The 60948-nt window shown below is 50.2% G+C and overlaps 2 protein-coding genes across 2 annotated transcripts; both read right to left on the bottom strand.

The window, feature by feature from the left end:
* Positions 1-17157: 17157 nt before the first annotated feature.
* PLEKHO1 (pleckstrin homology domain containing O1) lies at positions 17158-33643 on the bottom strand. The gene is made up of 7 exons (XM_084276885.1): positions 33364-33643; positions 32225-32371; positions 21480-21620; positions 20265-20369; positions 19206-19307; positions 17988-18766; positions 17158-17743 (listed from the first exon to the last, which is right to left on the bottom strand). Exons 1-6 carry the CDS (start codon positions 33391-33393, stop codon positions 17990-17992), a joined length of 1302 nt encoding a protein of 433 aa, XP_084133011.1. The 5' UTR covers positions 33394-33643; the 3' UTR covers positions 17158-17743; positions 17988-17989.
* Positions 33644-37297: 3654 nt separating this feature from the next.
* Positions 37298-60657, bottom strand: VPS45 (vacuolar protein sorting 45 homolog). The gene is made up of 15 exons (XM_084276884.1): positions 60525-60657; positions 60292-60426; positions 60097-60157; positions 58949-59028; positions 58482-58550; positions 58043-58180; positions 57554-57664; positions 56596-56730; positions 56166-56279; positions 55334-55501; positions 51351-51509; positions 50523-50630; positions 50092-50213; positions 45787-45918; positions 37298-37979 (listed from the first exon to the last, which is right to left on the bottom strand). Exons 1-15 carry the CDS (start codon positions 60615-60617, stop codon positions 37892-37894), a joined length of 1713 nt encoding a protein of 570 aa, XP_084133010.1. The 5' UTR covers positions 60618-60657; the 3' UTR covers positions 37298-37891.
* Positions 60658-60948: the final 291 nt, after the last annotated feature.

Below are 60948 nucleotides of genomic sequence, written 5' to 3' on the forward strand. Positions count from 1 at the left end.
GCAGGGCTGCTCACAGCATGGAGTTCATGAGCATCCTGTTTTAAAGGGGGGAGATGACAATCCACGTGATACGTTAGGAGGCTAGGGGACTAGATGCAACTGAAATGATGCATGTGCTTAAGGATCAGCAGTTTAATGAGGAAGGGAAGATATTCTTGGCTGTAAAACTGTTAGCCACAGGACTTCAGCTGGTGTTGAAAAGCATTTCAATTAAAATCGTGATTTTCTAAAGCCATTTATGAATATTGAGAATATAGAGGAATCTAGCAATCTAGCAGAGCCATCTGCTCATGAGTTAGAACTCTGGTTGGGAAAGGTGAAGCACCATCTTTTCCTGGAGCACGTCTCAGCTGAGAGACTGTCTGTCTCTGCTCTTCCACTCCTCTCTGCCAGTTTCCCCATCACACTGGTCTGAGATCTATGATCTGTTGGCCAGCAGGAGTAACTTGAGGGTGTAGCCATATGATGACATGGCTGTCAAGAACAGGAGGACAAAACCATTATGCAAATTCCCAGGTTCTTTGTTGTGTTTGCTTCCCCACCAGTGTATCACGTCCCTCACACCACTGTACCTCAGCACCCCACAAGCTGCCTTGTGAGGACTCTCAGGGCACATCACTGTCCTATGGCTTGTCCTCACAGCACCCATCATCACCATTACACTGATTTTCTCCAGCCAGTCAAGCCCTTGCTGGTGCTCTCAGGCTTGCGATGCTGGCAGGCACACAGCACAAGGTGAGCAGATTTCTGTTTCAGCTAGCACTCTTTAGGCTCTCCAAGGATGGAAAGAATCGTTCTGCCACTTCATAGCCAGAGGCTGCCTGCATCCTTCAAAATACTAATTCAATCCTTCTAGGGCATTTGCATTTTTCCTCTTTAGATAGTTACACTATGTGTTTGCCATGACTAAGTCCATCTGCAGAGAGTTAGTCCTCTAAATAATTATGTCCACAACCCTGCTGGATGGTTCCAATTAATGCCAGTCCTTTGCATACTGTTCAGTATCAGACTGTAAGCCACTAATTCTTACAGCTCTGAATAATACCCTCTGTCTGCCTATCACGCATGTATGAACTCTTTATTCTAGCCACAGCACTATGAAATGTCTCCTTTCTGTCAGCCTGAAGGGAAGGGTTTTGGAAGGAGCACTAATCATTTACATGCATAACTCCCCAGCCACTATTGGCATGAGGGTCTGATCTCCAGCACTTTGAACTCTGGCTTGTCTGACCTCTCCTAAACATTGAGAAAAGTTAGAAAGATTGTCTTTTTTTTAAAAAAAAAACCTCTCTTCCCTCTGAGGAGGGAGGAGTTGTTTCATAGAATGATAGAATCCCAGACTGGTCTGAGTTGGGAGGGACCCCAAGGATCACAGAGCTCCAGCTCCCCTGCCACAGGCAGGGACACCAACCTCCAGGCCTGGAGCTACACAAGGTTGCCCAGGGCCCCATCCAACCTGGCCTTGAACACCCCCAGGGACGGGGCACCCACCCCCTCTCTGGGCAGCCCCTTCCAGCCCCTCACCACTCTCTCTGCACAGAACTTCCCCCCTATCTCTCCTCTCACCCTTCCCTCCTCCAGCTTCACCCCATCCCCCTTGTCCTGCCATTATCCACCCTTTAACAAGCTGATTCCCCTCCTGTTCCTCTGCTCCCTTCAGGGACTGGGGGGCTGCAGTGAGGTCCCCCCACAGCCTTCTCTTCTCTAGGCTGACCCAGCCCAGCTCCCTCAGCCTCTCTTTGTGAAGTTACTAAGGAATTAATAACTGGGAAGGAATTAATAACTGAGAGGCTGTGGGCTCTGAGCTGTGCTCCTGGAGCTGGGGTTCACCCCGATGGACCGGAAGCATTTTTGAAATGCCGACTGCTTCGTGCAGAACGCTCCTCACACAATTCACACCATGTGTTTTAGTTCCTGGAAACAAACACTTGATGGCAGGAGCCAGGCTTTCTGGCTGGCAGCACATCTCTTCTTACAGTTTCCACTAGCCCTTTAGTGTCTGCTATTCCTGAATCACTTGGGGATATATATATGTGAAAGTATAGATGTGATATTCATGTATACATACATGTGTGTGTGTGTATATATGTATCTATTTTATATATCTGTATATCTGCTTTTTCATCTGTTTGTTTTCCTCAATACAATCTCTTATCTGTTTCTGGCTGCTGTTTCCTGGCAGCCAGAGAAGAAACACTTTGACTTGTGCTCCAAACCAAATTTGGAAAGGAGGTGCAGCAAACCCTCAGGATTCTCCCAGATCCCCTCTAGGGAATAAAGGAAGAGAAGGAAAAAGAAGGGGGGGAGTGGGGAAACAGGTGACAAAACCAAAGGGATTGACACAACCAGGGATGTGACTTGGTGACACTGAATACAGGCAAACAGGACTGTCCCAAGCAGTAACACAGCACCACACCATGTACTGCTGCAGGACTGATTTCCTGAAGGTGAAGAAAACTGTGAGTCAAAACTGACAGCAAAAGGTTTCACATGAAAAGACACAAATTAACGTGGATGAGTCTGTAAAAAGGCTACATTAAGTTGCCAGAGAGCTATAATTCCTCCTTCAAGAGAGTCCATCTGGCACAGGCTCAGTGCAAAGGCAGCAATTAGAACAAAAAAGCAATATGTAACAGATAGAAGTGAGGAGATGGAGGGATTGAGAGCAATTTGGATGACTTTGTTTTATGAAGTGCATGAAATATAGAAGGGGGAAAAAAAAAGCAACACAAATTTCCTGGCTGTCAGTTTTAAGGAGCAAATAAGGTATATTTAAATTGTACTTGGAGAAAAGAAATCCTAGTTAATAGTCCAAGACTTTAATAGATGGAGAGACCAGCACTGTTGATAATTATGCAGAAAAAGCCAGAAATTTTAAATAAATATTTCTCACTGGAGTTTGGAAAGAATCAAGGATTATGTGACAGAATCACAGGATGATGAGGCACTATTTTCCAGTTCATTAGTAACAGATAACAGCAAGTAGGAAAAAATGTTCAAAACAGCCAGTCTACAAAGCTTACACAAAGCACCCTCAAAGAGCTAATTGAGGAGACCTTTGGCCAGCTGAGATTAACTCTTAAATATTCTGATTTGTGGAAATGTTTATAATGAAAAATACCTGTTCTGCCCAGTATTAAAAAAAAAAATCAAGTGGAATAACCTGGAATAGGCAAGCAGTCCCGTTTAAAAAGAACCAGTGTGTGCAAAGTACTTTACTCCCCTGTGTAAAGTACTTGTAAAAGTGTCTATGAGGTGGCCAGATTTGGGAAGAAGCCTCATGCTTTTCTCTGAAGCCCTGGTCCTGGTGTGTGTTGGCTTTGGGTCTCATCCAGACTACCAGCTCCTACTCTGTGACTTGCTGTCAAATGAAGGGTGCTCACTCTGAGGAGAAGCTGCATAATGGCTTTTACCTGCTGAATTAATTCACCCCAGGCACATTAGAGTTTAAAAAGGGATTAAACACCTTGTGGATGGTCTGTCTGATTGGTGGCCTGCTTAGAAGGTGTGGAGACACTGCTGGAAGGGTCGGTTTGTTAGTAACACCATCGTGCTACAAGCTCCAGAGTCCTGTCTGCTCTCAGGAGAGCAGCTCAATCAGGTCTGGCTTTAGCTCCCATGGCAGAGTTGAGATCATGGATAAAAATGGGTTGTGAATGAGGTTTTATATTACTTATACAGGAGGTTTTTCACTCCATGGTGTGGTCACTTGCTTAAAACTAAGGTTTAAGCCCTTTCTTTGCCATTAATTTTGGTCCCATTACCTAAGTCATCCTCACTTCGTACCCCAGAAGTGATACAGTAGAATCTTCTCATTCAAAAACCTTTTCTAAGAGCTCAACTTTTTTTGAGAGGCTGAATTAAAAATGTTCAGTGGTTCTCTTAGTTTTTGTGTCATTTCCTTCCTGGACACCCAGTTGGTCTGTATGGACACTCATTATCACTTAACTGCTGTCTGTCTGGGCCATGAGCTGCTGTACCAAGTCCTGTCTCTGCTCCCTTTTGCATGGCAGACATTGTATCAAAATAAATAGGCCTGAGCAGCATTTGTCCTTTAAATGAACCTGTCTGTGTTTCTGCATAAAAAAACACGAGTAAAAATGTGGATCCTCACCCAATCTCTGCCACTTTCAATCACCTGTCAAGTTCACAACTGAAAACCGAGCCCAGTAATGGCAAAATAATCAGGGGATTAATTAGTTCTTAGAGTTCGATACTGTTTCCTTCTTGGTAGTCCTAATTCAGGAAAGCACTTAAGCTCATGATGAATTAAGCATCTGTTTAAGTACTGTGCTGAACGGGGAAGTTTCCCCGAATCAGTAAGGATGGTATCTTTTTCTTGAGGAGAAAGATTAGGGATGCAGATGCCTGTTGAAGGTTAATGTTTAGGAGCAAAAGCCCCCTATATATTGATTAACTGAGATGATTATTAAAAATCAGCTCCAGTTCATTCATTACAGAATCAAAATTAGGAATTGGCCATAGTAAATCACCCATTCCATCTGTCTGGCCTAAGGCAGGATCAGATTTATCACTAATAGTAGTTTGTATCATAGGTCCATGTCTGGGATCGAGTAGAATCTCAGAAGTCAGAAAGGGGCCTTAAAGAGAAAACACCTTGGAATCTGGAAGTGGGTCTGTTCCTGCTGAGCTTTAATTTGAAAAACTGGTTGGAACTTGTTAAGTCAATAATTATTCTTGTGAATGTAGGTCAAACTATTTTCTATTTTTTTCCCCCTCTCCCTCTTGGGACTTGGAAGGGGATTTCAATCCTCCTGCACTCCGAGGACAGAAGCGCTGTGCTTTCCATTAGTGAGAGACAACCTTCAATAACAGAGCAGAAAAACCTCCAGGTATTCAAGACAAATAGTCTCCTATCTGCTTCAAGTAGTTTTTCCTACAAAGCACCTTCCCTTGAAGCAGGAAATGTGCAGAAATAAAACTGTCTTCTCAATACACTGCAGTTTTCAAAACAGTCTCAGATTTTCACAAAATTTACTGAAAAATGGAGTGTTATGATAAGTGAGTTGGGCAGAAGCCACATTGAGTTCTGTTGAGAGCTTTTCTCCCTGGCAGATTGCTCTCATTTACATGCACTTAACAGGCAGTAAATCCCTGCCATTCTCTGAGCAGGTAATTTCAGCGAGTTGTCAACCTAGTTGATAATTCCACCGAGTTGTCAACACCCCCTCTGTGATCAGGGGAAAAATAGGTGCTTGGGGAGTAACACTGGGACATTTTATTGCTGAATTCAACTAATTAGGGGTAAACCTGGTAAGGCACACAAGTCCTGGAAGTAGATCCAGGCCACCCTCTGCTCCAGCCTGACTAACTGGGTGACAAGGGTCCAGAAGAACATCTCCCCAGCTCCCATCATGTGCATTTGGATCCCACTGATTTTATTCTAAGTGTATACTGAACACATTACCCAGCCATCAGAGTGCTTATAGCTTTCCACCTTCTGCAGACTTCCAGAAATAGATCTTGCCTTATCTTTCCAAGGCATTTGCCTTATTAGAGGGAAAAAAAAACAAAACAAGCCCCAAGAACTGCTGCAGTTCCCTTCATCAGTAACTCCAAGGAATGTTTCTGTGGAGATGGAACAGTCAGCTGCAGCAGGAGACTCTATCCACCCACCTCACCAGCCTGAGAAACCTCTGGTGTGAGTCACAATTGTTTATGCCCAGTTCTGGGGTTTGGGGACTTTTATTCCTTTCCCTTTCCTTTTCCCTTTTCCCTTCCTCTTCCCCTTCTCTTTTCCCTTTTCCCTTTTCTTCCTTTCCCTTTTCCCTCTTCCCTTTCCCCTTTCCCCTTTCCCCTTTCCTTTTCCCTTTCCCTTTCCCTTTTCTCTTTTCCCTTCCTCTTCCCCTTCCCCTTCCCCTTCTTTTCTTTCCCCCTTGATGCAGTGGAAGGCTCCAAGACTGGAAACTGCTGGAGAAACACGACTTTATCCACCCAGACTTTATTACTGTGCACTGCTTTTTAAAGATAGAATTCCAGGATGTGGACCACTGTGGCCTATTTCTTCTTTATACCCAAGTCCTTTACCTCACTCCAGCAGTGTAATAGTTGCCTCCAACTGTGTGTAAATTCTATTTATATCCACCAAAAGCCTCTTAATAGTCATCTTCTGCTTTACAGAGGCCTTGCAGTAATTCAGAAATCTTTGCAGCTGGTCTCTTTGTCTGGCCTGTTACACTTGCTTTGAGTTATGGATTCTGAAGGGCTTTAACAATCTAAGAAAATGAGAGATGGGACAGACTATTAATTCCACCAAGGGCATAAGGCAGCAGTGACAGTTCTGTGTGGAGATCATGTGTCTGAGCATCAGTGTGAAGCAAGGTGTTACCAAAATATCGGCCAGACATTCTCAACATCCTTAGCAGAAGCGAGATTGTCACATTCCTGTGTCACACCAGAGGTCCTCCTCTCCTCCATGCTCTGAGACCAACAGCCCATCACCATTTCTTACCATAACCATCATGATTTCTTACTTGAGGGACCAGATTCCTTCTGTCCCTCCAGTCTTGCTAAAGGGAAAGAGAAGTTTATGCATGTACTGGAAGAGGATCCTGATAGAAGGACTTCCCATAAGATTTCCAGATAGGCTCTTTTCTCTGTTGTCTTTTTTCAATAAAAATTAGGACAGTGTACAAGTGATTTATAGGCCACACCTCTGAGGCTGTGCTCCCATCCCCAAAAAAGTCCCACACGATGCAGTGCGAGGGATGGAGCTTGTGTGGGACTCCCAGCCCAAGGGGGAGACTGCAAAGCAAATGAACTACAACTCCCTTGAGGCACTGCAGCAGAATTGCAAATCTGAAATATGTTGGATTCGCATCATTTGACAAAAAGCCAATTTGGTCTGTGGAAAAATAAACTCAAAATACACATTTTGTCACTGTTTGCATCTCAAGTGGCTTGGAAAGTCTTCAGGACCCAACCCCCTGGCTTTGGGAGACAGCTGAACGGTCACGAGATGAAGATAGTTTCCATTCACTGCTGATCTAAACACTGCAGGGCTGAAAATCCAACTTCCTACCTCACTGTTTCCCCCCATTCTGCCAGGGTCTCTGCTTTGAAATGCATTTTAAAAGCTAGAAGGGCATCACCTGGTGCTGAGCAGCACATCCCTGTACAGTGCTCCTTGCTCTGCACTTGCTGTGGGGCCAGAGTAGATGGTTGCTGCTAAAACTGAATTGATTTGCATCTTTAAATAAAACAAACAGGCTTTGGAGAGGAGGGAGGTTGATTAGCTGTGGGGCTGGTTAATGAAATGTCTTTAAGGATTCATCCAGAAGAGCCACTGGTGGTGTGTTAGTGGGGAGGGGGGGGGTGGTTTGTCTGCCTTTGAGCCAGGGAAATAACCAAAAAAAGTCTTGTTGGCTCAGCTGCTGGGCTGGGTGGGTGCATGGGTGCCTGCATGCAGTCAGGGTTCCTCACTCTGCTTCTCCTTATTTGGCTGGGAGGTGGAGTGTGCTGGGGACTGGCTGAGACAGAGAAGGAGAAGCAGGAGAGATGGTGAAGGGAAGGAAGCTCACTGCCTGCGGAGCAGCAGCTGACAAGCAAAACACCACTCACACTCAGCACCATTTGTCAAGCAAATTTGAGCTATTTTTATAGGAGGCACTTTTGTCCACATCTTAACTAAGATTCCAGGGCCCAATGTGATCTCCCTGAAGTGTCATGAGAAATACCCCATCACAAGTCCCCTTCTCCCCACCTAGCACGTGTTTTCAGGGCCAGTTGTGCAGAGCTGTGCGTAAGCAAGATTGCTTGGCCGTTAGCAGCCTTCAGAATTGTTCCTTCCTGTGCTCCTCTGCCAGGCTGCTTTTTATTATTAATAATGATACAATTTTTTGGTCTCTAGAGCTGACATCATTGACAGCCAGCCCTTTCTGGGGCTGGCAGACTTGCTGCTCCTCCGTTGGCCAAGCGTGCCCTCTTTGTGCAGCGTTATTCCCGCATGGATAGACCCACAAAACCCGGGGTGCCAGGCACAAAGCAATGTCTGTGCTCTCTTTGGCTTTGAAGCTCCATTAGGCTTCACTGCAACATCCCAGTGTCTTTGGAAATGCCATCAAAGGCAGGGGACTGGCTGAGGGGCTGGCAGGGAGGGAGCAGAGACACAGAGGTGGAAAAAAACTAGTTGAGGGGTAAGGAGAGGTGATCAGATGTGAGAACGGGGGCAGGAAGGGGAGCTGAGGCTGGTAATGGAATGGTGAGATTATCTGGGAAGTGAAGACCAGAAGGAATGTCCACAGACAGATCCTTTAGGAAGCAAAGTGATTTGTAGGGCAAGAAAAGGGAAAACAGGTTTGAGTAATGGGATTCAAGTTTAGAAACTGGGGAAGAGGGTTGCAACAGTATCCACTTTGCCAACAACCTTCATTTTTGGTGTTCTCCCTAAATTGCCAGGCTCCTGGAGTCATGCAACTAAATGAGATTCCCAAAAAGCTGGAGACATCACCAGACAAGAAGAATGCTGTATTGACTCTTCAAAGCTCTTCTTTAAGCCCATCTCCAGGGTCTGTAGCTTCTGTTATTTCTCTAGCCCAGCACAGGCAGCTGTCAATTATTTTTCAAGTTCCTGCTTCTGCTTTTCTAAGTTCTGCATGAGACTCGATGCAGAGCCTTGGAAAACAGGAGAGCTCTTTCTTCAGGACTTTCAGCCTGTTTTTCAGACTTCTGAATGATCTTGGAACAACAGTTGAGTTTCTGAGGGTTTTTCCAGACGAGTCCCATGCACAGGGCTTGTTAAGGTTCTCCTGTCACAAACCATCAGGCAGCTTCCCAGTGCAGCTGGTGGCTGAATGCCAACGGCCCCATTGCAGACGTGTTCGTTCTGTGGTTTTTAGCCCATGGGTGATGTGTATTGCAGAAGGGCCTGGCAGTTTGTGGCCTGGACCATGGTTCCTGCTGCCACCCCAGGTGCCAAACCTGCTGCTGATGTCTCTGAGCTCAAACTGACCAGGTATATCAAGGCTGAATGAAATGGGGTTGTTCAGCCTTGAGGAAAGAGGGGTAAGAGGGGATCTTATTAATGTTTATAAATATCTCAAGTGTGGGACACAGGGAGACATGGGCAGCCTCTGCTCAGTGTCTGTGGGGACAGGACACGGGGCAATGGCCTCAAGTTGGAGCACAGGGAGTTCCCCACCAATCTGGGGAAGAACTTTTCCCCAGTGAGGGTGAGGGAGCCCTGGGACAGGCTGCCCAGAGGGTGTGGAGTCTCCTTCTCTGGAGAGATTCCAGCCCCATCTGGACACTGACCTGTGTGCCCTGTCCTAGGGACCCTGCTCTGGCAGGGGGTTGGACCCCACGAGCTCTGGAGGTTCCTTCCAACCCCTGTGATTCTGTGATCAAGTACCTGAGGTCCTGGAGTGGGTGACACAGAGCAGTGAGTAGATCTACATATGCATGTATGTATGTGTCTGGCTGGCTAGCTATCAAGTGTTTTTGCAATATCTGGACTTCACTGGGGAGAAAAATTCCCTATAGAGACCTCCTCCTTCACCTTCACAACAGATGTCTCAGCCTGAGTGTGTCTGAGAGAAAAAAACCAAAGGGAACAAGTTTCTACAGTTGGTTCTTTATGGTGACAGGGGCTTGTTGCCTAAGCAGGACACGTGGGTTTAGAAATGGGTGTTTTTCCTTTAGGGTAGATCAGTGTGATTTCTAAATCTCTAATAGGATCTGTAAATCTTCAACAGGGTTAATAAAACTAGTTTGCAAATCCATCAGTGGGGGTGGAAGTCCTCCAGGCTGACTCCTACTGCTGTTGAATGTTTTTCTTCTCTGCAAGAGAGTGATTCTTTGAAGCCCAGACGTGGTGTCTGCAGGTGGAGTTACTGAAATACAAACCAAAACCCAGGACATTTCTTAGGTTTTAAGGACAAGCCTAGAAACCGTGGAAGAGTTTAATGCAATACTCAGTCTCCCAGCTGAGCAGCTTGCTTCTGTCTGCCCTCTGGTAACCTCATCTACCTCTCCTCTCCCAGTCCCCAAAACATGAGTGTTCTTCAGAACTTCAGCATCTTACTGAATCCTGTCTGAAAGGCCAGGCAGGGCAGCTTGGCGGTACCAGGTACTGCAGCCTTGGTAGCTGCTGTTCATGACCTTTCAGCTGCTCTGCTCATTTTCAGTGTGGAACAAAGCTTGTGCTGGCTTTTTTCAAAGGCTTCAGCACTGCAGTAGGCTTTCTGAAACACAGGGGGAGACACTGGGGAGACCAGCATCTCGTTGGTGCTACCTGTCTTGCAAGAGGTCACACACTCAAGTGGTTGGGTACTTTAAAATTGAAATGAAATGCTTTTCCAAGCTTGATAAATAAAACCATAAGGGGGTGATATGCTTGAGTTTGCTGGCAGGGCTGTTGGAGCATTACCAGGGAATGGGGATTGCTGCCCTTACCTTGTGTAAACAGTGACATGTGCTGGTTTGTGCTACTGCCACCACCTCACTGTGTAAGGACCATCACCCTTCCATTGCTAAAGACTTTATTTAGTATTTTTCTGGAGCTTTTAGCATGAAGAAGTGCTTGAAATCAGTCCCAGAAACATCACTTGATTCTAGTTATGCAAAGCTCATTAAGAAACACTGCTTTTAGGGTTTTATTTTTTAAAATTGTTTTCCTTTAATTAAAAAAAAAGCAAAAACTTTTCATCACAGCCTTAAAATCAATGAAAATAAACAAAGCTGCAGCAGACTGGAACAATGTCCTGGAGTCTGTACATATGGAAGGTTTAATTTACATAAAAATCAGTGCAGATCTTTTTTCCAACCCATTCCATTCTCCCCACCCTCCCCAAGTCCCCTTTCAGATAAGAGGAAAGAAGAACCTGAAATACAAGTCAAAGAGAGGAAAAAAAATAAAAAGATAGACCAAGGAACAGTAAAATCAGTTTCATGGTTGTAAATATTCTCTTGAGCAGTTGCAGCAAAAAATAGCACCTTCAATCCCCTTTGTGTATGAGGAAAGCAAGGCTTTCCAGGGAGTCTGGATGAGTCAGAGGCATGGCGTGATGTTCTGCTCATGGACAAGAGTCATCTTCTCCACCTTTTAACTCTTGGGCTTGCATATGGTCAGTGGAAAGAAACCCATACCTGTAGAAGGTGATTATTCATCCTAAGAGAAGCACCTGAAATAGTTTAGATCCACTGGAGAGACTATTTCTGTGGAAGGAAGCTCAGTGACTAAAGGTAGGCAGAGTTAATCCCTTCCTGACTGACCTGACTTTCAGTGGCATTTGTATTCCTAAACCCTTCAAGGGAGGGACCTGAGCCTGTCCATTCCCTTTAGGGGGTAAACCCCTGTGGTGGTTAGATGTGATGTTCATAATGTTCAGGGTCAGATTTTCATTCTTGGTGTGCAAACAATTCCTTCAGTACCTGGATACAGAAAAGTGAGAGTGTTCCTTTTTCACACAGCAATGCAGCCATCAAAGTTTATCTTGGGGAACTCTGATTAAATGGATTTTGAACCATTCTTTAATATCTACACTTCCTTGTGCTTTAGTCACTCCTAGAGCTGGTCTTTGCTGGGTGACTATTCAAAGCTCAGTAGTGTAGAGGCTCTTTGGATTTCCAAGTTGATGAGGACTGGGTTGACAGGGCAACATGTCCCAAACAAACCTGTCCTTCAGTGCCACTTAGAAGCGGAGAGGAAGTTTTCTTTAAGGGAGTTTTTCTTTGGGAGCTGCTGCTGAACCCAGCAACACCCTGGTGAAGCAGCACCTCGCTCTTTCTGCTTGTCCGATTGCCAGATGGGTGTCTCAGGGTAAGGTTGTGTGTGTGTGTGTAGGGGTTGTAAGGGGTGCTGGATGAATCTTGACCTTGACAAGCATCTTGCACTTACCCAGGATGGTTAATCACACAGTTCCTGCTCTCCCATCACCCTTCTGAGTAGAGAACAAGACCAGAGGAGCTTTATAAACCAGAAGCTGCTGACCCACAAATGCAAATGGAGATAGAAATGACAGAGAGTGTGAAGGACAGATCAAACAGGCACCTTCCTTTCCCTGGGAGGTGGTTCAGGGGACCAGCACCACCAGAATCCAGGTGCTGTTCAGCTGGTGGGTTTTGCAGGGGAAGACATAGGAGGAAGGGAGCATTCCAGAGAGCGGTGAAGTGCTCGGTGCTCCGAGTGGATTTGCCATTTCATTGTTCATGTTTGTCAGTGTAAACGTTTGCATAATACTGTAGATGACAGCTGGAAGGGAAGCAAGTCAGAACTCAAAATGAAAGGCTTTTGGAAATGTCCCCGAAGGAGAAGTTGGGAATGATTTGCTGGAATGAAAGCAGTCTGGAAATTTCCTTTGTGAGAGGGAGTTTCAATTCTCTATGCACCTCAACACCTTGATCCCTGACTTCTGTTTCAGGCAGACAGCGCAGCCCCCACCTCCCCCAGGCACAGGCAGAAGTCAAACCCCAGTCAGCACTTCTACCATACCCATTCCTATTTTACATTTAGAGCTGTTCTTGCTCCAACTACTTCAGGCGTTCAGCTTGCTCTGATTTATGTGTCAGCTCTTCAATAGACAGAGAATCGAGGCTTTTCGTTCTCATCCCTTCAATGATACCAAACATGGGTGCTGCAAACAGACTGGGTTGGAAAACCCTGACCCCCCCTTCCCTCCCACAGATGCTTGTTCCCTTGAGATCCAGCTTGACAGCTCCTGTGGCTGCCACAGTGCTGTGCTCAGCACAGCCAGGGCCATCTGCCTGCCCTTCCTGGGGTCGTGTCAAGCCCAGTCCTTGGAGTACACACTCTCTGCAGCTTTGAGATTCCCTCCAGGCTCAGACATGCCATGCAGGAAGCAGAAAGGGATCTTGCTCTTCAGATTCTTGAGCTGCTTTTAGATTGATTTGCTCACTTGTAACACTGCTTGTTCCCCTTGCATGTGGTTTTCCTTGCTGTGAAGTATCCCAGGCACATGCCCGCATGGGGTGTGCCCACTGAGCTGCTGTGATTTATTCTCAGTGGAGCTGCCTGCTGAGTGCTGCTGTACAGCCAGCTGAAGGGTGCAGACACTGCTATCCGGGGTGACAGCTCCTCTGCAGAGAGCCCAGGGCAGCTGCAGCAAGAGGAAAGGAGATGGGAGGGAAAGACTGAAGCACCAGGTAGGCATGAAAGCAAAATACAAAACCTCTCATCTTCCAGGGAGCCTCTGGCCTTCATTGTGCTGTGCAGAAACCAGGAATAAAGAAACTCTTTGTTTTATTCACATGTAAACATCTCATCTTCCTGAAAAATTGCTGCCCAGTGCCCAGAGAAATTTTGAGGGGCTTTTAAACAATGGCAGCAATGCTCCCAGAGAGTTTGGGAGCTGAGATTACCACTGCAGCATTTGAGCTCGATGTCTTGGAGCTGACTGGGAGGTCATCTCAGGTTGCAAAGTGCAGGACAGAAGCTCCAATCTTCTATGTGGTGGTGGAAGTGATGGTGAATTGCTGCCTTGGGACCATCTGAATTGTGTCCAGGGGAGGAAGCAGCCACCATCCAGCCCTTGGGGAGCAGTAGACCTTCCTTCTCAGCTGTTGTGAAGCACTTCAGCGTTCAGGCATGGTTTCTGTCTGAGTGACTTCCATGATAAAACCCAAACAGGCTCCTGAACCCCCACAACTCTCCAAAAAATCTGCTGGAATCCTTTTCAAAAAGTTCTAGTGGCAATTCAAGGACAATTCATTCCCTTCCCTCCATGACTTCAGGATATTTCAATACACAAACTGCAAATCCATTCGTAAGGAAGATCCCCTTTTAATCACAGCATCCTAAATTCCTCCCATCCCCTGGTGCATCCTAAGTTCCCCCCCTCCCCAGGACAGCAGGGAGCTGGGCTGCAGGAGTTTCCCCTGGTGTGAATGGTGTAGGCGTGCTGAGAAGAGACTAGAGAGAATCACTGTGATTGCAGCTGAATCAGTTTTATTGAAGTTTGTTGGGTTGGTTTTTTTGGAAAAAAAAAAGCAAAATTCCTACTTGGTCCTTTCAGATGTGATTGAGCAAAGGAAAATAAGGGTGAGAATCACCATGTGTTCAGTGCCTTATGGATAAATAGTGCATAAACTGTTGTTAACTGATCAGTGTGAGGAAGAAGGCTCAACCCCTTTCTCCCTGCCCTTGGGAAGGTTCCCTCCAGCAGTGGAGGTCTGCAGGGGGGAAGCCGTGCTGGAGAAGGGAAGGAGCAGCCGTGCTGCTGTGACTGGCATGTTTGCCATACACATGCCATTCTTGCACATAATTGGCTTTTTTTTGTCTCTAATCCTAGCAGCTGGATTGACAGAGGGGAGAACTTGGCAAAATTTAAAATGAAAGAGAAGAAAAAGAGGGATGGAATCTAGAATTAGAAGGGGAGAGAGAAGATGTCCATCCTTTCAATTCGTGCAGTGACTCAAATCAGAGGCTCCTAGGGCAGGAATCACAGAATCACAGGATAACAGGGGTTGGAAGGGACCTCCAGAGCTCATCAGGTCCAACCCCTTGCTAAAGCAGGGTCCCTAGGACAGGTCACACAGACAGGTCTGGAATCTCTCCAGAGAAGGAGACTCCACACCCCCTGGGCAGCCTGTCCCAGGGCTCCCTCACCCTCACTGGGGAAAAGTTCTTCCACATGTTGGTGTGGAACTCCCTGTGCTCCAACTTGCAGCCATTGCCCCTTGTCCTGTCCCCACAGACACTGAAAAGGGGCTGCCCATTCCCCCTGCATCCCATACTTAAGATATTTATAAACAGTAATAAGATCCCCCCTTAGTCATCTTCTCTCCAGGCTGAACAGCCCCAGCTCCCTCAGCCTTTCCTCACAGGGGAGATGCTCCAGGCCCTTCAGCATCTCTGTCCCTCCTCTGGACTCTCTCCAGGAGATCCCTGGCTGTTTGATCCCAGGGAGCCCAGACCTGGCCACAACACTCCAGTGGGGCCTGAGCAGGGCAGAGCAGAGGGGGAGGATCCCCTCCAGCTTCTAGCTATTTTTGTGAAGGATTTAATAACACACAGAGCCCTGTGCTCTGGCTCTGGTGTGTGCCTGGCATTTCTGTCCTATGAAGAATTCTGTAAGTTGAATTGCATTTTGTTTTGAATGAAAACAAGGTAAAAATTGCCCGTGGGGGGAAAAAAACCCTATCAGGCTTCTTGTAAGGGGGGCAGTTGGTAAAGCAAAATGTTTTATTTTGACTTGGAGAGACTTTTTTAAAGGAAAAAATCCTATTTTCTACAGTACAAAAATATTCCCAAGTGAAAAATAGAGGTTTTCTACTCTGAAAACTCATGGGGTTTTTTAGTCTTTAGTCATTCTCTTTCCCTGGGCCCTGTCAGCAGTGATGCTTTCTGAAAGGGAATGGATTCTGAAAGGAAATGTCCAACCAGTAAATCTTTGTAGGAGTGGAGGAGAAGAGACTGGGGTAAGACACAAACTGTGGGAGAGCTGGACATCTTCTAGGGCAAGTTCACTTGCTGGTATTTCTGCTCAGTGTGTAACACATCCCTTATTTCTGGCTGTCAGGGACCTAACGATGGCAACGCTGTGTCCAGCCATCACATGTGATTTAGTTCCTAATCCTGTGGAGGCAGCAGTGAAATAAAGACACCCTGGGTTCCCTGTCTAACACAAAACCAGCCTCCTCTTTTGGGTGCCTCAGTGTCTCATCCCTGCCTCTAGCAGTATCTTGACCCTGGTAATCAGACAGGTTTTTATATTCACCTCGTTGCTTAAGAAAGACTTGAGCACATTGAATGGCCCTGCTACAGCCAGGATAGGGTGTAGTTTCACACTTACAGCTTGCCATCAGTCCAGCAGGGCACTCACAGCACACATCTCTCCCAACTGAGTGCAGTTCAAACCTCTGGGTTTTTAGACTAGCTTTCTTATTTTGAAAACAAGTCTTAATTTGAATGCTGAATGTCACATCTGGAAAATATTTGCATATTTTTCTTCTTCTCTCAGTCAAAGAGCTGAAGGGGAGGGGGTTTGTCAGAGTAGCTGACATGCATTCTTTTTCAATCTCTTCTAGGGATTATGGTTTTCCCTCTGATGCATCCAAACAGATCCTTCAAGTCATAGAAAAGGTAAGAAAAAAACCTGAAAAGGACAAAAAATGCTGGAAGGGGACAAGGATACCCTGGGACAAGCTCTGTGACAAGAGCTTAGGTGAATGAGTGTCCTTGAAGAGTGGGCAGAGAACTAACTGTGCTAGAGTAGGGAGCAAAGAAAAGATCATTGCAAGGGATTTCCAGGAACCTAGTGCCAATGGTAATGATTCTACTGGTAATTTTACCAGGAACATGGGAGAATGGCTAATCAAAGACCCCAAACAGAACGTTCTTTGCAGTGACAACACATCAGCAACGTGAGACTGAATAGTAAAGCTGAGCAGACACAAGTGCTGGTAACCAACCTCCTTTCCAAGGGAGGCCAAACCTTAAAAGAAAATAGACAACACCAACTGCAGCTGGGAAGTAACTCTGTTGGTTTTAATATTTCCAGGGATTATTTGCAATGTAGGTAAGGGAATTAGGTTTCCTTTTTTTTAAAAAAAAACCAAAACCAAACAGTTGGATGTTACCACACTGGTGTACTTCAAGCCCTGTGAGACATCTTAACATCCTCCTTTCTTGTCTTTCTGCTCAAAGGCATGAAAATTGAGCCACCTATTTAGCAAAGTGCTTGGCATCACCAAGAGGAAGGTATCTGAGCTCTCTTACAGGCTCAGCTTTCATTTCAGCAGGCCTGATTCTGATCTTCCAGGAGCAAGGACTGTGTGCTGCAGTCCGGCTAGCATGAGAGAACAGAATCAAACCTCCCCAAACTACTTTTGGTTCTCAATTTCTGGCTGCCACCTGTACCCAACCCTTACTTTTTGGATTTTTTCTATTTCCCCTCAGCTCAAAGAAAAGGGGAAAAGAACAAGAAAAATAGAAATGAAAATGAAAAAGCCAGAAAACACCCCCACCTCCCCCTCCCCCCCCCAAACCCGTATGGGCTGTCTGTAAAATTCAAGGCTTTGATCCTCTATTTGCACAGAAAGGAAGACATAGAGCTGCTAACTCCCATTGCACAGCGCCAAGGGGGTTCTGTAAAGCATCAACGGACAGACAGGATTAGTTTGAACACAGATTGCATACCTCTTGCCCCCCTTTCCAGAGGGCTGTATATGTACCACAAGAACAACAGCAGCCGACCCCAGGAGTTCACAGAAGGGACCTGTGCCAGGACAGAGCCCCGCTAGCTGCAGTCCAGCGAGCGCCTCTCACGACTCGCCTAAAACTTGAGCTCAGCCTGAACTTATCATAAAATCCCAGACTGGTCTGGGTTGGAAGGGACCCCAAGGGTCACAGAGCTCCAACTCCCCTGCCACAGGCAGGGCCACCAACCTCCAGGCCTGGAGCTACACAAGGTTGCCCAGAGCCCCATCCAACCTGGCCTTGAATAACTTGAACTTCCAAGCATCTTCCAAGCATCTTCAAGCCAGTTCTCCTGGATAACAGGGATTTCCAAGCATTGGCTGGGACAGACAGCTTTTTTTTTTGCCATTTATTTCCAAGAGGACAAGTGAGGGAACGAGACGAGACTCTTACTCAAGGAGCTGTGATGAAGGATACAGCTCAGACGTTAGAGCAGCAAAGCCAGGGCTTATACAGCGCAAGAGCATCTGTCCCCGTTGGTATGCACGTGCTGCTCCAGGCATGCAGGGCCATGTTCTAGGAAGTGGTGCTTTCTTCCCTCCTCCCAGCGTGACAGAAGTTGGGGGCCTGTGGTGCAAAGGGTGCTCTTTAAAAAAGGAGGTATAAACTCTAACTGAATTTATTGGAACACAGGGGTTGTTTCCTAAGGGGATGCGATGGAGGAAAGGAAGGGTTCAAGCTTTGAGAAGCAATTTTGGGTGAGAACAGGCACCTTTTCACGCTTTTTGAACACTGTAAATAATAATAATTAAAAAAAGAAAGACCAAATGGCCACCCTCCCCTGTCCCTCCCTCCCAATCCCAAGGCTTGCCTTCACATCATGCTCTTCCTGTACTGAGACTGTGAGCTCTGTTTGGGTTTCGAGTCCGACTGCTGCAGTTCAAACTGTTTGTACAGGTCCCTCAACTCTTTGATCTCCTGCAGCACCCTCTTGGCTTGGCTCCAGGTGGAGGAAGCCTCCCCCAACAACCTCTCCGATTCCTGCAGGATCCTTTCAGAGTCCGACTTGGAAGATGATGAAGAAGAAGAAGAAGAGGTGGTGGTGGTGGTGGTGGTGCTGGTGGTGGAATCCTTGGTCTTTCTCTTGCCTTCCCCATAGCCCTTCACCTCTGTCAGCAGTTCCTGAGTTTTTTCCAGTTTCAGTGCAACCAGTTCTTGTATCCGGGACAGCTGCTCTGGTTCTGCTGAGGCAAACTGGGCCTCCAGCCCCCTCCTCAGCACGGCCCGGTGCGTGGAAGAGTCCCGGCGAGACAGAATTTCTTCCATGGAGGCACATTTATTCTTTTCTGAGTGCGAGAGCTTTTTTGGGACCTGTGGTGTGTACATGGTCCCTTTGTCAAAAGAGTCATTGCGCTGCCCAGATCTTTCCCAGGAGGTCACCTCCCTCCTTGGGAGGCTCCCTGTCTGCCCTTTCTCCGATGACTTGACGTTCTCCGAGTCCGAGCGGCGGCGCCCAGCGGTAAGATGTGCCACTGACTTATCCAGATCCACCCGGAAACTCTCTTCGCAGGTGCCGTGCTCCTCTGGAGAGGCGTCTTCCTCCTGGATCAGGTCTAGTGTCAGCATGCCATCGGAGGTTGAGGTAGATGCCTGAAGGAGGAGACAAAAAGCTCTGTGGTCACAGGAACAGGCGACTGGGCTAAGCCAGGGCTGAGCTCCCCAGTCGTGTGGCTACTCTGATCAGGAACCTGAAGGGGCATTTTGTTTTCAGCATCAGGTTGGTGGCCCTGCCTGTGGCAGGGGGGTTGGAGCTCTGGGATCCTTGGTGTCCCTTCCAACCCAGACCATTCTATGATTCTATGATCAGGAAAAGAGGTGGCAGCAGTGGCAAGCTATCTCTTTGCAAACAGGGGATGCACAATGCAACAGTCTACGAGAACGGAGAACTAGATCTGATTACCCAGGACAGCCAGAGGTCTTAGGACAATTTTCACTTTAGGCCAGAGCTCAAACACCAGGTCTGCACGTGGTTCTAAATAGTTCCAAGGGGGGTTTCCCAAAGTGGGTCTCTGGGGTTCGTTATACATACCACAGCCATCAAATGTCCCCGTGTTGGAGGGCGTCGGGAGTGCTGTATTTTCGCTCTGTCACGTGTTGGGTGGGCGAGGTAGCTGTCCTCTTCCACAGTGACCTGAAGTGGTGACAAAGGCTGGTGAATGTCTGGGAGGACCCAGGAAATGTGAGTCATTCCTCCTTTCTGTAGCTGTAACCAGCCAGATGCATTGCAGCAGATCATTTATTCCTGCAGGATTCCCTTTCTCTTGTGACCTGACCAGCTGCTGAGGGTGAACTTTTCCCACCTACCCCTGGGCCAGGGGCTTTCGCTAACGGCTGTGTGGCCGGAGTGCTCTGCATGCAAACACTGAGTCCTGAACTCAGCTACAGAGTCTGCAGTTCTGTAATGGGAATGTTTTTACCTCCCCTATGGAGACAGGCTGAGGGAGCTGGGCTGGGTCAGCCTGGAGAAGAGAAGGCTGTGGGGGGACCTCACTGCAGCCTCCCAGTCCCTGAAGGGAGCAGAGGAACAGGAGGGGAATCAGCTTATTAAAGGGTGGATAATGGCAGGACAAGGGGGATGGGGTGAAGCTGGAGGAGGGAAGGGTGAGAGGAGAGACTGGGGGGAAGTTCTGTCCAGAGAGAGTGGTGAGGGGCTGGAAGGGGCTGCCCAGAGAGGGGGTGGGTGCCCCGTCCCTGGGGGTGTCCAAGGCCAGGTTGGCTGGGGCCCTGGGCAAACTTGTGTAGCTCCAGGCATGGAGGTTGGTGTCCCTGCCTGTGGGTGACAGATGGTGCTCAGAAGATAGCATGGGACTGTATTGGTTTTCAGTTAATTCCTTAATTCATTTGCACTAGAGGATCAAGCTCTTCAAACTTTTGGAAGAGCCCTCTCCATGGGTGCTGGGGGTTGTGTTTGAGTGCAGACTGTGAAACCCCAACGGCTCTGCACTCCTGTTAAATGGGAAATGGAGAGGATAGGAGGGCACTGGAGGGGGTAGGAGGGGACTGCTGCTGTCTCCAGCCATCTAAGATCTTCACCCAAGGTTAAAGTTGAAACTGAGGAGCCTGGGGTGGCCCTCAGAGTCCTGCTCACCTCATCCAAGATGCGGTTTTTAGCACGTGTGATTGCAGAGTTGAGGGCATTAATCCAGGACTCCTTCTCTTCTGGACTCACAGCCAGGAAGATCAGATTTGGTGCCTACAAAAGAGGGAATTCAGGTCAGTGCCTGTGACTAAACTCATCCAGAGATGCCTTCAGGAAAGCCACATGGCCTTTCCAGCCTCCTTGCCTTAGTGTGAGGAAGCAAAGCAGACCTGAGCCTCCAGTCCTGCACAGCAGCACCTCTGCTTCTTGGCAGCCCTTTGCAGAGCAGACCCCGATGCCTCACAGCACCCTGCTTTTCAACCCAAAAGCTGTGTACCATATTTACTTTCCTAGTGGCTGCAGTTCCTCCATCCCCCTCTTTGCCTTCCCACACACCATCCCAGGTTCTGCCCTGGTCAAAGGATGATGCAGCCGTTCTGTGTGTCTGCTGCTCACATGCCATTTATCTGTCACCATCCCAGACGCTGACAGAGTCTGTCTGACAGGCAGCTACAGTCGGTCCCCTCAGGAGGAGATGGATTTTCCATCCTTTGACCTGTCAGATGCACACTGAGGGCAGAGCAGTTCTGCAAATACAGCCTGTATAGGGGATCCAGGACCCTTAGGAGGGGGTTGAAAGCTAAATACTCAGCAGAAATGAGTTTTAGCCCCCACAGTGGGTTCTCAATTCTCTCCCTTGCTCAGGATGCCTGTGAACAGTGCAGCCACCTTCCATTTTCCACCTCCCCCCCTCCTTTTCTCATCTCAGGGTGTTACACAACCCTTACTGAAGTGTGGGTCGGGTGAGCTTGGTCTGCTGAAACGAGTCAGGATGAACAGTGTAAATCCAGCTCACACGTGTGGCTGTGGGTGGGTGGGTGCATCTGTGCACACAGCTTGCAGCCAGCAACTGGCTCGCTCTGTGCAGTGACAACCAAGACCTCATGCAAGATGCTGCTCCTAGGTAGCAGTACCCCCCCCCCCCCAAACTTTCTACAGGCAGAAAATACTCCTGGGATGAATCCCCATGCAGGTCTTTTGATGGACATTCATATATTCTAAACCACAAGCCACAATTTGGGCTCCTAAACACCTCAGGCTTATCTAGTTCCCTCCCACCCCAATTACTGCATCACATCCCCAGGCTTGGAGCAGGTAACTGAGAGGCAGCACTAAGAGCTAATGACTTCCTCAGGCTGACCACATGCTTGAGACAAACAGTACCGTGTTTCCAGGCTGTCTGGAGTGGGCGAGGGTAAATTTGCTGTGGTTCTTTTTGCTTCTGCTTTTGGACTTCCTGAGCTCTTCACATTTCTCATAATCACTCAGGTCAAACATTTCCTGTATGTTTTTTTCATCTTTTACCTGCAAAAAAAAACCAACCCCAAAAAAACAACCCAAAAGTCAAATTACAACCCTGTGGAGGTCAGATGGAGAGGCAGTTAAGAGGGCTCTGCTCTGGGGTGCCTGGCTGGAGCTGCTCTCTGCACTGCAGCTCCTGATGCACCCAGTGGGTGCTGGGGCCTCTGCTATGCTGTGTGGTCATGAAACGCTGTGCAAGAGCCTTAAGACTCGAGCACAGTAGTAACTCTGTTAGCTGGGGAATGCTCTACTTGAGTTTGGGGTGTGTGTTGAGGGGGAAAGCAGAGATTTTTAACGTGATAGTTGTGACTTGAGTCTGTTCTGGAAGGAGGGGGACATGTTTAGAAGCACAATTGGCAAAATCACACTCTCCTAGGTGAATTCCTGCTTTGCTCTGGGTTCCTTTGGGACTTCACTGCCTCTTCCACCCCCAAAGTCACTGGGCTAGGCTGAGCTGAGATGCAGGGGTGATCAGACACAGCATGTGTGTGCTGATGAACCCTCAAAATGAAAAGGATTCACTCCAGCAGCAAGAAGAGCCCCTGTCTGCTCGGAGGAGGTTGGTGCGGAGGCAGGAGATGCTGGGAGGAGGTGGACTTTCAGCTGCTGATGGAAAGGGGCAATCATATTAACGCTTGTTGCTTTTCTGGAGACAGCACAACAAAAGTTGGAGGGATAAAGATTAGCACTTCCTATTTTTAACCTGCTGGTATTACCAATGCCTGTGCTGACAGCTGATTTGGGGGGTGGATGAAGCACATCCAGTCCCAGATTACTGACACGCTGCCTGTGCCGCTCTCCCCCGCTGCCGAGCCCCATCCCTGCTGAGGGGCCATGGGCAGAATTCATCCAGGGTTTGGCTTTATCTGCTGGGTGCCTGGCCTGGCCCCTGGGGACCTTTGGCAACCTGGGCACTCAGGGATGGTTCCCAGAAGGATAAGGGTGCTAGGCATTGGCCATCACTGATGGAAACACTTCTTGGTTGCCCTTTAGAGACCTTCTGAGTTGCCACTTTGCAGCTTTTACAAGATCTTGCTTTTCCCAGGTCTGTTCCCCAAGGCTCTCTGCATTAGCTGTGGTGTGACAGGCACACAGCAGGCCATAAAGATCCCACAGGCTTCAATTAAAGACCTGACAGGGTCACAAAGGCTGCAGCTCAGCTGGGGAGGAAGCCAAGGTTCTTGGTACTGTCCTGACAGACAGGCAGACTGACTGGAAGGTGCCATCACTCAGGGGACACGCTGAGAAGACACAGCCTGCCTTCTGCCTGCTCCCCTTTGCTTTTGTACAACCTTCCCTCCCATGGCTGGTTGTAAGGTACTGTCCTCACATCCCACTCCTACAGTGGGGCAGCTCTACTCTTTCCATGATAAACACAAGGAATGTGGGTAACCAAGATGGGAGAGAACTGGGTTTTGTGTGTCCACTAAGGACAGAACCCTGGTGAGCTCAAATCCCCATCCATCTGCTTATCCCAGCTCCAGCTGGGGTCACTGCAGGCTGGGTCTGATGTGGGTTGGAGGCACTCGGGTGCTGGAGAGACAGACAGAGCTGAGCTCTTACTTCTTGGATTTCCTGAAAGGCCTCCCCCACATTCACTGCTCCTCCCTAGTTTTGGGAAGCACTGGAGGAATTCCCCAGGATTTTTTTTTCAATAGAATTAAAACAAAGAGGCCGATTAAAATGCTGTAACCACCTTTCTAGCCAGAGACACAGATAAATCGACCATCTGGCCTTGTGCAATGGCAGCAGTTCCCCATCTTCCCTTCTTCCTTCAGTCCCCTGAGGTCATCTTTGGGAATTCAGAGGCAGACACTGTATGCAGCTGTTCTTGAAGCCCTGGAAGCTATTCCTCATTTCTCCTCACAAAACCAGCCACCAAACATGGACAATTATGAGCAGATAGGGAAATGTCTCTCACAGACAGTGTCTGTCTCTCTATGTATCCTCCCTGTGCATTTCTAATCGGCTTTTATCTCTTCCCAGTATCATCCAGCAATCCACCTCTTTCCAAGAATCTTGGCTGAATCCCGCCCATTTCATTCTCAGCAGGAAAAGCTGATCCCTTCTGAGCTCCCCAGCTGTGAGACAAGGAGCCCTTACTCCAGATGTTTGCTCATGTAGGTCACTGGGACTTCCCCAGCCCTTCCCTCCTTTCTCAGACACTCAGGGGAGCTGGGACACAAATATCTTGCCTCCAGGAATATCTACAGGAGGCTTCAGAAAGGGTGGGGTGGGGGGAATCAGTTCAGATAAAGACCCATAGGGTGTAGCTAGTCCTTCAGAAGACTCAGAGTGACAAGCCCTTCAGCCAGAGCTGCAGGCAGGGAGGAAATGAGAGGGTTCCCACTCATATGCAGCCTTGCAGTGCGCAGCATAACGAGGACATAAAGAGTCATCTGAACCTGGCTTTTGTTCTGCCTTGGTGGTGGGAAGGGGTCTCAGCATCAGCCTGAATGGGGCTCGACTGCAGTGAGGCTGTGGCAGGGATTTCATGGGGTGTGAGGACCTACCCCTGTCACCCCCTCTCTCCCACACTGAGCCACGCAGGCAGAGGAGTTAGCAGCAGAGCAAAGTAACAGTGCATTCAGTGTGTACACAGTGAAACCAGAGAGAAGGAAGGTGAAAAGCAAACTTCAGAGGTACCAGCCGGCTCTTTTGTCCTCTGTGGCAGGCTACTGAGGCCAAAAAGAGGGAGGAGGTGGGCATGAATTTCAGGAGAGCTCAGAGGCTGGAGAGGATGGGTGCTCAGAGGCTAAGGATGGTCATGCAGCCCATCCTCTATTAGAGAAAAGAAAGAAAAAAGCAAAAAGCCAAACCTAAAGAAAAGGTGTGAGTTCTGGGAAAGGCTGAACATCTCTAAAACCAAGTCTTCAGCCTGGTTTCCCACCCCAAGGTGTCTCTTGCTCTCTAACTTGCAGGGAAGATGGCTTAAACAAACTCTACAGAGCCTGACAGTTTTTCTTCTCTACTTCCAGGGAGTCAAGAAGAAGCTTCCCAGTCTGGGGCGGCGCATCCAGGTTTGCACACGTTCCTGAGAAGCCACTGGGACTCTGCAGATGTGGGGAGTTTTTGGATCCTGCTACTTTCACCAGCCTTTCTCAAGGTCTGTCACCCAGTAGTTTGATTCAGGGACTGCTTGGCTTAATGTACAAGGAAGGGAGAGGCCTGGATGGTTGGCTTTGGCAAAATCATTCCTAGCTGGGAGGAGGCCAGCAGGTCTTTCCTTCCTCCCAGCTGCTGAGTGCCTGGCGTGCAGCGAGCCTACGGATCTCAGAGCCTTGTGGGCAGGTAGGCCCTGTGCTCCTTCCCTGCAGGGAAGCTCTGGATTGAAGGGATTAAGGTAAATAAATCCTGGCAGTTGCTGCCGTGGCTGGCTGCTGGCTGCTGGCTGGGCTCTGTCTTGTGGCCACCCCAGGTGGACAAAACAATTTCTTATCCTGGAGTTCAACCTGGCTCCTCCTTGTGCTCCCAGAAACGCTTCCACACTCTAAGTGGGGAAGGGAAACTGAGGCATAGAGAAGGAACCCGAGGTGTCTCCCATCAGTGAAGGCATTAGCAGACAGTCCCTGCCCCACCCCCCCGTGGCAGCTGCCCCCTTGGGCTGCAGCTCCACTGCAGCCACTGGCTAATCTGGGCCGGCAGTCGCGGCCAGACGTGCTGAGGCTGACATTGCTGAGGCTGACATTGCTGAGCCTGACATTGCTGAGCCTGACATTGCTGGCGCCTTGCGAAGGTTCAAGGAGGGGAGCTGCATTCCTCACACGCCTCACCCCCGCAGCTGCTGCCCCAGCCAGCCCAGCCCGCGGGGACGCCAGCCACCCGGCTCCCTGCCAGCCACCCCGGGTCCCTGCCAGCCACCCCAGCTCCCTGCCAGCCACCCCGGGTCCCTGCCAGCCACGCCGGCTCCCTGCCAGCCACCCCGGCTCTGGGCACCCGCAGGACACGTAGAGGGTCAGAACAGAAGCCATGGTACCCAAAGAACCTTCCCTCAAAGCCCTGTAGGGCTCATTTCCAGCCTTGCAGCCACTCATGCTTGTGTTTCCTCCTGTGCCAACAGGCCTTCGCAGCACTCTGACAGCGGGAGGATCCCTAACGGGGTTTAAATTAACTGCCCCCTGGATGTCCTGCTGACACAGAGCTAAAACTTCCTCCCTCATCAAGCTGTCGCCTGGGACAACTCCCAAACCTCCGTGACACAGATCAGGGCTGTGTTCTAGGGCTAGACCAGGATAGGGGATCACTCAGTCACCCCGCAAAGTCCTGCAGTTGCCCTCAGACTCTTTCAGTGGAGATTTGCCTGAGCAGCTCCCTGTTGGGATGTGACATGCTCAAAGTAAATGGGGAAGGTGCAGAAAATCACGAGACAGGGAGTGTAACGGATCCACGAGACGTTCAAGGGTCATGATGAGGCTCAGGGTGAAACAAGAAACTGAATATCCAAACATGGGCAGTGGCTGGGACGGCACCAGCAGCGTTTCCCTTCTGAAGCCAAGACTGAAGTTTCACTTCCTCTACCAAGGGACAGATATTTCTGCAGAGCTTAGCTAAAAGCAGGCTGTGGCCAAGGAGGGAATCCACACGTGTGCAGCACCGGCTCCAGCCGTGCCAGGGAGCAGCAGGTGACGGGGACACCTGAGTTTAATGTCCTGTCCCACTGCTGGCTCCTTCTTGAGGTAACTGTGTGGTTCTGGTCTACAAGGGAACTAGCAGAAGTGATACAGGGAGCACTGGGAGTGCTTCAGTGACTATAGTAAGAGAGACCCACAGAACACAAGAGCACATCAGACACTGCTGATGGTCCTTCCCTTCTCCAGTTAAAGTGCATGCGTTGAGAGAAGACAGGGACACAGATAGTGTGTTTGTGTCACCAAACAGCAGGACACTGGGTCCAGAGCCCCTGGACCTTGGTGGAACACAGACAGCGGTGCTCCAAGCAACTGCCCCCCGTCCTCACACTGTGTCTTCACAGAAAGTCACTGTCTACTCCAGTCCATTGCCCTAGAGAGTCATCAGCCAAGGCTACCAGAACCACAGCTCTCTCAGAATCAACTGGAACCAGCTCTTCTCTGCCCCAGCTACACCCTGATCCCAAGGCCGTGCTGCCTCACCCGTCGCCTGGAAGGGGAGTCAGGCTGCACATCATTCTTTGACCCTCTCTCTGGTTGGGCAGGATGGTCCCATTGAGACAGACCAAAACTCCCTGTGCTGAAACTTGGGTAGAACAGAGCTTGGCTGAGCAGCAGAATGACAGTGGAAGGAGAAAGGATGGCTTGAAAGAGGAAGAAGAGGAAGAAGAGCAGAGGTATGGCTCCAGCCGCGCGCTCACAGACTGTTCTTGTGTAGCCAAAAGCCAAGGGGTTACGTACCAAACCGACAGCGTTCCCACTGTCCCTAAACCTGTGTGTAAGTGCACAGCTCTGTTCAACACCTTGTGTGTGTTGAGCACAAGGGACCCAAACACATTTTGCCCACCTGCAAACCCTATAGAATCATAGAATCCCAAACTGATCTGGGTTGGAAGGGACCCCAAGGATCACAGAGCTCCAACTCCCCTGCCACAGGCAGGCCACCACCAGCCTCCAGGCCTGGAGCTACACAAGGTTGCCCAGGGCCCCAGACAACCTGGCCTTGAACACCCCCAGGGATGGGGCACCCACCCCCTCTCTGGGTAGCCCCTTCCAGCCCCTCACCACTCTCTCTGCACAGAACTTCCCCCTAATCACTCATCTCACCCTTCCCTCCTCCAGCCTCACTCCATCCCCTTGTCCTGCCATTATCCACCCTTTAACAAGCTGATTCCCCTCCTGTTCCTCTGCTCCCTTCAGGGACTGAGGGGGCTGCAATGAGGTCCCCCCACAGCCTTCTCTTCTCCAGGCTGACCCAGCCCAGCTCCCTCAGCCTCTCTCCGTAGGGGAGCTGCTCCAGCATAGGCATGACACAGAGCCAGAGAGGAATTCACCGAGGGCACATGCACAGAAAATTTAGGGATTGGAAGGGACCTCTAGAGATCATCAAGTCCAACCCCAGGTGCACAAAGTGTCCTCCCAGCACCAAGCACCTGAGCAGCACAAGTACTTTGCAGGCTTCATTACATACATGAACCACGTATGTGAACCCCAGACACTGCTTTCAGAGCGTACACACCGCGCTCACGCTCCTGCCAGCCAGAGATACGCAGCGTTTGATGGTGCCGTAACAAATGAGGAGGGAGAACAGACTACTTTTCAAGTGCTCTTGTGCTAATTGAGTCGCTGCTTTTGGTAGCAAACAAGAAAAGGCTTAAGGAAGCCCCAAGAAGCATTTCCTCATTAACATCTCGTCATCACAGAGTCCGTTCATTGCTGTCTGGACAGCCCTGGGCTTCCTGACAGGAAGTGGTGGGAGCCCAGCTGTGTCTGCGTTAGGCTGACTGCTACTCCCAAGTGCAAAGCAATAACAAAAGCTGGGCTAGAAACTAGAGAACAATTACCAGAAACTTGAAAGGGGTGGGGGTGAAAGGAACCGGTGTGGAGGAGAGCAAGGGCAAAGAATGCAGAACTGATACTCAGAAGGTGTTTTAGCAGAGCTCAGCTCACTTCAGCACACCTCCTCTTGTGTTTCTGCCCCAAATGCTTGCTTTTGGCTGATGATCAAATGCTAAATAATGAAAATAATGAAAGGTGGGGTTTTTTTTTTTTTGATGGGTTTGTTGTTTTTTGGTGGGTTTTTTTGCATAAGTTCACAGAGTTCAGCTTGCAGCAGGGGCACAGATGGCTGTGCAGGCTCCGTGTCCCCACCTGAGCAAGGTCTGTAAGCCTTAGCTCCCATTTTGGTGCAAGCCTGGAAGAGCTATCAGCTCTAGGTGTTAGAGCAGGTTTCACAGGACATAACTCAAAGCCCTGTTTGCATTTTCCAGGTCTATCAGCTGTGTGTAGAAAATAATTCCTCTCTTTGCAGACTTGGTCTCTGACAGGGAGAAAGCCCAGGCTTCCATCAGCACGTTCACATCTCCTAACATGAATAAATGGGGCTGGTTTCTCACCTCCAAGCCCAGTACTGAAGAAGCTTTATGGAAACTTCTTGCTTTTGCCCTTCCAGATACCAAACTGGTGCTCAGCTCCAGGCAGTTTCACTGCTCTGCATTGTCTTCATGCATCACCATTTCCTGCCCTGAGCCAACATCTTTCCCGAGGGATCCCTCAGTGCTTGACATACAATTCCCCTTCCCAGGCACCTTGTGCCTTAGGGAGATGACTATTATTAGCCCAGCTTTCCAGATGGAGAAATTCAGGCAAAAGTAAATGTATGGCTGGTTTGAATTCATCAAGTGAGCATGTGGCAGGACTGAGTGTAGCATCCAGGATCCTGGTACTTAACCCCTTCTTCTGCAGCACTCTGACCTGACTAAGAGATGCTGGGAGTCCTGCCTTCCCCACCAAACCACCAGCCTTTCCTTGGAGAGCAGCCGCTGAGCTTAAGAGGAGCTGACAAGAAACACCAAGGTTAATATGGGAGTTAACTCATAAGCTCCATCCACCAAATCCACGTTGCTCCCCTGGCTTTGATGGAGAAAAGAATCATTTATAGCAGAGGAGGACTTTGATCTTTTATGGAAACAGACAATTGAGTCTCTTCTCCCATCACTGCAGAGATCAGGCTGAGATTCAACCTGGCCAGTGCTGTTCCCACAGGAGTTTTCTATTCACATCTCCACTATTTCATTCTCTTTCTGGCTGCATCCAGTGCCTGTCCCATCAGGCAGCAGCTGGGGTGGAGGGGGGTTACAAGCAGAGAGGCCTTTCTCCAGAGCAGCAAAGAGCCTCTCGCACGACTCATCAGCACAACCCAGCAGTGGCTCCATTTTCTCCACTGGACATAATCTGATGTGTGAAAAACACTCCAAACCCCACCAAACCCCAACAGAAACTCCATCCTGTTCTGCCTGACAAATCCCAATTTATTAAGCTATTTATAGGAGCTGTGGGCACCTGCTGCCAGGAAAGGAAGCGTGCAGAGGGATCCTTGAGCTCTGAAATGCCCGTGAAGAGCTGGGGGCAGGAGGGAGTGCTGGCTACGGGCTTCCCCAGGGGCAGATCTCACATCTCAGCACGTGAGGGGCTGGTTTTACTATGAGATAAAGCTTAAAAGACCCATCTGCTGTGAACAGAGCATCTCAGAAAGGCCCAAACCACAGCCAGTGGCTCCATCCACGCGCTCTCACGCGTGCTCACCCCATGGGCAGAGCACGTAACATGTGCCGGGTGCCTGAAGCCACCTCGTGTAACTGAGGCCCCTGGAGACGCCGCCGCGGTGCCAGGGGTGTATCCTCCCTCCTCGCAGGCGCACAGAGACCCTTTGGCTCGTGCACAGGGCCAGATGTTACCTCTGTAACTGCATTTCTGCTCAGCCACAGATTCTTCCATATAAAGACACAGGCGGTCGGCGCCGCGTGTTATTTATGGGCTTCCACACAGGCAGACGTACACGTAGAGCCACAGCGCTGCTTCAGCCGCACGGGCACCGCGGGTTCCATCCCCCCACTGCTCCATGAGGGAATACAGGCATGCTCCCTGAAAACTGCAGCTCCCAGCAACTGTTCTGTGCCCAGAACTAGCCTGTGCTTCAGCCAGACCAAGTTTCTCCCTCTCCGCATTCCCGTGGTTCCTTTCCCAGTTGACAGGAGGGACCCTGAGAAGGTCCTGTGTCTGTCTCCAACTCCCCCCAAACCCATGGACACAACCTCCCTGCTAACGCAGCTGGAAGCTACAGCACTACTTGGTCCTGTCACTGATAACTGAACCTTCCTGACATCCCACTGACACTGTTACACATTCACCCAGCCTGCAGTGAATTCACCATTACAGAGCCACCCAATCCAGCCAGCTCCCAGTCCATTCCCAGCAGCTCTGACTGTGTCAGCACAGCCACTACAGTCTGATCCAAGCAGGCAGCTCCCCTGTCATTAGGACCTGCCTCACAATGCCTTTCTCTTCCAGGTCCTGGCTCAAAAATGACAAGTTCCAGTTCAATCCCTGTTACCTGGGCTTAAGCTCAAGCACACGCTGTGGTGCTGCCGTGAATTGGTGCCCCAGTACAGAACAACCATTGACCTAGACTGGGAGAACAGGAGGCAGCAGGTAAAATCCTTCCAGCTGTAGAATCTGTCTCTCTAGCAGTTTCCAAACTCCACTTCATGGCCCTGGAGTTATGTGACCTGCTTATAAGAGTCACACAAGACGAGTGGGCCTGCTGCTAAGAAGTAAAACACTGGACAGTCTGCACAGCTACTGGAAAAATTTGGAGGAACCACAAGCCAGAGGAGTTCTGCACCACTCACCATGTACCTCTCACATCCATCCTTTCCTCCAACTTCACCCATCCATGAATGTACCTATAGACTGCCCACAGGTTTCATGTCTCCTTGAGACATGAAGTGTTGTTTCTTGTCTCTAATCTTTCTCTTCCTGTGTCTTTTTGCCTCAACTCCCAATTCTGGAGCAGCCAAGAGGTGGGATAGGAGCAAGCTGTGAAATGCCACCACACAGCAACGCACAACTGGAGCTTTCAGGCCATTTCTGTGCTCTAACAGCCCCTGATCCATCTGCACTTTGCTATGCCCTGTGATTCCATTAGCCTGGAAATCAAATTGTGCTCAGAGCTCTGTTATCTCTGCAGCTCCTGAACTGACAAAGCCAGGCCAGGCAGCTGAACCACAACACCCATCGGAGAATAAACTCCACTTCTGGGAGGAAACACACCAACATCCGGACCCAGGTCTGTTGTTTTTAACCCCAAACACCCTGTCCTGACAGCAGCCAGCCTCCAACCCCCCCCTGCACCGCGTCTGGTGGGTGCCAGCGAGGGGTCAGGGTGATCAGGGGAGGGAGGAGTGCTGTTGCCTGGGGATTTCTTCTGATGAATTTATCAAGACAAAAAACTCAAGGAGGGAGGGGGTTGGGGAAGGAGGCTGTGCGAGGACAGCCGGATCCCAGCCTGCACCGCTCAGCCTGATAGTCACATCCAATTAAATCTAATGTAAACACCACATTAAACCCCAAACCCCAGACGATGTCGAGCGCCGAGACGAGGGGGGAGGAGAAGGGACACGGTTTTCAACAGGGTCTTGAAGCTGTGGTTACTTTTCCCTGGCAGTGTGTGGTTTGGAGAAGGGATGGGGATGATGGGGGGCGGTGGATAAAAACACAAGAGATAAGGGAGCCTGCAGTTATTTCCAAACAGAGAGGTGCAGAGGCTGGGAACAAGCCTGCTGTGGAACTTAATGCCAGAGGACAGGCGCAGAAGGAAGCTGGCATTGCAGGAAAGAAGGATGAGGGCTTTAACTCTGGCTAAGTGAATCCTTTCATGTGTCCAGTGCTGGGGAAAAAAATGTCTCCCAGTCAGAGCCGTCTGGGAGAGTCGCTGTTGGAGCTGACACATCACCCCAGGTTTAACTGGTGCTGACTCAGGGAGGAGAGAAGCCCCCCTCACCCCAAAGAAACCCCCTCCTCAAGCCAAGCGGGGTGATGGAGGTGGGGAAAGGCTGAGAAGCTGCTCTGTGTTTTGCTTTTCATATGCAAAGGGAAGGAAAGGGGGGGATGGGAAAGGAAAAATGAAACCGATCCTACCTCCTTCTCCGAGATGTAAAGCTGATCTCCCTTCAGAACCACGTAACGGTTTTTCCAGATTTCTCTAAAAATCCCTTTCCCACAAAATTTCCGCACCCAGCCGACCTTCTCTGGCTGCACAGATTGCTGGTTTCCATCCTGGTGCCCCTAACACAAAGAAAAAGGGAAGAAAACAGGGTGTGTGGGGGGAAGAAAATGGAATTATTCTTCCTTTTACACTCCTCTTCTCCCCCTTCCTCCTCTCTCTTTGCCCAACTTTCGCCTCCCCCCTCCCTCCGGCCCCTCTCGCCACCCAAACTGGGACCCAGCTACTTTTCCTTAATTCACTGTGGATTTTTCTGCTGTGGATACAAAACAACATCAGCAATAATGCTGAGGGGACGATGCAAAAACCAGAGCCAGGGTTATTATATAAGAAAGGCTGCCACTGGCCTCACACAGCGAGCCTTCGCCCGCCGAAAGAGGAAGAGGAGGGGGAGAATTGAAACTAGCTGCTTTTCTTTCATGAAGCAAAACCCCCTGTATTTTTTTTGGGGGAGTTTATTAGGAATAATTAATCCTGGGGGTGAAATCTGTGCTGGGTTTATAGTTAAGGGTTCTCCATCCCTGGGGATAAGGTCGCTGGGCGCAGCGGGCGCGTGGATGGGGTGACGGGTGGAGAGATGGTGGCTCCGTGGTTTATCGTTGCCTTGTGGTGAATACTGCCTGAGCTACAGGACGTGGGGTGTCTCCTGGGGAACGTGGGGTGATGGGGTTGGGGGGGGGGAAGGAAGGAGAGGGGAGAGATGGGTGCTGGGGTTGGGTTTGTTTGGAGCCAGCTGGGTGGGTTTTTTTTGGGGGGGGGGGTGTTGGGGGTTGATTTGTTTTTTTAATGCGAGGTGAGGGTGGGGAGGGAACTGGAGGCAAAGGGAATGACTGGAAATGAAGAGACAAGCCTCCCCCTTCCCAGAACATCCAGGTGCTTCCCCCTCTCACCCCAACAGCCGACCCCATTCCCCTTCCCCCAAAACCAGACCCCATTCCCCTTCCCCCAAAACCCGACCCCATTTTCCTCCCCCCCAAACCCGGCCCCATTCCCCTCACCCCCCAAACCCGGCCCCATTCCCCTCACCCCCCAAACCCGACCCCATTCCACTCACCCTTTTTGCAGAATGATTTTTTTTCATCATTCCTTGGACTCGCTGCGCTGGAGGGAGCTTGGGGAGGGGAGGGAGAGGGAAGGGGAAAGGGGAGGGGGGGGGAGAGGCTGGAATATCTCCCGGCGGCCTCTTCTCGAGGGGGAAACACACAGGGTACCTCCTCTCTCTCTCTCTCTGTGTCTCTGTCTCTGTCTCTCCCTCTCCCTCTTCACCCTTGGCGGCTCACAGCGTTACATGGAGCCCAACATCCTCAGCCCGACACACAGCGCATCCCCCCCCCTCGCCAGCCGGCACCGCCACCACCATCACCGAGCTCTGCCGCGGCTTTGCGCTGCCTTGGCCTGGGCTCCCGAGCTCCATCTATAGCCGTGCCGGATGACGTCTGGGCTTCACAATGAAGGGCGAATCGCAGCCCACAAAGGGGTGGGGTGGGCTGCTTTTTTTTTTTTTTGGCGATTGGGGTTTTTTTTTTGGTTGGAAAGGGTTTTTTTTTCTTTCTTTCTTTGTTTCTGACTCGCTGGCGATGCGGCTGGATGGGGGGGGGTGTGTGTGTGTGTGTGTAGACGCGATCAGATCCGGCTCTGTGTCCCCTTCTCCACCTCCCAGCTCCTGTTCCTGGCTGTGTTACAGGTCACCAGCAAACTTCCCGGGAGGGGAAAAGCGACTGGGTGGCTTTGGAAAAGGGATTTGCTGCCAAAAAAAAAGGAGACTGAGCTCTTAGAAACAACAGAGGGGAGTGGGGAGATTCCCTGGGAAGGGGCTGGGGGATGAGGCATCCCCTCCCAAGTGACGTTCAGGGCACAGCATCCCCAGAGTGAGGAGATGCTCTGCTTCTTCAGAAATCCCTGTTCCTGCCTTTTCACTCTCCATCCTGCCAGCACAGAACTATCTGAGTGTTGGGCTTGAGCTCAGGGACTGGGTTTGCCAGGGCAGCGTGTGGAAGGCACGAAACTGGAGTAAGGCAGAAGTGGTTCTGCTCTGGATTTGAGCCAGAGAGCCCCATTGCTGATCAATCAATCGATCAGCCCTTTGCTTTGTGGTGGTTAGGAGGTCAGGAGAGGTCCTTCTCCCCATCTGCTCTGCCCTGATGAGACCCCACCTGGAATAATGTGTCCAGTTCTGGGCCCCTCAGCTCCAGAAGGACAGGAAACTCCTTGGAAGAGCCCAGCATGGGGCTACTGAGGTGATGGAGGGAGTGGGACCCCTTCCTTGTGAGAAGAGGCTGGGGGATTCACTCTGGGTGCTTCTCCTCTGGCAGAGGGTTGGACTAGATGATCTTTTGAGGACCCTTCCACCTCCTAAAGCTCTGTGCCTCTGAGTGAGCAGCATGTGGTGCTCAGCAACTGCTTGGGGCTGACCCACCACAGCCCTTTTTGGCACCCAAAGGGTTGATCACATCCTGGCGCTGAGATGATTGGCTTTCCCAGTTCAGTGTTCCCAGTAGCAGGGCTATCATTGTTTACTGTGGTTGCAGGATATATCAAAGGTACCCAAGAAATATTGCCATGGGGAAAAGTGACTCAGTGGGCCAGAGCTGGGAACAACCACCCAGCCATGAGCAGGACAGAACCAGCAACACTCAAAACGACAGCGTTACAGAGCGCTGGGTGATCGCTGAGACATGGTCAGTAGCAATATTGTTATTAAAAGAGCTGGGAGGGTGCAAGGGGGAGGGAAAAGACCTTGAAAACATGGGCCAAAAATGCCAGAACCTCTCCCTGAAGTGATGTCTGTGTCCTCCCCTGTCCTCAGACATCACACCAGCTCAGCCCTGATGTTGCAGTTTTGATGTGTCAATTCGTAATCAACAGTTACTGAAATATCCTCCTGCTCCCACTTTAGTCAGGTGTTTAACACCCCCTGCCCCCCACCCTGTGTGATTTTGCTTCTGGATATCAAGTGTGAAGCTGCTGCTTAGAAGATGACTTGAGTTTAATTAGGACATGTGGATAATTACAGGGCTGTTGTCTGAGAACGGGGCTGCTCCAGGGGAGGATTTACCCTCTGGAAAGGCCTGGACCAGGGACTGCCCGAGCTTCTGTAAGGTGGAGCTCTGCTCTCCTCCCTGCAGAACTCAGGTTGGAGTCTGGCAGCAAGGTCATGGAATCACAGGATCACAGGGGTTGGAAGGGACCTCCAGAGCCCATCAAGTCCAACCCCTTGCCAAAGCAGGGTCCCTAGGACAGGTTGGCATCCAGATGGGTCTGGAGTATCTCCAGAGAAGGAAGATCCCAGAGTTGCTGGTTGTGGAGGCTCTGTCCTCATCCCAGAGACTTGAAATGTACAGTGTGGGGTAGGGAATGGGTGGGGAAGACGGGGAGAGAGTGGCTTCTGCCTGGAGAAACGCTCCACAGGGATGTAATCCCGAGCAGCTCAGGCTGTGTCCATGTCCTGACCAAGTATCTTAAATCTTACAGGTGCTTCCAGCATGGCAGAAGCACAGCTGAACATCTCTGACCTGTGGTCTTCAGGGCAGCTGAGAGCTCCTCTGGACACCAGGTTGGCTGGAGAGGAGCTGGGCAGGGGCAAAGTCTGGCTACTGGGAACGTGGGATCAAGGGTGAGTTGGAGCTGAGCTTAACCAGCAGCGCTGGGTCGGTGGAAGGGCTGTGGGCAGAGTCACCATCCCCAGAGACGTGGCCCACAGCTCTGTCTGCTCCCTGGATCACAGGATAAAAGGAGCAGCCACCAGCAGTGAGCTGGAGCTCTGGGTTCACACAAAGCTCCAACCACACAAGACAAGCTGGAGAACTTTACTCCATGGTTTCTCCAGCTCATGTATAACCCTGCTGAAGCAACGGGCAGCTCACCAGTGTGCCCAGTCTCTTCAAAAACACATCCCTGACCCCCAACCCTCCCTGGGTTTCTTTTTGGAGCTCACACTGTGGCTAAAACTGCAGCCACTGGATTTTGCTGTGTGTTCTCAGAGCTTCCTGCCCTGCCAGTGGACACACAGACCATCCTCAAGACAATTTTAGCCCGTAGCATGTGTGTGGGGTGTTAATTTACTTCCTGGAGGTCTGGGAGGGAAAGAGAAGCACTGGTCTTCACTGGATGGGGAGGGAAAGAGAAGCAGCTCCCAGGAGCCTTCGTCTGCTGTCTGAGGAAGATTCTGTTTTCCTGTTGGGAAGGAAAGGCGTAGGATGAATCAGGGGTGAAGCATCACCCACAAAAGTCTCTCCACACTGAGGAATCAAGTTTCCCAGCTGTGCTGCTGGTACCCATCCCCTCCAAAACAAAGCCTGATGCTTCTGAGTCTGAAAGGAAATGCTCTCTGACACTGTGGTGTGGGAACTCTGCCCTGTGCCAGCCCTGGAGCAGCTGCCCTGGAGCAGCTCCCCCGCGCACGTACCAGCCATCGCTCAGCACCGCGGGGCGGTTTGCGGATGGACAGGCGCCCAGACTCGGAGTGACCTTGCTCCAGGGAAGGAAGCCAGAGAAATGAGTGTGAATTCAAGAATTTTCCACCCAGGGCTGCTCTGCAGAGCTCTCAGCGAGCTAAAGGTTTGGGCTTACTTAATTATGGAAGAGCAAGAGATAAGGGAAAGGCTCGCTCAGGGGTAGCTGATGTTCACAGAAGCCACGCAGCCAGTCTGCTGACATCCGTTCTGACTCCTAACCTGTGCTGTTCTCACACTTCCTGTACCTAAAATAGATGGAAATTGAGAAAAAAAGAGAAAAAAACCCCTCCTTTGGAAGGTGCAGAGAGCTTGAGTTTCTCTCCTGGCTGCCCTCACAGGAGGCAGGGGCTGGGATCACAGCTCGTCTCCACCTTTGGGAAGCAGAACAAGCACTTTCTGATCCAGCTCCCACACCCAGGAGGGCACCAACCACCCTCTGCTGCTCCCAGGTCTGCAATTCGCTTGTTTGTTTTCAAACCCAACGTGTTTTATTGCTGCCAGGATGGTTTTTATTGGTAAGAAGAAATCCCAAAGCTTTTCCAGTTCACAACTGGGAGGAAAAAACGAGGGGTGTGGGGTTGTGTTTGCAACAGAATAAATAATAAAGAGTCTGATGTAATTACTAGGAAAGGGTTATTAGGAGTCATTTGCCAGACAAGAGGTTGAGTGGAAATGGGTTATTTAATAGGACTCAAAATCTACAGCCAGCTGAGCAGAGTGTGGGGTGTTGAGTGCCCATCAGCTTCACCTTCTGGGGCTGCTCCAGTCTGAGCAGGGATCGTGAGGTGCTCCTTAGGGGACTCACAGTGTGTGTTCTGATGAGCCAGCTAAGGGCACAGCTCTCCTGCAGCCTGGCAGAGCTGTGGGGACTCACTGTAGTGTAGAGATGCTCTTCCCAGGTTCTCCTGCTGCTGTCAGTTCCAGTTGTGCAGAAGGGGCCTGTGCTGCTTCATCAGGCTGGACACCAACTCCAGCGACCGCTGCCCAGGTCCTTCTGGTGCCCATCAAGGCTCCTGGTGAGGATGAGGGAAGCTGCTGTGGCAGCAGTGTGCTGTGGGAAGGTCCAGTCCTGCTCTGAAACCGTTCAGGGGGTTGGTGGAAGCTCTGGAGATGAATCTTCTCCAAGATTCACCGTCTGCTGCTTGACCTCGGTGTCACTTGGGAGGTCTCAGTGCTCCGGCCGCGGAACCCTGAAGCTGTAACTTCCTCCAGGAAGCTGCCAAGCAAAGGGAAGGTCAGCAGAGAGACCAGGGCCAACTTCTCACTCATGCAGACAGAAAGCAACCACAGGGCCTGGCCTCCAGCCCTTCAGCAAAGTGCTCTCCAACCTCAGAGCCACAAACCAGTCTGCTTTCCCCTCAGTGTCAGCAGGGACCATCGCTCCTTCCTGCCTGGTGACAGTGGCAAAGAGAACAGGACCTGCCCACAACAGGATGTGATCTGAGAAAGAAACCCCACCTAGAAGAGGGACCCTGGTCCCGACGGGATGCTCCTTCCCCTTGTCCAACCCAGCAGCTCCCCCTCAAGGATGTCTCAGGGACCGAGGTCCCCGGAGCAGCATGTGACACAGATGAGGACTCATCTCCTCCCACGTAAAAGCAGCATCCTGAGAGCTGGCAGCAGAGCTCACCGCTTCCCTCTGCAGCTGATGGACGGTGGCAGGGTGGACAGATCACCCTCAGCCTGACCTCCACCAGCTGCTTGCAAGGGAAACACCCTCAGACTGGGACAGTACAAGTGGGAGACACTAACCCAACAGGAAATAAGCTTTGGAGAACACTCTTCATTTCCAGCTACAGATCCTCCCAGCCAGCCAGGATGAATTCCATGAGTGAGAACACAGTGCAAAGCTCTGGGACTGTGATGAACTGCCCTGGGGACCCAAAACCTGGAACCCCAAACCCAGAGGGGGGCACCCAGCGTTGGATCACCAGGTCAACATCTTCACTGAACACCAACCCTCTCACCCCAGTCTCTTGTCTCTCCCTGTGCCATGAACATGCACAAAACCTCCTGTGTTCACCTCAGCATCCAGACAATGCTGGCAGCTCCCACTTGCCTTTGGGTAACAATGCCAGGAAGACCAGGCCAGGCCTGGGGTTCTGTTCACTCTCCACCTTCCTGTGCGGATGATAAGGCAGGAAGAGGCAGGGAGGAAACCTCCTGCTGAAGCATCCTTGACATTTCACAGCCAGGTCACTGCTGGTGCCTCACTCCCCAGCTCCTCAGCCTCATCCCAGGGCTCACATCCGCAGCAAGACCCTCCCCTCCTCCTCCCAGCCTGTTTAGATCATGCTGGAATCCAAGCAACGAGCTGCATGGGAAGTTCTGGGCACTGATCGCTCATTCAGTTGGATCTCAAGGAAGTTTTAGCCCTGTGAAGTGCTTCAGCACAGCCTCAGCTTCAAGGAGAGACTGGGATGGAACTATTTTCTAAGGAAATTTATGGGAGTTTGGGGGTTGGACCCCAAGGAACTTCTCAATTTGAGACTTAGAGAGGTTTGCCCCACAAAGCAGCACACCACAGCAAAGGTTCCACACTGAACCTGCAAGGCAACCTGAACAGGGGAGCTGCTTCTCCAGAGATAAACTCTCAGGTGGAGATCAGCTGCTGGAGGCTGGTGTTGGGCAACAGCAGAGGGGAGAACAACCCCACTGAGGGAGGCAGCGAGCTCACAGCAGTCACTGGGAACGCCTGGGGATGGGGAGGGCTGGGCTCTGCCTCCTGCTCTGCTTCAGACCCACAGATCACGAAGTCACAATGTGCAAGACCATGCAGTTCTAGCCCAAAACTCTTTCCACTTAAGCCCTGTTAGGTCTTTAGGAGCAGGGTTAGGCTTAAGCACTTGAGAGTTTGGAAAGTCCCGTGCTGGAATGTCTGTGGAGAGTCTTAAAAGCCTTGTATGGACACGGCTGGAGTCGTGATCACAGGGGAAGTGACTGTCAGGGAAGGATCTGTGCCACATGTGGGACTGGGGCTGGGTGGAAGGAGAGTTGGTTTCCACCCTGATGAGCCTGGAAATGAATTCCACCCCTTCCCTGGCCAGGCAGCCCTCACAGGCCCGTTCCATCCCTGGAATCTGCCGTGGTGTTTTGGTTTCCAGGCTGACACCTGTCAGCAGCACAGAGTCACTTCTTATCTGGGTGGATGGGTGTGTGCAGTGAGCTGAGGAGGAGGAGGAGGAGGAGGAGGAGGAGGAGGAGGAGGAGGAGGAGGAGGAGGAGGAGGAGGAGGAGGAGGAAGGCATGCAGAGGGGGGGTTGCTCAAGCTGTGCTGAGGTCAGCTGCAGCCCAGAGCAGAGCTCGATCCAGGAAAGCTCAGCAGAGTAAAGCTGAACCTTGTTGAACTCGGTCTAAAAGCAGGTTGAGGTTTGGGAGGAATTCAGTCCTCTCAAAAGGAGCAACCCCCTGGCTCTGACAGGTGAACACTTCAGAGCTCTTGGTGTTGTTTTGGTTGGATTATGGGATGTTTCACACTCCTGTTCGGTGCTTCTGCATCCCAAACCCAACCAGAAGCAGCACCAACAGAGGGGAGAGCTGGACTAGGACCAAAGCTTGGAGCTACTCATCTCACCAGCACATCACTCCTCTCCTTCCCTACCACTCTCCACCTCCATCCTCCACGTAGCAGCCTGTTCCTCCACCCCACCATCTTCTCCAACCCCCGAGTAGCCACTCTACTCCCAACACCAGAGCACTACACCTGTGAGCAAACCTCCCCATCACACCCCAGTGCACCCAAAGCCAAAGGAGCTGCGACAACTGCCCACAGCACGAAGCTCTGGCTGGGCAGCGTGACTTCATCAGGGTTTGGGAGGCAGCCCAACGCTTCCCAGAGCCACAGCAACACTCCCACGTGAAGATCTAAGGAGGATACATCACCAGGAGGATGGTTACTCTGGCAATGCCACACAGAGCTCCCAGTTTCTAGGTTGACTCATCCCCTCAGTGTGCTGAGCGAGTTGTCTGAACGTTAATGTTTTAAAAAAACAAAGGAAAGATCAGGATATACTCTGAATCCCACAAAAAAAATGGGATTCCCTTCAAGCTGGGTCTAAAATAGAGGTCTACCTGCTCAGGTTGTGAGTCAGGAGGGTTTAAAAAGGAAAAAATACTTAAAAATCATTAAAAAATACAGTCTCATGCAATGCCTGCCCTGATTCCTGTACTGTGTCCAGAGCTGGGGCCCAACACAAGGAAGATGTGGGACTGTTGGAGAGGGGTCAGAGAATGTGTGTGTGTGTGTGGAGAGGGAGAGACAGGGAGAGCATCCCTGAGTCTGAGGAGTGGGCAGCACGCCCAGCTCTGAGCACCTCCTGTGCCAAAGGTCTCCACATCTGGGGTGACTGATGTGAGACCCTGAGGATCCTGTGAGGAACAGAACGAGCACCCAGCAGGGTGGTGGTGGCTGCTCCAGTTGGGAATGGCTGATCCAGAGTGTTCACACTGCTAAGGGAATTGCAGCTGGTCCTGAGCTGCTCCCAGAGGCACCAGTATCCACTGACCAGGCTCTCCTGGTGAGGGCACCGCAGCCACGGCTGGCACAGCCCTAAGTGGGTAAGTGGGTCAGGGCCAGATATCCCCCTGGATTAGTCCCAGCAGGTTTGGGCTTAACCTGGGCTCTGGCTGAGTCAGCCCCACACACCAGATGTTCCTCCTGCTCTTGGTTTTCCATTTTTAGCTGGATATTGATCCGTTTTTAACCCTTTCTCCCCCAAACCTGGCTAAGTGTCTGTGCAGGAGGAGGGATGGTTGCCCACAGGATTGGTGGTAAAACTATTTACCATCAGCAAGGAATCGGCTCCCTCACCTGGAGTTTTCTTTGGGAAGTGGGGGAAACCCAGAGCTGCTTCTTTCCAGCAGCTGGGGGGTGCTGCCAGCCATTAACTCTCTGACTTCATTAATTCCAAGTCCAGTAATTAAGTCCATGGCTTTTCTCTCCCTGCCCTAACACCCCAGCAAAGCTGCTGATTTTAAAAGCTCTTTGCATTCAGCATTTTGGCATCTGTAAACGTTAAAAGAGTGAGGAGCAACTGAAACCCCACAGATTTAACTCCAACAAAGTTAATTTTCCCCAAATTCATCTGGTTCCTACAGGCAATTACAGAGGTTGGCACAGTTTGTGTTAAGGAATGGCACCAAGTCAAGAAGGACCTCTCACTTTCACCATAAATGTAATTTAAACAGGTATTAGTATGTATTGTTTTAAAGAACCTGCAATTAATAATCCCCAGCCTTCCAGCCCTTCCATTCCAGCTCAGGATATTACAAGAAACCCCCCAAAAAACCCATTTGCATCTTCATTTCTCAAGTGTTTGACCCACAGCACAGTACAGACCAAGTCCCTGGCACGGGCTGTAGAACAGAACCCCATGAAAAGGGGAGATGTGGCTCTTGCCTTCCCTGCATAGAGCTGTTCCTTAGGCTCATCACACAGGAAAACACATCCAGGGAAAGCTGGTTGCTTCTTTCTTTACCTTTTTTTTTGACAATCAAGTCATAATAGAGGTATTTTTAGTAGGGCTGCCAACATTTTTGAAGTAACAGGGGCAGCCAAGCTGGTTTGATTAGAGAAAACACTGAAAATTCCCTGACAACAACCCTGCTGGTGTTTCCTGGAGGATCTCAGAGCCTTACCAACCCCCTATCTGTACTGGAATTAACAGTGGGAGAGTTTTCTGTTACTGGGAATGGAGGAAAAAACCAAAAACCACCATAAGAATTAAGTAAATGGAACTGGGAGAGATTTAAGGCCTCATCTGCAGCAAACCTGAGCGTGTGTGATACAAGAGAGACTCTGATTGCTGGATTTCTGCACCTCTCTGGCTTTTATCACTTGGCTTTTCAGCATCCCTGATGCTTGAAGCACATTGGGGGTTGTTTTCCTTCTACTTACAAGTCCTGGTTGCATCTGGGAAGAGAAAAACTCAGATCCCTGCCCCTATTTTCCATCTATCCATAAAAAAAACAAGAGGAAGAGACCTTCCTCAACCTACCTGTGAGGTGTAAGGAAACTAAACATGTACCTACTCCTTTCAGACCCTCTCTGCAAACATGGAACATTGGGGTTTTCATCCCCATGCTGAGTATTTTGCACTCCTGCACTTCAGAGCATCTACTCACAGTGTATTCCCTGGACAATGCGGATGGGCTCTCAAACTGATAAGCTCCCTGCAGATATACAGCTTTTAACACCATAACCAGCCCCAAAGGCTTGTTTGGCTCCTGCTTTGAGGGGAAAAAAAGCAAGATGGATATCCTTTAAGCCATCCCCCACCCTGTAAACACAGATGTTGATGACAATTTAAGTTGGGCTGGTAAGAACAATGAAAGCCCAGGATTAGTGGCTTACACGGGGCGCTCGGCGCATTATTATCCAAATCTCCTGTTTATTGTGATCTATCACCCCTAATCCAGCAGAAATAAGCAGCAGTTTGTTAAAGGGAGGCTGGTGGATTAGTAGAGGAATAGAATCATAGACTGGGCTGGGTTGGGAGGGACCTCAAGGGTCACAGCTCCAACCCCCTGCCACAGGCAGGGACACCAACCTCCAGGCCTGGAGCTACACAAGGTTGCCCAGGGCCCCATCCAACCTGGCCTTGGACACCCCCAGGGACGGGGCACCCACCCCCTCTCTGGGCAGCCTGGAGAAGAGGAGGCTGAGGGGAGACCTTCTCCCCACCTCCCCTGCCCTGCCAGGAGGGTGCAGAGAGGTGGGCGATGGTCTCTTCAGCCAGGGGACAGGAGATGGGACAAGGGGCAATGGGCTCAAGCTGCCCCAGGGCAGGGTCAGAGCAGATGGGAGGGGAAAGTTCTTCCCTGTCAGAGTTGTGGGGCTGTGGCACAGGCTGCCCAGGGAGGGGCTGAGTCCCCTTCCCTGGGGGTGTTTAACAGAGGGGAGATGAGGTGCTCAGGGAGCTGGTTCAGCACAGGATGGGAACGGTTGGACTCGATCTTAAAGGGCTTTTCTAACCTGGTGATTCTGTGAAGGCTGAATATGACCCAGGGTGTTTTGCATCCTCACAGATGACAATTTACTTCTTTCTTTTTATTAAAGAGCAGTGACTAAGTCGTCCACTCTCCTTGTCTTACTATTTCCAGGCTTGGCTAAGCCAGGATTTAGTTCAAAGGCTACTCTCTGGAGCAGAAGGCTGAGCAAGCTGGGTAATTTGGGCAGGAATTGGTTGATATGTGGGCTAATACAGACTTGCCTTTGTAACCCAGTTCCTAAAAGCAATTTCCTGGGCTAGCAGCAGCTCAGGAGCTTTCCAGACAGTGGATGTGAAGCGAAAGTAAAGGACCCCTGAATTTGGAGGGTTTGGGGATTTTTATTCTGAGGAAGCTGAGACAGGAGCCACTGGATTTCCTCAGAGAACTGTTACTGCTGCTGTGCAGGCAGCTTTGGGGCCTGGAGGGCTCTGAGAGGCACGAAAAGGAAGGGCAAAAGTGCAAGGGTTTTATAAATATCACCCTGGACGCGGCTGCAGTGGCTGCAGCACATATATGGTCTGAAAACCACAGCAGGTTCCAGCCTGCTCCCCACACTCCAGCCCACCTGTCAGTAGCTGAGCTCCTTGCAGGGCCTGACAGCTGTATGCTGGACACAGGCTGCCTGATGTGGTAGGAACAGGGTGTGTTTCCATCCCCAGGAGCCTGCTGAGGCACCCAAAGCTCTGAAAATCTCATCCCAAACGCTGAGAAGTGTCAACCTTTCCCTCCCACTGCAGGACTGGGCTCGGTGTGTCTCTGCAGGGTGATGCTGAAGCTCTCCTTCCACCCCAGCTCAGAGCAGGGATGACACCAGGGACTCTCCCAAGACTGAGATCTCCCTACGCTTCCTGCTGCACAACACAGGGGAGACGTCACCTGTCACGTTCCAAAACCCACGTGGGACAGGAGGGGCTCAGCAGACAACAGTTGGGCTGGAGAATCTTAAAGATCTTTCCCTATCCAAACGATTCTGTAACACACCAGAGACACTGATGGAGGAGAGGGGTGCAGCTCAGCATGGTCAGTGCTGCCCAGCCTTGCTCAGCTCCTGGAGGGATTCTGCCTGTACAAACATCTGGCTTCCCAGGAAAGCAAAAGGATCAGGGGAAGCTCCATTCTCCAGGGAGAAATGCAGAAAGACCCAGCCAATACTCTGCAGGAGCGTGGGCGGCAGAGAGCCTGCCAGCAGTGTAATCACAGAACAGTTCTCATCAGAGAATCCCAGCCTGGGCTGGGCTGGGAGGGACCCCAAGGGTCACAGAGCTCCAACCCCCTGCCACAGGCAGGGACACCAACCTCCAGGCCTGGAGCTACACAAGGTTGCCCAGGGCCCCATCCAACCTGGCCTTGAACACCCCCAGGGACGGGGCACCCACCCCCTCTCTGGGCAGCTTGTTCCAGCCCCTCACCACTCTCTCTGCACAGAACTTCCCCCCAATCTCTCCTCTCACCCTTCCCTCCTCCAGCTTCACCCCATCCCCCTTGTCCTGCCATTATCCACCCTTTAACAAGCTGATTCTCCTCCTGTTCCTCTGCTCCCTTCAGGGACTGGGGGGCTGCAGTGAGGTCTCCCTACAGCCTTCTCTTCTCCAGGCTGACCCAGCCCAGCTCCCTCAGCCTCTCTCTGTAGGGGAGCTGCTCCAGCCCTCTGATCATCTTGTCCCTCCCTTCCCCCATAGGTACATCAACTTCACTGCCATCGAGTCCAGTTGCTCCACATTTCAACAGGAGCGATGAGACCAGGGTTTAAATTCCTGTGTGCCACACCAGCTTCTCAGCCCTGTTAGGGTGTGTGATGAATTGTAAGCAGGAAAAGCTACACACATTGACTTCCCTGCCCTGGAAATCACTAAAATGCATGTTAAACCTTCAGCTTGGCAATACATCCTTCAGCCACCATGAGCAGAGCTGGGCTTTTACACAGGTTCCTGTGTTTTACTGTGTCATGAAGATCCCTCAGGTGTCACAAAATTCACCCTCACATCAGCATTTTTATATCTAGAGAATCCTTAGGAAGGACAAATGGTTGTTACCTCTTTGTGTTGTGGATCGTGGTCCCACCCAGGACAATCCTGACCCCGGGGTTGGTGCGGTTGAGGTTATAGACGGTCAGAGCCTCCTCGTAAGTCGCCCCTCCGATGATGAACACGATAATATCTTGGGGCCTGCAACACAGATGGTGAGATGGGATCAAAGAAAACATAAGGAGAAATCCCATACAGGGGCAAGGAAACCCAGGAATTGTCCTTTCCGAGCTGCACTGGGCGCAGGGCTGAGCGCACCGCGTAGCTCGTTACATCACTTTTCCAACATCATCTCTCCTGAACATTTACACAGCGTGCTAATGGTCCTTAAAACCCTCCTCAGCAACACCCCCACGCTGCATCCCTGCTGAGCTCCCCCACGTTCCATGCGCGACGCAGACGCGGCGGCGGCTCTTCGATTCAGATCGATCCAGGAGTCAAACGAGGACAGCAGCCGGGCTCCAGACCTCGTGGGTTTGGTTTGAAGGGCATGATCAGCTGCAGTTTTGCTGCAACTACTGGGATTTGTGTGTAAATTTACCTCTGAGGTTACATTTCCCAGCCAGCCTAGAGATAAATATGGATTTTACAGAGATGGAGCGTGAGGGGAAAGCAGGGGGGAGGAGGGGAAGCGCTTTCATCCCCAAACACAAAACCAGCCACATTCCCTGCACATTCCTCTTTCCAAGGAAGGCTGCACCTTCCTTCCACCACCCTCCCTGACTGCTTAAGTTTTCCACTCTTGGAGATAACACACTGTAAATCAGCACTGCCACCAGCTGAGAGAACAAGTTATGTGGAATCTGGAGGGAAGATCCCTCCAGATCACATCCTGGCAGTCACCCGCTGGAGTCGGAGCGGTCGAGCCTCGATGCAATTAACTTGCTGTTGTGGTCTCAGAACTCCTCTCTGCTTTCCAGGCTGTATTTCTGCTGGGATACAGCTGTTTGCTGCAGTGGTGGAAGCAGCAGGAATTCATCTGCTCGCTCTGTGCAAGCTCTGGATCACTGACAAAGCAAATGGAGCATGAGACAGGGATGACCCAGACTCTGGTGTCTCTGCTCCCTGCGGAGAAGCCGACCTGCAAAACCCTCAACTCCTGTCCAGAGGAGTCTGTCAGAAGGACAAGCATCTCTGCATCACCAAATGGATGGAGATACCATGAGGAAAAGGGCTTCTGCTGTTTGGTTTGGAACCAGCCAGCAGATCCCACAACCCTGTCCCTGGAGAGGATGCAGAAAGGTGAAATAACAGAGAAGATTAGTGCCTGCCCATGGTCACCTTCCAAACCCCAAGTCCTTTCAGCAAGGTTGGGTCAGGTCTGCATAAGATCTGGAGAGACAAAAGGAGATTTCAGAGGTGCTGCAGAAGGTGCCAGCAGTCTCCCTTTGCCTACTGCCTCCTGCCTTCACAGGCTGGTTTGTGTCTTGTACCATCGAGGACCCCTGTGTGGTTTATAAAGAGCCCAGCAGTGACCAAGCAAACTTCTGCTCCCATTCCAAGCCTGATTTTCTAAGAGGTGGGCTCCAGCCATCTCAGGGAAGCGCTGTTGGGCTCAGCTGGGCTGGCTGGGACAGATGCCCTAAGAGAGAATCATTAAGCAGAGCTGGGTGAGCAGAGCACGGCGACAGCATCACAACCCTCAGGAGGCATTTCGTGTCCCGCAGGCTCTGCGACACCAAGAAGCTTTAGGAACTTTCCTGGCCAGCCCTGCCCAGCAGCCATGGTAGAGGGGACCCCAAGGCTGATGGTGTAAGAGAAAAGGGCAGCAGTTAACACAGCAGGGAAGAGAGAAACAAAAGAAAGCAGAATTGCTTATTGCTCTCTCCTAGGAACTCTGCTCAGCGCTTTGCAAAGACTCCTTCCCTCGCCGCTGCCAATTTCCACAGCTGAATTTGGATCAGGAGGTTCTTCTCCCTTGCAACAGCATCATGTTTAATAGGGAAAGAAACAGTTAAAAGGAATCCTTTCAAATTCTCTGTTCAAGCCACTGCATCCCTTTGATGGAAAAAACACAAAGCCTTCTGCCCTGACCTTCTGCTGAACCCCTGCCAATCACTGTAACACCATCCTCTGAAGGCAGAAAGCAGGAAGACAGGGTAGCCCAGTCTGCCTTGGGCTGGGATTTATTACACTAACTTTGGTGAAATCATTAAGCTTCAATTCCTCCCTCAGCTGGTTTGGCACTAAGGTGAAACCATCGTGTGGGCTGCCTTCTTCCAGACCTGGCCACCGAAACCTGGGTTTCACCAGGCTCCCAGTGCTGTGGCTCCTGTTTTATGCAGCCAGGGAAGAGCTGGCACAGGAGCCTTTAGGTGTCTGGGTGCCTTTAGGTGCCTTCAGCTCCTACATCTCAAACTCAACAAGATCTACCAGTCCCATCATGAAGCAGCCCCAGAATCATGTGCTTTTGATCATTTTAGAGACATCTGACCAAGCAGCAGCGCTGCTGGACCCAGCCACCATCCCAAGGACAATCCCAAACCAAAGGAAAACTGTGAAAAACTTCAGGAAAAGAACAATTTAGAAGCTCTGCCCTTTGGATATTGAGATTTACTTTAACAGAACTACAGGGTCTGCATCTTTTAGCTAAGAGACAAGGCTGTAGTTGCTGTGGAGAAGGAATTGAGGCTCAAATTCCATTTCCCTTCATCCAACTTGTTTCCCTTCAGCTTGAGGTAGGAATTAAATCTTCATGCTTCCCCCAAATAAATTCTTCACATGTTCTTTGTAGCAGGATCCTCAAGGGTAGGATCCTGTTCCCTTTTCCAGACAGGTTTAAAGAGGAATCTAAGTAAAACTCAGCTCAGGACAAAAGGAGTGGGAACTGAGCAGGTAAAGGTCAGAAGACTGTTTAGGTACCTGAGAACAAAGCCAGGTCAGGGATGCCTGGATGCAGTTACTGCTGTCCTGCAGGTCCCACTTCAGATCTACCACAAAGCACAGCCATCAACCTCCTTTTTTTGGGGGCTGAAATCCATCAGGGTGGAGAGTTGGTTTCAAGGACAGAGAGGATAACGTTGCTGTTGCTAGGCACCTTGATATTTCATGCCTATTAAAACCACCCCTCCACCCTACCCAAAACTCACTGTTCTATTTTAAAGGGAAAATCTGGAGTAAGGTAGATATTTTTCTGCTCTACCAGGGATATCCACAAACAAATTGTTTCTTGTATGGCTATAAATTCTTTTGGATTCATAAATAACATGATTAACATCCCCTGCTGTCAGCCTGGTGGGGAATTTGGATGTCTCCCTGCTCTAAAATGCATTTCTGCTTTCCTTGGATGGATGGCAACGCCTCAGGGCAGGGCTGAGGAAGGAAAGCACTGTGCATCTCCAAGACAGCCAGACATGAATGCTTGTTCTTAGACAAGCTTCTGCTCCTCCCACCCACTTGACACTGCTGAAATTTGGTCCCAAAATGTGCTCCTCTCCTGCTCCAAAGGAATCTGTGGCTTTCCTTTAACCCAACCTGCCCTGAGAGCCGCCTCAATCGCTGAGAATGACCACCCTGAATTTATCTTCTGCTTCACTAAAGTGGTGGTGGCTGATAAAAAGCCAACAGCAGGCAGAGTGTGAAGGGAACAGTGACTTTGCTGCTGCAGGCACAAGGTCTTCCATGGAGCCCTGTGGCATTGAATGGAGAAGATTCAGAGAACCACTGTGATGACCTCATCACCCCAAGGAAGCGAAGCAACAGCCAGCTCCTCTCCACAAAGCAGGCCAAGGGATGAGAAATACCTGCCCAGCACGCTGCAGAAGCTCAATTTCCAGAAAGGAAACCGTGGCACCAAAGAAAGAAGCAATCTGCAGAGAAAGAACCTGTCATCTTTTCTTTGGTACCCTCACCCTGACGCCTGTATTCACCTTTAGTGACTTTTCTGACAACAGATTAGCTTAATTCCAGCAAAATCAGCTAGAACCAGCCAGCCAGAGTTCTCTCAATCACAGTTATTAGCCATATTCAGCAAGATCCCTTTCTCATCAGGAATAGTAGCTGGCTCAGAAGGGAGAGCTTGCAGTTGGACTATTTTTGGTTCTCTACAAATAAACGCCAGATGGCACAGAGTGAAGTTAGGGGGCACGTTGGAATCCATCACATGAACACGCTGGCAGCTTGGTACAATGTGTTTCTGCTTTACCTGAGCTCTTACAATGGGAATGTCACATCTTGACCAGCAAGAAAAGACAATCAATTTCAACCTGCTTCAGTCTAGAGTAGCCCTCTCTGAGGCACCACACAAGAAAGACCTAAAGAATCAAGATACTCCTCTCCCCAGTCTAAGCTCTGCCCCCAAAAGACCCCACATACCTGTCACGGAGCGTGTTGGGACCCAGGTAGGGGTACTGGCTGTCCTTGAGTTTTCCTTTGATGAGCTGATCGAGTGTTTCTTGAAGGAGAGGCTGGTGCTGTGTGTACACGTTCTCAACACCCTGCAGTGCAGGAGAAGCTCTTGTTATGGATTAATACAGCAAGGCAGCAGGCTGAGAGAACTCAGCAATGCCATGTGAAAGGAGCTTCACCTTCTGATGGGCCCACTGTGTGTTAATGAAGTCCAGATTTAGAGGCTGGACTTCACAGTTGATATTATTAGGCTTTTCAGTGACTAATTCCCATTGTCTTCAATGAGAATTACTCCCTAAAAGCCCAGTGTGCTACTAAATCTCTGAACTCTGTGACACAGCTCTGTGACCCTAATTTTGACTAAACCTGTCATTATTTCACCTGTGGCCAATCCATACCTTCAGTCCTTTGAGGAACTGTTTGGTGATGGCTACAGCATCCTTGGGACTGAAGAGGTCGCTGCCCCGGACACGTTTCCCTCCGTACTCCACAACAGCAGACACTAGCTGTGGAGAGAGATGCAAATCAGAATCCTCTTAACTTGGGGCAGCAGCTTCCAGGCAGTTTTTTGTCTGGTTAGGCTTAGTGGAAGTACTGGGATGATGACCTGGGGAGAAGGATCTCAAGGAGATCGTGCAGCACAGAGAGGGGTGAGGGGAAAGAGAAATATTCCCCAAATCCACCAAGCCAGTGGGTCTGCTGAGATGCTGCCTGCTTAAGGAGAGAGGATTTCATTTCCACAGTCTGCTGCAGTGCTAGCAGATCTTCCATACAATGTGACATCGCCCTGCTTCTCCACCTCCTCTCCAGCTGCTCGCTACATTTGCCAGCACTGCCACCCTCTCCCTCCCAGCCAAGCTCCTTCTATGGTCTCCAAAAGTCCTTTGCTGCGACTGTTGCCTATTCAGCAGGAGCTGGGGGAAAGAAGGGGTGGGGAGGAAGGGGGGGAAGGAGCAAGGAAGCATGTTCAAGGCCCCCATGATGTGCCCTACGCCCATGCTTGCCATCTCTGCTTTAGTCAGTCCTTCATAGCATCACTGATTTTCAGAAACTAATACTAAATGATTAGCAATGCCTTTTCCTACAGGCCCCAGCCAAGCTCAGGGTTCTTTTCACAAGGTGCAGCACATACTGGAGGCAAACAACGTCGTGCTAAACTAAAGCAGGCACATTTTACACCGATTCACAACGATTTTCCAGAGAAAAAGGAGAAATGCTGCCATTACCTTTCGGTATTTCTCTGACACCCCCCTGTTCTTGAGATCCATCATCAGCCCTGGCAAACTGTTGCTGCTGTGCCGCTCGTAGTGCAGGGCATAAAGCATCACCAGCCGGGCCGCGTCGAACTCCGTCACCTTGGGGTTCTGCAGGAGGCGACGCACGTTCTGCAGGGAGACAGAGAGCAGCATGAGGCCTTCAAAGGATGTTAAATCAGGCTGATACCAAGCCCACTGCTTAGCAACAAAATCCCATGCCAGAGGAACACAGGGGAATTAAATGGTGGTGTGAGCAACACAGTCCAGGTCCTTCGGTGCTCCGCGCCTCGGCAGTCAGAGCACAGCGGAGCCTGAAGTGCTTTTGGGTCTTTCCATGAACCTGGGAATTGATAACCCAATTCTGTTGTCCATTCTTAACTCTCTCCACAGCATGCTGTGGGGTGAGCTGAGGTTAACCCTCTGCCCTGCCCTTTCTGGCTTGAGCCCACGAGTTCTATCCTAATATTGATGGTGAATTAAAAAGGAGCTTGGACAACCACACAAATTCTGTTTTCTTCTGGAAGGTGTGGTGCAGAAGCATTGAAGTCTCAGATAACCTTTGGAGGTGGAGAAGTGGAGAGGCAAGTAGCAAGTATTTGGAAGGAAAGGAGGAAAGTTCTATGGAATAGGGTGCCCAGAGAGGCTGTGGAAGCCCCATCCCTGGCAGGGCTCAAGGCCAGGATGGATGGGGCTTTGGGCACCCTGGTGTCCCTGCCCATGGCAGGGGGTTGGAACTAGATGATCTTTGAGATCCCTTCCAACCCAAAGCATTCTGTGAGTCCATTAAAGTGTGAAAAGGAAAAGAAAGGTTACAGCACTGGAGGCAAACACAGAAATCTACAGTTATTACTTCTCATATGCAGATTGTTACTTTTCCTGTTAAAGACAATGTGATCCCACTGTAAATGTAACAAATGTGTGCCCCAAATTGCCCCAAAAAGCCCCAAAGAGCCTGCCTGCTCAAGTACAGACCCTTCCAAACAAGTTTCAGCACCCCTGGCACAGGCTGTTTATCCTGCCTGCGATCCTTGGAGGGTGTAATTGCTTGTGTAAGTTGACAATTGGCCACATAAGCCCTACTCCTTCTCAGCCAAGAAGCATTTATTTCCTCTCTGCAACCTCTCAGTCATTGTGTCGAGTCACAGAGCTGAGAGTTAATGGAACAGACACCAGAGCTGAGTTGGTAGCTTAGGTGAGCCCTGGGAGTAATAAGCCCCTTAACTCTGAGCTTTGAGATGGATCTCAAAGAACAGGCTTCAGCTGCCAGATGTGTTTGCAGACATCTGGGTAGGGCAGGACAGATGTTTTAGGACACAACAAAGTCTGAAATTCTCCCTGTGCTGAACATTAAAACATACTAATCAGCCTGTGTTAGCTCAAATCCACGGGAGTGGAGGAGGTGCTGTTGCAGAAACAGCAGCAGCAAGAGAGGGAGAGAACCAGGTAGGATTTTTCCACTCTGGAAGTGTACACAACTTTCAAACACTCCAAAAATCCTGGCATAATTTTGCAAGATTCTCCCACCCCTCCCAAACCAGGGAGGCAACTGGATAAAATCCAAAGCAAAATGAAGCTGTGAAACTATTGCTCTTTGCCACACTGATCCAGCTCTATCCACTGCAATTCCTTTGGCTAGTTCCAAAAATACATGAATAAAATCCTGGCATGAGGAGGATTGGTGGGAGTTCTACCTTGGTAATGTCAGGAATTCACCTGTGAGGGTAGGGACAGAGTCCCACAGGGATGTTTGCTTGCAAGATGTCAGATCCTTAGCTGGCAGTGCTGTGGCAATGCCTATATAAGAGGGAAGCTCCTAAAACAGAAAAGCCATTGTCCATCTAAGGAGATAGGCTTCAAAACCTCCCATTCATCTCTCAAGGCTCATGTACTATGTCAGGATTAATAAGAGACCAGGGGAAGAACAACCAAAATGTACTGTACTCAGGGGCCCTTGGCCACAGAGAAATTAACAATTGCTGAAGTTACATCAGTGGGAGAACAGTTCTGCCTTTCTTTCATGCACTGGCTTATTCTTCATTGTTTTTGTGGCCTTGGCCCGTCACTGCCATTAGGAGACTGCAACAGGGAGCAGCCCAGGGCTGTGCAGCTCAAGAGATACAGATCTCTCACGCAGAAACACACCAGTTCTGTACTTATTTCCAAGCTGCTACATGTTTCCCAGTGAGTCTCAGCTGTTAGAAATACTGTCACAGAATCACAGGGTCGTAGGGGTGGGAAGGGACCTCCAGAGCTCAAGGGGTCCGACCCCCTGCCAGAGCAGGGTCCCTAGGACAGGTCACACAGGTCGGTGTCCAGATGGGGCTGGAATCTCTCCAGAGAAGGAGACTCCACAACCCCTGGGCAGCCTGTCCCAGGGCTCCCTCACCCTCACTGGGAAGAAGTTCTTCCACGTGTTGGTGTGGAACTCCCTGTGCTCCAACTTGAAGACATTAACTTGTCCAGCCCTTCAGGCATGTGGCTGTAAGCAAAGTGCAGCTTTTCTCCTTTAAAACCACAGGAATACTCAGCACAGAGTAAGATCTGAGTTAGCATCAAGGTGAACTCCAGTACTCCCCCTGCCACGCAGCAGGAGCTGACCTGCCCCTCTGCCATGTGCTCTCTTAACCCTAAAGCTGGTGACGTGTTGTCCCCAGAAGTTCACATCATCCCCATCTTCAGCAAGCCTGAGATAACTTAATCAAAAGTAGCCTGATGTTTTCCCAGTCTGTGATGCTGAGCAGGGATGTTTCCAACACTAACACTCTGTGCTGGGTTAGGATCAGAACTGACAGACGATAGCATGGACACGACGGGCTGACTGATTAGAGCTCAAACATTGGACTTTTAAACTGCTCAAGCTTGATGTAGATACAACACTACAGGCAGAGAACCTCAGAGGCTGCTTCCAGCCAATGTATTTTATGGCTGCATTCCCACTTTGATACTTAACTCATCTAAATTCTACCAAAGAGAAGCTATCGAGTCGTCTCTTTGTGCCTGCCAATCTGCAGAGCTGCAGTGACTTCAGTGGGCCTGTACTGATTCCCATCAGCTCAGGATCTGGTAATAGATGACAGTACTTGAAGAGTCTAATATTATCCCCTAGCCTCCCACTTGAGCACAGAACAACAGAGGCAATGAAAACATGTACTTCAGATCTCTTAAAGACGCTCCTCGTTATTTTCTTGTCACACTGCTGCTCAGCAGAGTGTAAAGGAGGCAACTACACAGTGTAACTTCTACCTTAGCTATCAAACATTAAGGAATTGGTTTTTAAATCTGAGTTGCTGGTTGAACTCTGCTGGAATACAGTCACACTCAACAATACCACTCTTTTCTCTGAACAGTCAGCAGCTACAATTCATCACTATTGACAGACTGTCAGATACTAGGTCAGGTCATGGCATCCAACGAGCCAGCAAGGGGTCAAAACTTCAGTCTATACTCAGCTATAACAGAAGCCTCTGTCAGGCTTTTTCAGTCCTCTTTGCCAAAGAAATCTTTTATCCCAGAGGCTTTCCACTGGGTTTTATTTAAAAAAAAAAGGCAAAAGGCAGCACCTCAAGGAAAAGTCTGGTTCAATTTCATGGATTCCATTCCTTCTCCTCCCCAACAAATACAAGGGGTCTGAGTGTTTTGGTTTTTTCCTGGTGCCTGCAGTGGCAGCCTGCCAGAAGCCACTGAGTGCATATACAATGAAGGGATGTTGTATTGTGAAATGCAAAGACAGAATTTGCAAAGATGCTTCTCAAGCCAGTTATTAACTATGATTCATCCCTGTCTGAACTGAACGGGGAGGAGAAGAGCGATTCTAACATCCAATCTCCCAGCCCCGCAGGGTACCCGCACGCGGAACTCCCACTGACTTTCAGTATCAAGCTTCCATCCCCAGGGGAGTTATGGGATCCAACCATCTCGTTTCACAAAGGATGAAGGTTTTGAGCCCCAGGTACCTGGACAGCACTGGAATGGTCGTTCTGGCAGGCCAGTTCCTGCTCCACTTCAGACACCTCCAGCAGGTTCCGCTCACCGACCAGTCGCGAGAGCTCTCCCACCACCGTCACGTGCTTCGACACCGTGCCAGACATCTTCTTGAACTGGGGGTAATTCTCCACGAAAGCCTGCAATGGGGAGCCCAAAGCAAACAGTTCTTCAAAAGAAGAGCCAGCCACAGATGTGTGCAGCCCAGTGATAAATCAGATAAATCAACTTGTGTTGATGGAAGCAAGACCAGTGCAGGTACATGGACTATCAGGCACCTCAATCCCAGCAGCCCGTAGGACTTCTCCTAATTACAAGATGATTTCTGCAAAGGATGTACTTTTTATTTACTCTTCAAAGAAAAGGATACAGTATCTCCAAAGACAACACCAGGATTCTGTGCTCTGAGCTTTTGCCAAGTAACCCAGATCAGATCTAAAGTCCCCACTGCTGTATTGGGGTAAGCTCAGTACTTCAACCAGAGCTTAGCAATTCGGTTGTAGGGCTTCAGGATTCCAGCAAACTCTAAGCAGCAGCTCAGAGAACAGTCAGAGCAAGCAAGTTTGTAGACCACACTGAGTGGTGTAGAATGGCCAAGCCAAGCGCCCAGCCTTCAGCAGAGAACCCCTGTAATGAACACACTGCGAAGAGGAAGGTCCTGCTCCCCAAAACGAGCACAGCACAGAGATCTGAACTGTTGGTACTGGTAGCGTGGACTGTCAGCGTACAGACAGTGGTGAGCTGCACTATCCTGCAGGAATGGGCTCTAAAGAGTCCAGTCAGTTACATATAGATTGTCTGTACCTTCATATCTGCTATGGATTCCAGCTTCTGCTGCTCCTTAGGTTTCCTCCTCTGGAAATCCTCCATAAGATTCTTGATGTTACTGCCAATCTCTGCAAAGTTCAGGTACATGTTCTGCAGGGAACAAGAGTGGGATATGAAAGCCATTCTAACATGAGTCTCAGTGCACTCGTGGCCCCAAGCACCCAAGTGCCATTGCACCCTGTCACCCCAAGACCCAAGCTTGAGCAAACAGCTCTGTAATTGGTCAATGTTTGACCTGAAGTGTCAGTTCAGGTCAGATGCTGCTCACACTACAGGTTGATTTTTCTAACTACATCACCACCCCGGTGCTCAAAGTCAGCAGGCAGCTCCTTTCACATGGCAAACCCAAGAATGGAACCTGATCCCCAGATTCAGCCCCTGCTGAAGACCTCACTGAGGCACCTACGTTGGCGTAGAACTCGTCGTTCTCGGCAGACAGGACCACCTCTCGGAGATCCTTGCTTATCCCCGGCACCCGAGACAGGTCGATGCGGTTGTTGTTAATCCCCAGCAGCTCATGAACCATTGCCTGGTACATCCACTAACAAGGACAGTGAAAAGAGAAAGGCAAATGATGACCTTAGTAAGGTAAAGCTTACTTACAGTTAGGTTTAACTCAAAGCAACCCAGTTTATCTGCCCCCAGTAACACACAACGGGTCCGTGTTGCCTCCCTCAAACTTTTGCCAGGAGGTTACAGTAAGAAATAAATAGAATTTCTCTTCTTGTCCCATGGCAAACAGGAAGGAAAAGCACCCTGTTGCAGGGGTTCAAAAGACAGACTCTCTAAAAGCAGAACACTGAGGATTAATATTCCTGTTCAAACAGCTCTGCCACTGGCATCTCCCCCTCCTCTGCCTGGAAGGGATATGTATTTTTGGCTGCAGAGGTTCCATAGTTACAATTTCCTACGTGTCCCTTGGCTTCTTTGCAGCAGGAGTGTTCCTGCACATCAGTGAGTGACTATATTTATCCTGGGAAGACTAACACTAATCTAGGGAGAAGACTGAAAGCAAATCAGAGCACGGCCAAGCCTGACACTCCATTTACATTCACCTGAATCTCTCTTTAGGACAGAAAATGCTTTTGGTGCCCAGTGCTGAGTGCCATCCTTAACCCTACAAACAACAAGTGAGCTGTGTTTCTGACTGTCAGATTGCTCCAATAATAGAGCTTTCCCCACCAGCTCTGCACCACCAGCATTACAGAAGCACTGGCTGCAGCTCCAGTCGCTGCCCCATCACCAGACTGAGCTACGTCTGAGTGTAACCCACAGAAATCAGACAAAAGATTCTGCCAGAATCTGCACCACAGCAAAGAAAAACAAACAAAAAAATCAACATATAACACAGCAAAATGATTCACCTGGTTCAGAAGGGGGGTGATGGCATCATCTGACCGGTCCAAAATGAGAAGCAGAGGAGGAACCTCAGTGCGCCGAAAGTCAAACAGCTCGTACTCCTTTGTGATAACTTGCTGAGGAGAAAAGGGGAGGGAATAAAAAAAGCCACTTGGACCCAGAAAATGTTTCCTCTTAGTCTGCTGAACAAAAAGCAAAGAGCTGGTGCAAAATAAGTTGTGCTGCTATCTTAGTCTGCACTACTAATGATGAAATACCACCCGCTCTGGGTAACCTACTGTGATCTACGACCATAGGAAATCCAGGTCTTTGCCTGGGAGCAGGGAGAGAGGAGGGATGTGACCTGCCCTATGCAGTAAATGACACAGTTTACAAGAATCTGACTGAAAAAAAAAAAGGCTATTTCCCTCAAACACACCAGTATATAAAGAAAATAATAAAATTTAAGTACATTGGAAGGCTTCATTTCACACTGCTCCAGGTTCTCACTGTACCTTCACACACTCAGCCAGTCTCTTTGCTGACTCAGAAGAGAGCTGGTACCGAATCATGGGGCACTTCTTCAGAGACAAAAGCAGAGCAGTCAGCCCTTGGGTTGTCCTGGACAGCTGAGCTGGATCCCAGCTCCGACCCTGGAAGGAAAAGCCACATCTAGTATAGACACACTGTTCCCAAACTCTTTCTAAACTTGAGGTTTTGCAGTAAACTACAGTTTGATGGAAGGAACAGGTACTCCTGAGGCCACAGTCTGGATTCCCCAACATCCCTCTCCCTGCAAGGATCAGCTTCTCCTGAGGAACCCTCGAAAGCAGCCCGCCTGCCCAACATCTGACCACCACACCCAGTTTGTTGTGGCTACTGGTCTCTTTATTAACCATAAAACAGGCCCCTGGAGGAACATTTGTTTGTTTGTTGGGTTTTTTTTCCCCATACCTGGCAGCAGCCCAAGAGGTTGAGGGAAAAAACGTGCGGATTCACTGCAATGTAATCGCCGTAGAACTCCTGCCAACAAGCAAAAGCAAATAGTTAGGTGGCTTGCCAACCCCTATTCAGCCTGTGATGTGTGTTCCAGCATCAGCCACACCAGCACTAAAATCCTAAGCAAAGATTGGACTCATTGGCTCTGACTGTTCCTCCCTGCCCCAAGCCAAACCTCTCCAACCCCTACGCTTCTGCTGGCAGCTCCACAGCCAACTTTCCAGAGCCAGGAAGATCAGGGGACACCAGAGTGGTTCCTTCTTTTTGTCTTTAATCCTTATATTCATCTTTTCTTCCATCTAAGACTGTTGCACAATGCTGCTGCTGCTGCTCACTGTTCAAGAGCTACAGATTTGTTAGCTTCATGTTGCTTTGCTGGTGCTTTTGGATTAAGAGATCTATTGAAAGTATTCAAAATTTACCTGAACTTCAGCCACAACTTCTTGTTCATCAGCCTCAGCCAATGACTTGACATCACTCTTACTGATCACGTTACTGAAATCTGAAAGAAAACAGTTGTGAGAGAACAGTTGGGTGAATAGGCCCAGGATTTTTCCCTGGAGACAACAGAGATCTTCTGACCCTCACCCCTGCAATCCAGAAGTTACCTAACAGGGATACTGCAAACTAATTCCTTGCCTGACTTTCTGTCTCTGGTGCCACCATGGGGCACTTCAGGGCTGGAAAGGCACTACCAGCTCCCTCCCATCCTCTCCCCAGCCTAACACCAGCACCAATTAAACCTGCTGGGAGTCAGGAGATGAATATGCATAAAAACCCCAAGTAATATTAAATGGCTGAACACAGTGATGGCCACATCTCTTGGAGCTTTGCAGCACTGCTGTGCTATCAGGTCACCACCACCCTTTGCTACCTGGTGCTGTGTTCCTGCAGAGCAGCAATGACATCTAGAGGCCTCTTCAGCTCATTTCCCAAAAATCCCACCAAATAAAAACTCGTGCTGGAGGATGAGATTTCAACACAAACCCAGCTATAGTTGTTCTGCTTAATTTTCCAAACTACAGAATACTCTGTGGCATGAGCTGGGCATGTGAGAAACACCTGCCTGATATACCAGGCATGAGAAGATGCCATGCAGCAGGTTTAACCCAAGATTTTTTTAGATGTGAAGTCTAAAACCTGTCTCTGAACTATTTACCTCTGAGATCTGGGCCAGTCTCTCCTACAGCACACCTCAGTTTTCCTTACAAGAGAGGCACTTCACCCCCAGCACTTCCTTTCTTTCATGTTTATGAAGCAACACAAAGCTTTAAAATCCCAGAAACTTTCAGGGATAAGCTGTACTGGAGGAATGCAGGTTTATGGTGTCACTTTGTAAAGGCTGCTTCAGTTTAACTGTTGTACCTGACAGGGATGTGCCCTTTGCTAATACAATTTGGTGACTTTTTGAGCAAAACCCCTGGGATTCACACGTTCTCAGGGTGTCAGTAAGGGCTTGACAGCAGGAGTGATCACAGTGCCTGTATTTTCTGTCCAACATCACCTCAGTTTCTGACTGACAGGTCTGACTGACGGGTCTGACTGACTGGACAGGACAGGCCTCACTTACAAACAAAATAGATGCTGTACTTCGGCCTCCGCAGCTCCTGAATGAGGAACTCCACGTTCTCCTGGATGATGACAGCACCAGGGAGGGCAGATTTAAAATAAAAAACACAAAACAACCAAACAAACAACGTCGGGTAAGAAGGGAGCTGAGCGCCCAGAGCCCCACCACAGCCCCAGCCCCTCGGGGTGACTCTACCTTGGTGGGCCGGAGGAAGCAGATGGCCTTCAGGTGCTTCATGGCTTCCCTGTTGGTAGAATCCAGGCGCTCGAAGAGATAAACCTCCTTCTGCAGGATCTCGGACTGCGTGTACACCATGCTCACGATACCGGTCTGCGGGCGGGAGGCGGCAGCGCCCATCACCCCAGGCCGGGCCTTGGGCCTCACCGGCCCAGCAGCGGCCCCCGCCCCGGCCCGGCCCCGCCGCTCACCGTCTCCCGGTCCATGAGAAGCACCTTCATACCCGGCCCGCTGTCCTCTATCATCTTGGACACGTACTGCTTAACAGCCAGCACCGCGTTCATCCTGGCTCCGCTCCGCTCGGCTCGGCTCCACTCGGCCCGGTTCCGCTCCTCCGCCGCCGCCACCCGCCTGGGAGTTGTAGTCCAGCGGCGGCTGGGCCGAAGGGGCGGGGCGCCGCGTCCGACTACAGCTCCCAGGCTGCCCGCGCAGAGCAGGCCCGGCCCGGTTCCCGCCCAACGGGCCTGGCGCAATGGCGGCCCGCGGGGATAAAGGGATGGAAGAAGAAAAAGCGGGCCTCCTCAGCCGGGAACGGCGCCTCCGCGCCCGCCGTGGGGCTGGGCCCGAGCCCCGGCCCCCTTAGTTTCCTCCCTCTGCAGCACCTCGGGGGAATCC

The sequence above is a fragment of the Gallinula chloropus genome, assembly GCF_964237585.1.
Source record: "Gallinula chloropus genome assembly, chromosome: 29".
Taxonomy (NCBI): domain Eukaryota; kingdom Metazoa; phylum Chordata; class Aves; order Gruiformes; family Rallidae; genus Gallinula; species Gallinula chloropus.

Excerpts from the sequence above, each read along its gene's own strand:
- PLEKHO1 (XM_084276885.1), bottom strand. The coding sequence starts at position 33,393 with ATGATGAAAAAAAATCATTCTGCAAAAAGG. Across the intron at positions 32,372-33,363 it reads AAAATCATTCTGCAAAAAGG|GGGCACCAGGATGGAAACCA; the intron begins GTGAGTGGAATG and ends TCTTTGTGTTAG. Across the intron at positions 19,308-20,264 it reads AAAACCGCATCTTGGATGAG|GTCACTGTGGAAGAGGACAG; the intron begins GTGAGCAGGACT and ends TCACCACTTCAG.
- VPS45 (XM_084276884.1), bottom strand. The coding sequence starts at position 60,617 with ATGAACGCGGTGCTGGCTGTTAAGCAGTACGTGTCCAAGATGATAGAG. Across the intron at positions 60,427-60,524 it reads TTCTCATGGACCGGGAGACG|ACCGGTATCGTGAGCATGGT; the intron begins GTGAGCGGCGGG and ends TCCCGCCCGCAG. Across the intron at positions 58,181-58,481 it reads ACCTCTTGGGCTGCTGCCAG|GGTCGGAGCTGGGATCCAGC; the intron begins GTATGGGGAAAA and ends TTTTCCTTCCAG.